The 72,089-nt window shown below is 44.5% G+C and overlaps 2 protein-coding genes across 3 annotated transcripts; both read left to right on the top strand.

The window, feature by feature from the left end:
- The first annotated feature begins 5,791 nt into the window (after positions 1–5,791).
- LOC311137133 (doublecortin domain-containing protein 1-like) lies at positions 5,792–11,683 on the top strand. Its single transcript, XM_084171475.1, has 10 exons — positions 5,792–5,864; positions 6,604–6,822; positions 6,930–7,089; positions 7,220–7,348; positions 9,359–9,453; positions 9,867–10,004; positions 10,378–10,542; positions 10,701–10,911; positions 11,030–11,139; positions 11,231–11,683. Exons 1-5 carry the CDS (start codon positions 5,802–5,804, stop codon positions 9,409–9,411), a joined length of 624 nt encoding a protein of 207 aa, XP_084027601.1. The 5' UTR covers positions 5,792–5,801; the 3' UTR covers positions 9,412–9,453; positions 9,867–10,004; positions 10,378–10,542; positions 10,701–10,911; positions 11,030–11,139; positions 11,231–11,683.
- A 19,991-nt stretch (positions 11,684–31,674) lies between these two features.
- LOC311137696 (metallophosphoesterase MPPED2) lies at positions 31,675–68,517 on the top strand. 2 transcript variants are annotated; one of them, XM_084172241.1, is made up of 7 exons: positions 31,675–31,943; positions 32,754–33,026; positions 49,154–49,335; positions 51,334–51,559; positions 65,898–66,013; positions 67,020–67,133; positions 67,390–68,517. In XM_084172241.1, the coding sequence occupies exons 2-7, from the start codon at positions 32,845–32,847 to the stop codon at positions 67,497–67,499; spliced, it is 930 nt and encodes a 309-aa protein (XP_084028367.1). In that variant the 5' UTR covers positions 31,675–31,943; positions 32,754–32,844; the 3' UTR covers positions 67,500–68,517. The 2 variants fall into 2 exon arrangements, with proteins under 2 accessions (XP_084028367.1, XP_084028368.1); XM_084172242.1 differs by having other exon boundaries at positions 31,936–31,989.
- The last annotated feature ends 3,572 nt before the right edge of the window (positions 68,518–72,089 follow it).

The following is a 72,089-nucleotide window of genomic DNA, read 5'->3' as shown; positions in this document are numbered from 1 at the left end:
ATGCCGGGGGCTGGTGGTGGTGCGTTTGGTCTGCCTGTCAATGCCAGTGAAATGAGCAGCCAGTGATGGCTCTGAGGCTGGAGGTCCCCTCCCTAAGGCTGCTATGGGCTAGGGAGGCTGCTGGCCACCCAGTCCCATCTACCCTGTCTCCCAGCACCCCAGCCCCAGGGTCCAGTTTGACCGCCCACCACTCCACCGACAGGGTCCAGCTCAGACCCCATCTGTGCACTGGTTTCGTGACCTCCATGCGTGGCTCTTTGTCACTCTAAAAATCAATTTCAGATGCATTTCATTGTAAGGACAATCATCATTGTAATAAAATGTCTTACATAAGGTTCTGTGAATATCCCTATGTGTGGTCCTCTCTGTCAGATGGGCCATCAAGCAGGAGGGGCTGAGAAGAGCAGGCCAATGGAAGCAGTCCAAGGTAGAGAACCCAGAGTGGAACAAGCTGACCTACATGTGGCCCTCTCTGCCCAGTGGAGAGCTCAACCAGGTGAGCCAGAAGGAGAACCCTGGTACATTTACATTTTTAGGTTTGAGTCATTTAGCAGACGCTCTTATCCAGAGCGACTTACAGTTAGTGAGTGCATACATTTTTATTTTATTTTCATGCTGGCCCCCCCCCGTGGGAATCGAACCCACAACCCTGGCGTTGCAAACACCATGCTCTACCAACTGAGCTACACATACATTCAGTCCAGTGAGTGCTAGTCTCTGAAGGGTCCAGAAAAAACATGTAGGCCTATATCAAAGCAACCCAGACAGCCATTGCCAATGGTCCACACCACAGTGCACTCTAGTTAATATGTGTGTGTATTGGCTGAGAAATTCAATACAGCAAGGTCTTTCTCTCTCAAAGAACCCAGGCTGTTAGAACGAGGAGCAACATGCTGACTGACTGTCAGAGTGGATCTGTGTTGTTGTTATGCCATGGCGTGTCTCCTCTGTCTGCAGGATCAGATGAGGCAAGTCGGACAAGAACATGACAGGCTTGTTAGGAACTAATCGGTCTACTGACCACAACCACTGACTGACATGTTTACATTTTACACTCAATGAATAGAGACTAACAAATGTTTAACAGGTTGTTTTATCATGAAATCGTATAATGGTATAAATGTAATGTGTGTGTGTGTGTGTGTGTGTGTGTGTGTGTGTGTGTGTGTGTGTGTGTGTGTGTGTGTGTGTGTGTGTGTGTGTGTGTGTGTGTGTGTGTGTGTGTGCGTGTGTGTGTGTGTGTGTGTGTGTGTGCATGTACGTGTGTGTGTGGGAGTCGTAGGCCCATTGTAGTGTAAGATATTCAAGATATCCAGCTTTTGTGCAAGCTTAACTTGCATTGGAAGTGTAGTTTGCTATTTCATATGCACTGACAGTGTTGGGATACACCAGAGGGAGAAATGGCTTCCCGAGTGGCGCAGTGGTCTAAGGCACTGCATCGCAGTGCTAGCTGTGCCACTAGCGATCCTGGTTCTAATCCAGGCTCTGTCGTAGCCGGCCGCGACCGGGAGACCCATGGGGCGGCGCACAATTGGCCCAGGATAGGGTAGGGAATGGCCGGCAGGGATGTAGCTCAGTTGGTAGAGCATGGCGTTTGCAATGCCAGGGTTGTGGGTTCGATTCCAACGGGGGGCCAGTATGAAAAATAAATAATGTATGCACTCACTTAACTGTAAGTCGCTCTGGATAAGAGCGTCTGCTAAATGACTAAATAAAGAAATAACCAGGCTACTTTATACTTTTGAATGCCCCTGCAGGACCTGAGCTGGCCACTGGAGGGCGCCCTAGTCCCCTGTGCGCCGCGGCTGACTGACTCCAACAGGAGATGGCGCTGTTTCTGCCCTGTACCACTGAGACTGAGGGTACTGAGAAACGGACAGGGGGATGGAAAAGGCCAAGGCCATAACTGTTACAACACCCAACCTCATACTGAACACTCGGTGAGGACAATATCCTCTCAGTTCTTCTACATCCCTCCTCTCTGACACTGACAACCACATCTTAAGCATGTGCATACATCTCATTCTACATCCACTGTAGGCAACACAATATTGTCAATTACAGTTCCATTTTAAATATTGTATAGGATACCGTGGTATAGTAGCATCAGTCAAAAGCCTGAAGCATCTGTAAAGTAAGTCGCTCTGGATAAGAGTGTCTGCTAAATGACTAAAATGTACATGTAAATCATAGCGATAGCTGCACATTTAGTAGGGGGCACACTTATGGTTCTGGTTTAGACCAACTTATGTTCTCACAGCTGGATTTTACACATCCTGAGAAAGATCCCACAGTCTCAAATGAGATGATTTATGCAGATGTATTAATTTAGCTTCAGATCATATATGTATTAGCACATTAGGCCTGATTCAGCAGTAAGGGGAATCTCTACTGTTCACTAATCATTTGGAAAGAATGCATAGCCTTCAACCCCCACACAACCCACCAATGAATGCTCATTCGCTCAAGGTAAAGTCAAGCCTGAAATTGGAGTTTCTGATCCAGGAATATAATTTGTACCTCCTAATTAACTCAATCAGTTCCCCATCTTTGGAGCAAAGTAAATAAAGCTGCCCTGGGTTCCCGTGTACAGATGAGCACATGCAGCCTGCCTGACCTTTGACCTTTCTGTCTGCGTCAGCCTCTCTCCTTCATTACGGGCTCAGGCCTGGAATCTGGGGCATCATTTGCATAAGTTAATTCCTCGTTATGATCCCCCTCGCAGCCGTGTGAGGCCAGGGAATAGAACTGATTATGACTCTGTTTCCCTCCATTCATCTGTGCAGTAGGAAGCCTCTCGCCAGCACAGCACAGAGACTCAAAGCAGAGAGAGGCGCCAGCAGGGAGAGTGAAAAAAGTAACAGGGCAGAAATCCACAGCCTTGAGTTTCAGCAGTTCCTTGAAAGGTAAAACCTCAAGTTGAATTGAAATATTTTCATGAAGAAAAAATCAATTTCATTTCATTTCCCCTCGTGGTTGGGAAGGGTAGAACAGTACAGTCAATCTAAACTGTAATGCTCTCTCCTCAGGTGCACAGAGTCTCTTCATCTGCCTCACGCTGCTCACAGGCTCTTCCTCACAGACGGCAAGGAGATAACTCTACTCAAGATCTGATTCCAGACCAGCTGGTATTGAAATCATACTTTTGAATCAAAGTTTTTAACTTTTAACTTTTTAATTAAAAGTTAACTCATAAGTCAACTTTTTTGACAAAAATTTGAACTCATGTATTCTTTCCTCTCTATGTCATTGAGGTGTATGTGTCTTGTGGGGAGCCGTGGGTTAACCCTCATTTCAGCGATGGTAAAGTCACCAAACAGCGCCAACTTCTCCACCTGGAGCAGGACGTGTCCCAGATCCGCCACTACTGCACCCTCCGCCACCAGCATGGTTGGTACATCCCAGAAGACCAATCAGCACTCCTAAAACATGCGTATGTCCATCAATGACAATGCATTCTGAACTGTGGCATGTCATTAGGCCTACACATTGAGGAAATAGTATGAAAACAATTCTACTCTCTTTCTCTGCGTAGATGTGATGTGTGCGGTAGAGTCTTATGTTTCCTTGCCATCTCCCCAGATATGGTACTGGAGGTAAGAGGTGATATACAGGAGGGCTCTCTGCTCACTGTAGCCCACTGTTGTGTTTTCTATGAAGAGCAGAGCCAAGAGTCAACGCCAAAGGAGGACAGCACTGATCATGATCGTGCTCACCTCAACAGGCTTATGTGAGTCTGTCAGTAACAACTAACAAGGCCATTCAGGTCCACTCTCTGATCCTGCATACCAAAAATGCATAATATGTCATATGTCCTTCCATTATTGTCTTGTAAATGTGTTTACTTTCATGAAAATAAGTCCCTCCTTCAATGTCTAGACATCATGTGTGCTTTTCTGTTTCAGTAGGGACTCGCTCTCAAGAGCTCACCAGAAAATAAAGATGTGCCCTACTTTCATATACCCTTGGCAAGGGAACCACGAGGAAGATGAAATACAAAATGTTGTGGAAAATAGCTGCAGTAATACTGACCAACCTGCTAAGAACAGGTTAAGCTGCTTTAAACGAACATACAGCATTTGTTTCTGTGGGGTTGCATAAGGAATTCTGTTTCGCTAGCACCAGTGCTCCATTGTTCTGGATTTTCATGGCATTGTGTGTCAATTATTTATTCTTTCCTTCTCTGTGTTGTTTCTCTCTAGGTTGCAGCAGCGTGGTAGGGGCATCACACAGGCTCACAGACAGCAGTTTGAGTTCAGTAAGGGACAGATAGTAAACTGCAGAAACCGCTGTCTGGCTGTGGGGGTCGCTGGCCATGGGGAAGGTGGGGTGAAAGCAGGGTCACCCCTCCAGTTGGTGCGCAGTAACCCCTCTTACTCAAACCAACGTTGGACACTGAATGAGGGAGAGAGGTAGGAGAATGGACCCCATGTGAATTGATACTAATGTCAGAGCGTGACCCTGTCTGTCTATCCTCCCACATCACACTGATTAGTTGACCCCCTCTGACCCTGTCTAGGGCACTGTACTGTGCCTATGAGATCCAGGGACAGACACAATGACAGGGTCAAAGGTCTTTTCATGTTCTCGGAAGCCATAGGGAAAAGTCTATGAAAGTAGTTGATATAAAGATACACAGTTTACATGTACGTTGTTTTGATTATCGTTTGTCTCCTCACACAGGACTCTTCATCTGTTGGCCAACCCTGAGCTGGTATTGTCTGTTTCCATGACTACAACCCCCCCAGGAGACTCCTGCTCTGAACCCCCTCTCCTCACAGGCTGCTCTGTAGTCCTACAGGGAAGACTCACTGACAAGCAAAGGAAGTCAACAACATCAACAATACAGACAATTACATACTTCAAGTAACATGGTTTTATCTCTTCTATATACTGTATTTTCAGAAATACAAGCCCTACAGTTACGGAGCAGCCAACCAGAAGTGGGGCTGGTTACCAGAGCTTAGGGTTCTGAGTGCGTTCTACACCTCATCTCTGGACCAGGAAGTGACTGCAGCCAATCAGGCGTCAGTGTGTACCGCCTGTGTGTCCCCAGAACCACTGCACCAGCAGGTATACCAGAACCAGTCCAGAAGAACTACTGTAGCACACTGTACTTATCCACCTCACTTTTTCTGTGCATTCATTTCCTACCACATTATTACCACAGTGTTAGGTATACCTATTCTGTTTGCTGCACACATTTAGTGTGTTCTGTGGTTTGATGCACTGTTTATAAGGATTGTAGGAAGATTATAAAGGAGTGGTACATTTTGGATACTAGCTGTACATCCTCCTTTGCTTAGATTGTTCTCTCTGAATAATGCTGTGTCTGTACAGTATCGCATACTCTCTGAATAATGCTGTGTCTGTACAGTATCGCATACTCTCTGAATAATGCTGTGTCTGTACAGTATCGCATACTCTCTGAATAATGCTGTATGTACTATACCAGAGGAGATTGGTGGGAGCTGCTGTAGGAGGAGGGGCTAATTGTAATGGTTGGAATGTAATTATGTAACGGAGTCAGATACGTTGTTTTCATGTGTTTGATGTGTTTGGTACCATTCCATTGATTACATTCCAACCATTACAATGAGCCCGTGCTCCTATATCTCCTCCCACCAGCCTCCTCTGTACTATACAGTATCTCATACTGTGCTCTGTGGGGGCAGGGTTTCTCCTTCACCAGGTCAGGTGTGAGTGGGAGCTGAGTGGAGGTGTGTCCTAGCTGTTCCACTGGACTGAGAGGGAGAGGAGTTCTCCAGAAGCTTCCTCCAGAATCCTCCTTCCTATGCTGTATGGCCAGTCACAACCACCAGCTCAGCCCAACTGGACCCTTCAGGATCCTAAAGGTCCACAAGGTAGTGCAACCTGAACTCGAGGGTAGGCATAACATAGCAAACGTAAATCTGTCTCCCTCCATTTAGTATGATATGGTATGTTTCGTATGGTATGTATTCATTTGTGGATGTCCATCATCCGTTTCGTATGCTATGTTAAGAATTACAATTCATATGGTATGTTCTGAATTGCCATTTGTATAATATGTTACACATTTCAATTTGTGGTGGCTAACGTTAGCTAGGGTTAGGGGTTAAGGTTAGGGTTAGGGTTAGGGGAAGGGTTAGCTAACATGCTAAGTAGTTGCAAAGTTGCTAATTAGCCAAAATGCTAAAGTTGTCTATGATGTGATTTCAACACTCAACCTTTGGGTTGCTAGACATTCGCGTTATACGCCCACCCATCCTCCCCAACCAAGTTTTTGGCTTAAGTAACCTTCTGTCTTATGTAACCATACCCAACGTAACATATCATACTCATTTCATTGTCACAGATTTATATTTACTATGTTACATCTAGTCTTTGAGGCCAGGCTGGGAAGTTGAACATCCAATATCCCCCTACAGCATTCCCTGAAATCAAGTGGGTTTGAAGTTCATTATCCAAGGCAGTGCAGATGGCTGCATTGGAGTAAACACGTTCTCCTTATGAACCCCCAGGAGAGTGTGTGTACGTGTATGTGTGTGTGTGTCTGTCTGTGTCTGTGTGTCTGCATATCTGTCTGTGAGGGACTAAGACTCCAGCTGTGTCCTCCTGCAGACGGAGCTCAGTGAGTCTGCAGCAGACGTCACTCTGCAGCGTCTAGAGGAGTGTCTGGAGTCACTGAGGACGGAGGCTGCAGTGCTGCAGAAGCAGACGCCGTCCCCAGAGGTGTGCAGCGCAGCCCGGACCCAGCCGAGCGTGAAGATCCTGGCCCACAGGAATGGGCGGGGGGGCCTAGAGGAGGGCCAGCTGATCACCACGGCAACAATGCCTCTGGTGAGACACCACAGGGTCACTGAAACAGACAAATAGACAATGTTTTACTTTGTTGTTTCCTAGGTGTACAGTATGAATTGAATGTATGAGTTTCTGTGTATCTGTAGTTGTTGTCAGAGTGCACCAGCCTGCTCCAGCTAACCAGAGCTGCTCAGCACCTCTACACTGCAGACGGGACTCAGATACTCACCCTGCATCAGCTCAAAGCCTGGGCCCTTAATGACTGTCTACAGGTCGACACAGAAACACACATCCCTGGACCTGCAGGTCTTACTGTCCACCACACACACACACACACACACACACACACACACACACAGAGAGGTTAGATTACCTTTCTGATAACCAGTATCTGTTGACCTTTGACTTTTGACACCGACCTCTCCTCAAACCTCAGGTTCAGAGACAGTGTTCAAGGTGGGTGCTGAGGACATGAGCTCTGTAGATGAGGGTCTAATGGCACTAATACTGAGGTCCCCCATCCATGTCTGGGTGTCCTGTGGAGAGCCCTACCTCCCCTCAGATGGTGAGATGCACACACACACACAATGGTGCTTGCATTTTCTAAGGGAATTTTATATTATGAAATTGGATGTACAGTGGGGAAAAAAAGTATTTAGTCAGCCACCAATTGTGCAAGTTCTCCCACTTAAAAAGATGAGAGAGGCCTGTAATTTTCATCATAGGTACACGTCAACTATGACAGACAAATTGAGAAAAAGAAATCCAGAAAATCCCATTGTAGGATTTTTAATGAATTTATTTGCAAATTATGGTGGAAAATAAGTATTTGGTCACCTACAAACAAGCAAGATTTCTGGCTCTCACAGACCTGTAACTTCTTCTTTAAGAGGCTCCTCTGTCCTCCACTCGTTACCTGTATTAATGGCACCTGTTTGAACTTGTTATCAGTATAAAAGACACCTGTCCACAACCTCAAACAGTCACACTCCAAACTTCACAATGGCCAAGACCAAAGAGCTGTCAAAGGACACCAAAAACAAAATTGTAGACCTGCACCAGGCTGGGAAGACTGAATCTGCAATAGGTAAGCAGCTTGGTTTGAAGAAATCAACTGTGGGAGCAATTATTAGGAAATGGAAGACATACAAGACCACTGATAATCTCCCTCGATCTGGGGCTCCATGCAAGATCTCACCCCGTGGGGTCAAAATGATCACAAGAACGGTGAGCAAAAATCCCAGAACCGCACGGGGGGACCTAGTGAATGACCTGCAGAGAGCTGGGACCAAAGTAACAAAGCCAACCATCAGTAACACACTACGCCGCCAGGGACTCAAATCCTGCAGTGTGAGACGTGTCCCCCTGCTTAAGCCAGTACATGTCCAGGCCCGTCTGAAGTGCATTTGGATGATCCAGAAGAGGATTGGGAGAATGTCATATGGTCAGATGAAACCAAAATATAACTTTTTGGTAAAAACTCAACTCGTCATGTTTGGAGGACAAAGAATGCTGAGTTGCATCCAAAGAACACCATACCTACTGTGAAGCATGGTGTTGGAAACATCATGCTTTGGGGCTGTTTTTCTGCAAAGGGACCAGGACGACTGATCCGTGTAAAGGAAATAATGAATGGGGCCATGTATCGTGAGATTTTGAGTGAAACCCTCCTTCCATCAGCAAGGGCATTGAAGATGAAACGTGGCTGGGTCTTTCAGCATGACAATGATCCCAAACACACCGCCCGGGCAACGAAGGAGTGGCTTCGTAAGAAGCATTTCAAGGTCCTGGAGTGGCCTAGCCAGTCTCCAGATCTCAACCCCATAGAAAATCTTTGGAGGGAGTTGAAAGTCTGTGTTGCCCAGCGACAGCCCCAAAACATCACTGCTCTAGAGGAGATCTGCATGGAGGAATGGGCCAAAATACCAGCAACAGTGTGTGAAGACTTACAGAAAACGTTTGACCTGTGTCATTGCCAACAAAGGGTATATAACAAAGTATTGAGAAACTTTTGTTATTGACCAAATACTTATTTTCCACCATCATATGCCAATAAATTCATTAAAAATCCTACAATGTGATTTTCTGGATTTTTTTTTCTCATTTTGTCTGTCATAGTTGACGTGTACCTATGATGAAAATTACAGGCCTCTCTCATCTTTTTAAGTGGGAGAACTTGCACAATTGGTGGCTGACTAAATACTTTTTTTCCCCACTGTAAATAAACGTATAGTAATTTCCTTGCTCCTTTCTCTTACTACTACAGCACATTATTCCATCCTGTTTATTCTTGTTCAGTTCTTTTCTTGCCTGTGGGTGAATCCTGACATCATTGCCCTGGGGAGGCCCAACCCAGACGAGACGCCGCTTCATTTAATAACACATTTCATGCATGGCCTGTAATGGCGAGATGCTAATGAGACGTGTGTTTTGCTGCCTGGATGATGACTTTGCAGATAATGTTCTCTTTGCTTAAGCCTTGTACGAACTCCAGCAGCAATTAGAGGTTTGTAAATCACTACATATTTCTATACACATAATCATGGTGTGTGCGTTATGTTGCCTCCGTTGTTAGGAGAAGAGAGAAGCTGCAGAGGGCTCTGTGGCTCCAGAAGGAGAGAGTACTGACTGATCTGGAAATAAAGAGACACAAGATGAGGCACCTGAAAGGTTTGCTCTGCTTTCTATCCATCATGGCTGCTGTGGCTTCATGAAATACAGGGAAATAATGCATATTTAATGGCATTTCAGTGAACATATTTCAATTCTGTATCATTTGAAAATGCAGTATCGTGTGGCTAGCCTGATCTACCATCCTGACCTAACCGTTGTGAATCCATGTGGCGAAACCGAATGTAAGCTCATGAGATCAGGATGGTCGAACCAGGCTATCCCATGTCCACATCATGTACTATGGGGGAATAAACTATTCCGAATAGTGCATTGAATTAACTAGATTTGCTCATTCAATGACATTGCAGCTCGGTTAGTATAGGTAGTGTTCTTCCTTGTACGCATGGGTACAGTCTTGGGTGTAGAATGGCCCCTAACAGTGTCCCCTCTCGACGCCTGTGTCCACCCAGCCCGTCGTCTCTCCAGAACGGGCCCAGCCTCCCTGGTGCCAGGCCTGTGGTCCTGCCAGGCCTGTGGTGGTTGAGCAAAGCTGGCTACAGCCCAGCCATGAGGAACTCACTCTGGACCAGGAGCTGCACAACACTGCGGTATGGATGTACTTGTTGTACAAATAATAATAATACTTGCACTTTTCTTTTGCTACTAACACTGTCTTTGCTGCTAACTTTTTTATTGAGGAGAAATGTACATACTATGACTGTGATATGTGGTTGTCTCACCTAGCTATCTTAAGGAATGTACGGTACTTAACTATAAGTCGCTCTGGATAAGAGCATCTGCTAAATGACTAAAATGTCAAATGTAAATGTAAAACTGTTGTACTGCATCACTGGTAGAGACTCTGAGAGCACTCTTCTGATATAAGCATGGTATTGATGAGCATAATAGTAGCAGGGTTTTGATCCTTCAGAGGTTAGATAGTAACCTTATTATCGTTAATAATCCCTTTTTTCTTTCCAGACTCAACTTGCTGAGATGGAGGCCCTTCCAGAGAAAGACCACAGGCCACTTCCACAGAAGACCTCCCAGGAACTGTACCATCAGCCTGATGTCAAAAGAGTTAAGGTGTACCACAATGGAGACAGGCATGTATCTGTCCACGTCTGGGGCCAAAGCATCGAAGAGGTACTTCCTCCAAATAGAGAGTCTGCTAAATGACTAAAATGAATTTCATGCCACAGAATAAAATTTTTTCACAAAATATAGCTAGCATGTTACAAACAGCGCCCCATATATCTCCTCAGTGACTCCTCAGATCTCCTGTGCGTTACTATATTTTTCAGCTGCTGAGCTGCAGTACTGTGAGGCTGGCCCTGTCCCGGTCCGCCTCCAGGCTGTACGCTGCAGACGGCAGGCTTCTGAGCTCCTGGGAGGAGATCCACAGGGACATGCTGCTGTGTGTTTCATCAGGACAGCCCTTCATCAGCCCTAAACGTTAGCAGGCCCTGGTTCACCTCGAACCTCGAACCCCTCCTACTGACTGTCACACAGAGAGTAGGGATTATTCTGATGTTTTGATTCATAGAAAGAAAGTGAAATACATTACTGCGGATTGCTAATTTATACAGATATATTTATATGAGCATTTGGGCTGTCTTTTCTCCCTGTCCAGATTGTAAGGAAAATATTGAGATGAGAGCTACCTTTGCTCAAATGATGAGATCTCAAGACCCTGGTAATACCACAACAGACAGGGGACCAAAGGAGCCCCTGACTACCACAGTAAGAGAAGAGGAGAGTGGATAACTGTACCAGGGGATTATGCTGCTAATGGTTATATAGATTATTCATATTTGTGTACTGTCTTTTTTAGATTCCATGTGGCTGCCATTCTCTACATTGGACTGCAGAAGCATAGACCTGATACAAAACAACTGTACTATGCCTGATCAAGATTGGTATTATCTACTGATGTTGGACTGTCGCTATGTTCAAGCAATTCCCCATGGGACAGTAACTACCAGGAAGTGTGTGATGTTATATATTCACCACTAGTGGGAAGCAGTGGAATAAGCGAGTAATTTATGATCTGTGCAAAGTCTGTGCTGAGTGTGTGAATCATTGACCTTGGCTAAGAAATCTTGAAGTCTGTTTGACCTTTAGGGAAAAGCAGCCAACAAGTGCTCAGCATATGTGGGAACACCTTCAAGACTGTTGGAAAGGCATTCCAGGTGAAGCTGGTTGAGAGAATGCCAAGAGTGTGCAAAGCTGTCATCAAGGAAAAGGGGTGGCTACTTTGAAGAATATAAAATATATTGTGATTTAAAAAAAAAAAAAAATTGTTACTACATGATTCCATATGTGTTATTTCATAGTGTTGATGTCTTCACTATTATTCTACAATGTAAAAAATAGTTAAAATAAAGAGAAACCCTTGAATGAGTAGGTGTGTCCAAACCTTTGACTGGTACTGTATATGTATGATGATGATACAATTGAATTCTAACCATAATAAAGTCTGAACACTATTCGGAACCAAAGAGGAATAATGTATGCTTTGTCTTCTTTGCAGATTTGGCTGAAGGAATTTACTGTAAATACTCCATACCCTTCTGTAAGCTCGAGTTGATTTCAAGTTTCAACATTTATTTGTCACGTGCACAGGATGATACAGCAGGTGTAAAACAGCACAGTGAAATTATTTCTTGAAAGCTCTTTCCCAACAATACAGTAATACAAGTAATAATATAGATACGAAACACACACAAGAAATACGAGTGAATACCTGGTGAAGTGACTGTTGATTGCTGTATGACTGGATACTAGTGCCTCAACAGCGCCCCTAGAGCCACGTTATCTAATGAAGGACGACGATTTGATACACCTCCATCCTATGCAAAATGGGTGTGGCTTTTGATTGTAAAGCATCTCTGTCCTGAAGTATGTTACCTAAGCATTTGTCAGCCATGCTTCAAATGAACAGCAGATGGCACTAATGCACCAGATTTCCATTAGTGTACCACCAAAGCGAAGTACACAGTAGGTTGGCTACCTTCCTACCCCAGTACCCTTTATTGCTGCCCATCTCTGTAAACTTCTGATTTCACGCAGAACAACAGCTGAGCTGTGACTGCTGCAGGCAGCATTGTGGGTAATGGTGTGGAGATTTAGGGCTGGTAATTGGAGGATTACAGTGTTGAGCGAGAACAGAAGTGGACTGTTTACCCCAGCTTTACTCTGTGCTTACATGAATCATCTGCCGTATCTATTTTTTATCAAACAGTCTCTCAGATCATTGGGAGTGTTCTCCAAAGTAATTCCTGACATTATGATTCAGGTGCTGTCTCTCTATTTAATTACTTGTAAATCTCAAAAGATTAAATGTTCTTTTCATGGCTTGCATTTATTAAATAGAGGTTAAATGAGAGTTAAGATTGAGATCTTAATCTACTGACATTGCAGACACATGCCATTTATTTTCAGCTCTTGATACAGTAGGATGTAATAGAAGGCTTTTTAGTTGGATGTTATGATGACCATTGAGTCCAGTTGCGTGCCCTATGCACCTCTATCTCACCCACCACCAGCACCGTTTTAACCCCACAATTGATATCGTTACTCCTGATATCCTGATCTGAACATCTCACTTGCGTTCCCACTGGGCACACAATGGTTGAATCAACTTTGTTTCCACGTAATTTCAATGAAATTATGTTGAACCAACGTGGAATAGACGTTGAATTGACGTCTGTGCCCAGTGGGATTGTGATGTAATCACTTGGAGACAGTCGGTTAAAGCAGGTTTAGTTAGAGCACCCAGGTAAAAAATAGCAGGCGGAGGCACGGTGACCTTGGTTTAGATTAATGCCAGCTCTACTAGTCACATTCCGGACAAAAGTTGTATAATCTGGAAGAACCTCTAATCCCACCAAACCAATGAAATAAGATCAATCAATCAATAAAATTTATTTATAAAGCCCTTTTTACATCAGCAGATGTCACAAAGTGCTATACAGAAACCCAGCCTAAAACCCCAAACAGCAAGCAATGCAGATGTAGAAGCACAGTGGCTAGAAAAAACTCCCTAGAAAGGCAGGAACCTAGGAAGAAACCTAGAGAGGAACCAGGCACTGAGGGGTGGCCAGTCCTCTTCTGGCTGTGCCGGGTGAAGATTATAAGAGTACATGGCCATTTAAGGCCAGATTGTTCTTCAAGATGTTCAAACATTCATAGATGACCAGCAGGGTCAAATAATAATCACAGTGGTTGTAGATGGTGCAACAGGTCAGTACCTCAGGAGTAAATGTCAGTTGGCTTTTCATAGCAGAGCATTCAGAGGTCGAGACAGCAGGTGCGGTAGAGAGAGAGAGTCGAAAACAGCAGGTCATGGACAAGGTAGCACGTTCGATGAACAGTTCAGGGCTCCCTAGCCGCAAGCAGTACAGTTGAAACTGGAGCAGCAGCACGACCAGGTAGACTGTGGACAGCCAGGAGTCATCAGGCCAGGTATTCCTGTGGCATGATCCTCGGGCTCAGGTCCTCCGGGAGGGGAGGGAGAGAGAGAGAATTAAATTCACACAGGACACCAGATAAGACAGGAGAATTACACCAGATATAACAGACTGACCCTAGCCCCCCGGCACATAGACTATTGCAGCATAGATACTGGAGACTGAGACAGGGGTGGGTCGGGGGACACTGTGCCCCCGTCCGACGATACCCCCGGACAGGGCCAACCAGGCAGAATATAACCCCACCCACTTTGCCAAAGCACAGCCCCCACACCACTAGAGGGATATCAACAGACCACCAACTTACTACCCTGAGACAAGGCTGAGTATAGCCCACGAAGATCTCCTCCACCGCACGAGCCCGACGGGGACAGGAAGATCACGTCTGTGACTCAACCCACCCAAGTGACGCACCCTTCCTAGGGACGGCATGGAAGAGCACTAGTAAGCCAGTGACTCAGCCCCCGTAATAGGGTCAGAGGCAGAGAATCCCAGTGGAGAGAGGAGACCCGGCCAGGCAGAGACAGCAAGGGCAGTTCGTCGCTCCAGTGCCTTGCCGTTCACCTTCGCACCCCTGGGCCAGACTACACTCAATCATAGGACTTACTGACGAGATGAGTCTTCAGTAAAGACTTAAAGGCTGAGACCGAGTCTGCGTCTCTCATATGGATAGGCAGACCATTCCATAAAAATTGAGCTCTATAGGAGAAAGCCCTGCCTCCAGCTGTTTGCTTAGAAATTCTAGGGAAAATAAGGAGGCCTGCATCTTGTGACCGTAGCGTACGTTTAGGTCTGTACGGACCAAATCATAGAAATAGGTAGGAGCAAGCCCATGTGATGCTTTGTAGGTTAGCAGTAAAACCTTGAAATCAGCCCTAACCTTAAAAGGAAGCCAATGTAGAGAGGCTAGCACTGGAGTAATAGCTGAAGTTTATTTAGTGCTTTATCCGGGTAGAGTAGAGCATTGCAGTGGTCTAATCTAGAAGTGACAAAAGCATGGATTAGCTTTTCTGCATCATTTTTGGAGAAAAAGTTTCTGGTTTTTGCAATGTTACAAAGACGGTAAAAAGCTGTCCTTGAAATATTCTTGATATGTTCATCAAAAGAGAAATCAGGGTCCAGAGTTACACTGAGGTCCTTCACAGTTTTATTTGAGACGACTGTACAACCACCAAGATTAATTGTCAGATCCAACAGCAGATCTCTTTGTTTCTTGGGACCTAGAACTAGCATCTCTGTTTTGTCCGAGTTTAAAGTCAAACATTTGCCACCATCCACTTCCTTATGTCTGAAACACAGGCTTCCAGGATAGGCAATTTTAGGGCTTCACCATGTTTCATCGAAATGTACAGCTGTGTGTCGTCCGCATAGCAGTGAAAGTTGACATTGTGTTTCCGAATGACATCACCAAGAGGTAGAATATATAGTGAAAACAATAGTGGTCCTAAAACGGAACCTTGAGGAATGCCGAAACGTACAATTGATTTGTCAGAGGACAAACCATCCACAGAGACGAACGGATATCTTTCCGACAGATAAGATCTAAGCCAGGCAAGAACTTGTCCGTGTAGACCAATTAGGGTTTCTAATCTCTCGAAAAGAATGTGGTGATCGATGGTGTCAAAAGCAGCACAAAGGTCTAAGAGCACGAGGACAGATGCAGAGCCTTGGTTTGAAACCATTAAAAGGTAATTTACCACCTTCACGAGTGCAGTCTCAGTGCTATGATGGGATCTAAAACCAGACTGAAGCATTTCGTATACATTATTTGTCTTCAAGAAGGCAGTGAGTTGCTGCGCAACAATTTTTAATGGGAGATGGAATGGGAGATGCGATATAGGCCGATAGTTTTTTACATTTTCCGGGTCAAGGTTTGGCTTTTTCAAGAGAGGCTTTATTACTGCCACTTTTAGTGAGTTTGGTACACATCCAGTGGATAGGGAGCCATTTATTATGTTCAACATAGGAGGGCCAAGCACAGGAAGTAGCTCTTTCAGTAGTTTAGTTGGAATAGGGTCCAGTATGCAGCTTGACGGTTTGGAGGCCATTGCTGTTTTCATGAATGTGTTAAGAGATACAGGATTTAAAAACTTGAGTGTCTCCATTGATCCTAGGCCCTGGCAGTTCTGTTCAGACTCAGGACAACTGAGCTTTGGAGAATACGCAGATTCAAAGTGGAGTCCGTAATTTGCTTTCTAATGATCATGATATTTTCATCGAAGAAGTTCATGAATTTATCACTGCTGAAGTGAAAGCTACCCTCTCTTGTGGAATGCTACTTTTTAGTTAGCTTTGCGACAGTATAAAAAATACATTTTGGGATTGTTCTTATTTCCTCAATTAGGTTGGAAAAATAGGATGATCGAGCAGTAGTGAGGGCTCTTCGATATTGCACGGTACTGTCTTTCCAAGCTAGTCGGAAGACTTCCAGTTTGGTGGAGGGCCATTTCCGTTCCAGTTTTCTGGAAGCTTGCTTCAGGGCTCGGGTATTTTCTGTATACCAGGGAGCAAATTTCTTGTGACAAATGTTTTTTAGGGGTGCGAATGCATCTAGGGTATTATGCAGGTTTAATTAAGATCCTCAGATAGGTGGTTAACAATTTTTTGTACTCAGACGTCCTTGGGTAGGTGGAGGGAGTCTGGAAGGGCATCTAGGAATATTTGAGTTGTCCGAGAATTTATAGCACCGTTTTTGACATAATAAAATGGTGGTCCGATAGTCCAGGATTATGAGGAAACAAATTTAGATCCACAATATTTATTCCACTGGACAAAACTAGATCCAGGGTATGACTGTGGCAATGAGTAGGTCTGGAGACATGTTGGACAAAACCCACTGAGTCGATGATGGCTCCGAAAGCCTTTTGGAGTGGGTCTGTGGACTTTTCCATGTGAATATTAAAGTCACCCAAAATTTGAATATTATCTGCCATGACTACAAGGTCCGATAGGAATTCAAGGAACTCAGTGAGGAACACTGTATACGGCCCAGGAGGCCTGGAAACAGTAGCTATAAAAAGTGATTGAGTAGGCTGCATAGATTTCATGACTAGAAGCTCAAAATACGAAATGTTTGTAAATTGAGATTTGCTGTCATAAATGTTAGCAACACCTCCGCCTTTGCGGGATGCGCGGGGGATATGGTCACTAGTGTAACCAGGAGGAGAGCACCGCCATGTTATGTTTTGCTCAACCGAGATCGAGGCACAGACACGGTCTCAATGGGGATAGCTGAGCTGACTACACTGACTGTGCTAGTGGCAGACTCCACTAAGCTGGCAGGCTGGCTAACAGCCTGCTGCCTGGCCTGCATCCTATCTCATTGTGGAGCTAGAGGAGTTAGAGCCCTGTCTATGTTCATAGATAAGATGAGAGCACCCCTCCAGCTAGGATGGAGTCCGTCACTCCTCAGCAGACCAGGCTTGGTCTTGTTTGTGGGTGAGTCCCTGAAAGAAGGCCAATTATCTACAAAGAGACAATTACTCGATGTCGACACATCTTTCTAGCTGATTTACACGCTGAAGCTATGTTGCGCTTGGTGACCTCTGACTGTTTCATCCTAACATCGTTGGTGCCGACGTGGATAACAATATCCCTATACTCTCTACGCTCACAGTTTTAGCCATAGCCAGCACCATCTACAGATTAGCCTTTACGTTGGTAGCCCTGCACCCTGGTAAACAGTGTATGATCACTGGATTCTTATTTTGACTAGCCAATGACTAGGGTTTTCAGTTTGTCAGAGCTAATGGTGGGAGGCTTCGGTGGCTCAGACCCCGTAACGGGTGGAGGAGAGACCTGAGAAGGCTCGGCCTCTGACTTCGACTCGTTGCTTAATGGGGAGAACCGGTTGAAAGTTTGTCGGCTGAATGAGCGACACCGGTTGAGCATGCCGACAGCATTTCTTTCCAGAAACCTTGAGAAAATTGTTCGGCTGCGGGGACTGTGCGAAGGGATTTTTACTACTATCTGTACTTACTGGTGGCACAGATGCTGTTTCATCCTTTCCTACACTTAAATTGCCCTTGCCTAACGATTGCATCTGAAGCTGTGCTTGCAGCATGGCTATCCTCACCATAAGGCGATAGTGCTCCTGTATATTATGAGTACAGCGACTGCAATTAGATGGCATAGTGTTAATGTTACTACTTAGCTTTTGCGGCTGGTGGAGGTCCTGTAGAACCATGTCCAGATAAAGCATCAGGAGTAAAAAAGTTGAATGAAAAAAGTCGAGCGAGGACCATTTTTCTACACTCTTAGGAAAAAAGGTGCTATCTAGAACCTAAAAGGTTTCTTTGGCTGTCCCATATGAGAACCCTTTGATACCCTCCAAATTGGTATATTTCAGACTTGCAAGCAGGTGAATGGTACTCTAGTCTCAGATATGTTGGTGCTGTCTTCCCAACTCCTATAGTCATTGTCACACAATGACCACAGGATTTACCAAGACAGCACAAACAGATCTGGGACCAGGCTAGGTGAATACACAGAGATGCCTTTCATCCATGTCCTGGTTCTGACCCTGGGGAAATGCTCTACATCTACAATACACCTGTGTGATGTTAAGGAAGGGAACCCATTGACTACACCTAAATAGCCCCACTCTTAATGAGATCAATTTTAATGAAGCTGAATGTTAACGGATAAGTCCAACCAGGAGAGGCCTGAGGAGAGCAGCTGGCTGCTCCACAGTGAGACAAACAGGCCATGCTGCACGACTGCCTGCCTTGCACCTTACACAGCCTAATTAATATAGATATACTCACATGAAAAAAGACTCAAGTTTACTATAGACAACTACAGTACTTACTAACAAATTATGCAGTATACTGTAGAATACTATACTACATTTACATTTACATTTACATTTACATTTACGTCATTTAGCAGACGCTCTTATCCAGAGCGACTTACAGTTAGTGCATACATTATTCTTTTTAATTTTCATACTGTAGTATCCCTTAATCATGTGTAGTACTTACTATATAATGTTGTTGTATACTCTAGAATACTATAGTAAATACTATAGTATTATTCACACAAAAAATGGTAGTAAATACTACAGTATTAATTCGATAATAAAAAAATAAAAAGTAATACTACAGTGTCTGCAAAACCACTACAGTATTTAATTAGCATATATTCTGCCAATTCCCCTCCCCATATACCAATTTGTGCCACCCATAAGTGAGAAATCTATATGCCAAGTATAGACAATATATTGTTTTCCCTACAGGTTATAGAAAAGATTAAATACTGTAGTGTTTCTGCAGACACTGTAGTATTACTTTTTATTTTTTTATTATCGAATAATACTGTAGTATTTACTACCATTTTTTGTGTGAATAATACTGTAATATACTGCAGTCCTCAAAACACTACAGTAATTACTATAGTATATACTATAGTGGAATGTAAATACTACAGTATACTACAGTGAATACTACAGTAAAGTCTGCAAAAACAATACAGTGAATACTATAGCTTTTATATCATAGTATAATTTTGTATTTTTTCATAATAAATAAATAATATGCCATTTAGCAGACGTTTTTATCCAAAGCGACTTACAGTCATGCGTGCATACATTTTTTTTGTGTATGGGTGGTCCCGGGGATCGAACCCACTACCTTGGCGTTACAAGCGCCGTGCTCTACCAGCTGAGCTACAGAGGACCACATTCATGTTGATAGGACATTAAGACTTTACCCCTCTGGCGACTTGCCTTCCATGACTTTTAATGATTTTAATGAGCTGGACTCATTGGCTTGTTTTGGCTTGTTTTTACTACTTTTTTCTATTGCCTCTGGGTCCTCTGTTGTGGGCTATTGGCTCTGGGTCCTTTGTTGAGGGCTATTGGCGCTGGGTCCTCTGTTGTGGGCTATTGGCTTTGAGGTCCTGGCCATGGAAATCAGCTGGCTTTCCACGTGTCCATGTGACAATTCATCACATTGTTGGGACAGAAATTGCATGATCAATAGAAATGTTGGATGTTTGGAGATCAATAAAATGTAGGATGTCTCTAGAATGTAGCTTCTAGCGTCTGAATTGCTTAGTTAGGGAGAAATGACCATGATGTTAATGCAAAATGGCAAAAGATGTGTCTGCACCTGCACTGTCTGTACTTTCTTACAATAGCCTTGTAAGAAAGTTTTATTTTATTGTATTATTATTTAAAAAATAGATATGATATCAATTAAGAAATATTGTTTCACCTTTTTGGGAGTTGTGTGTTAATCATCATTCTTACTAGTTACTGTAATTACCCTATTTATTTTGGCCCACCAGTCCTGCTGTACAACAAACAACACTTCCCACTTCACTCCTGAGCATTTGGAGTCCGTTTGGATCTCTCAGCACATTACTGCCTCCCCATCCATATTCATAGGCCCACTTTGAATGACAGCAATTGAAGGGAAAGGAGCGTGAAACTCATCCTGTTATCATAGTTTTTACGATGCCTGAGAGGAGTGTGTGTTACTGATCTAAAATTGAATACCATAATTCCTCCAACAAGGCCCTGGTTCAGCCGTCACAGAGCACAGGAGAAGCCAGGGCTCATTCTACGCTCTACCAATGCAATATTGTAATAGCTTTAACAGTTGTCAGCCCTGCGTGATCATTTACAGTTTCAGGCCTCCATCTGTGGTACAGAAGATGCATATCACTGCAGTAAGCACCCCACCTATACGAGATGCATCTTGGAAATACATATTAGAAAACGTGGCATTAAAATTCATGAGTGAGATTTGGGTTTAATTCATGCAGTGTGTGCCGGAGCTGTATATTTACATGCTTCAGCGTTTATAAAGCGTCCGGGTGTGAGTTGGGACAGAGAGAGATGACATATAATGAGGATTTAACTAGGAGTCTTAGAGAAATTGATTTCATAAAGTGCAGGGGATATTTGATTGGATGTCTTCTACAATTTATGTACCTGCTGTGCTACTTTCACTGGATCCACCAGACTATAGCCTCTGAAGCACTCAGTTTCCATGGCAAGCTACACTGTTTGCTCTCTAGAGAGCTTTTGTAAATATGTAAATACTTTTCAGCTTAATCCATCTTTTAGAAATTCTTTCTCCGTTCTCAGTTCCCATTTTCTGACCAGTTAATCGTATAGGCTACATATTCCATGGATTTAACTATTTCCTTAAAAAATACATTCAACTTATTTTAGCTTGCTTTGGATTTATCACAGGAAATACAGTATTCAGTGCACTGATGTGTAGCACACTAATTTGAATATAATTAAATCAGGAATATGGTTAATGTCTAAGCAGCGTCAGTTCTTTGATACTGGTATGTTTTAATGTTAGCTAACCATGCTGGGACCAAATAAATTGTTTATTATTTCCTAAGTAAATATTTAATTAATGATTTCTCCAGAAAGGAGCATGTGCATTTACAGTATGACAGTGAGTGGGCTATCTGGAAATACTGAGCATTCACTCACAATGACGCATACAGCATCCACCCACCTTTGTTCCACCATTGACCATCCTCTGACCTTCACCGCAATTGGTACACTGTACAACAAACTGCCAATTCCACTGTATATGACAGAACCTTGCACTTCCACTTAAACTGACAGCCATATACATCACAAAGACAAGTCATTATCAAATCTCTTATGACAGACCTGTTTCTCCTTTCCTTCTATGGGTAAATTGAGGCCATGTGTAGTACTTCTAACCTTTGATAAACCTGCCCTGACAACACTGATGATTAATGGAAGGGGAAATAATTGAATCAGGATTGAGAGAGACAGGGGGCAAATGAATGACATGCGACCAGATTAGGTTGTGACCTAAATGACATCTTCTCAGAAATATATTACCTGGCCTCCTTTTCAATACCACCAAGTAATCGTTTATTCAAGCCCCCCACACTATATCCCCTTACAATCAGAAAGAGAGAGCGTACAGGTGTGTGATGCACAACATGGTGACAAGGTGATGGCAAGGCCAGGGAGCCACTGTGGTTGGATCAATACTTCATTTAGCCACCCAGGTTTAGTCTCTTAGTCCTGTATCACACTCAACATCAGCTGTATCAAACAAAAGAAACAGCTTTCTGGAAAAAAACTACCAAACAATAACTGCCATTTTCTCAGGAGGACACACTGGGGGATTAAAGATACCAAGGTGTCCGTGCAAACTCAAACGCATTCACACACACACACCGCAAAGGTGGTCAGAACAAAGGTCATTCGTAAACAATTACTACTAATACAAGCATGCAAGAATTGTGAGAGACCCCAGTAAGAGTAAAGAGTAATGGGGCAATGAATACCGTTGAATGGACAATGATGTGGTGGATGGGAAAAAGTGTCAGTATCCCTTGATGTCTATTTTGAATCATAAGCCCATTCATTGAGGCTTTATTTTACTGGATGGAAACCAAGCTGATATGGGAAACCAGGCTGGGATCAATAAATCTCAAGTGGCATCCCCTTAGAAAAGCTATGGCTTTGAACACATATAAAATGACACAAAGAGTGTACCACAAGGTGAATACTAATTCCACCTACATTTCTCCATGCTAAATTGGTAACAACATCATAACAGCATGAGAGGGACCACACATAATACTTAGTAGGATATACAGTATATTGGTGAGGTTCCTTGATCAGGTAAGAAAAGATACAGTTTGGGTTTGAAATGACATAAACTCTGCTCAGGCAAAGTTTCTAGAGACCCGTGACGTTGGAGTCATTATTGTTTAATTGTATGTATTGTTTCGTCTTCTCACAACAATGCGATTTCTCTGAGTGACTCTGGCTTGTCTTTTCCTGCATCCTCCCCCCTGAATGTGGGGTTGTATATGATGCCACTGTATTGGACTGTCCTCTAATTATTGAACAAGTCAAAATTGACAAACATGTTTTCTACCCGGGTCAAAAGGTGATAGTGTGGTCACAAAGGCCAAGGAAAGCAGGGCTGCCTCACTCTGAAGATGTGACATCATTCCAAAAGTAAAAGTAATTGCCGCAAAGAAACTAGACTGTCTGACCATTTGTCAATAGCAAACTAATATCCATGTGCTGTTTTTAGAAAATTGACACATAGCTAGAAACACCAGTACTTAAACTGCCTTTCATCTGATCCTTATGATTTTCACAACTGAGGTGGAGGGGCCAATGGAGGAGAGTATATTAGGCTGGCAGAGAATTGGGGAGTTGATTGGTTTTGTGTGTGTGTATACGTGTGTGTGTTTGTATGTGTGTGTGTGCGTAAGATGAGGCTGGTGGGAGGAGCTATAGGAGGATGGGCTCATTGTAAAGACTGGAATGGAATAAATGTAACCGTATCAAACATATATATATGGAAACCACATTTTTGACTCCATTCCATTTATTCCATAGCTCCTCCCACCAGCTTCCTCTAGTGTGTGTGCTTGTGTTTGTGTGTGTGTGGGGGGGGGGGGGGGGTGTATTTGTATCTCCTTTCACTGATTACCTCAGCTGCTGAATCAGTCAATACTGTTCCAAAGGGTGGGCTCAACCCAGGCTGCTGTATTTCTGCATTCACTCGGACCCACCAGGGGTTTCCTAAACCCACAGACTGCTGCTAGAAAGAGCCACTACATTCTGTGAGCAGCAAGCCTATTGATTTATTTACCTAGCATTATGGATTTGTTCACTTTATCATTATTATTTTTGAGGTCGACTGAGGGTCATCTATCCCATACAGGGGACTGTACTGTCGCTACTGTAGATAGCACAAAATAAATATAAGGTGGAGTTGAATTGTAAGCAACATAGTCTCAAGGGTATAAGTGGCTTTTCTGCTAACCTATTTTATTGTCAGGTTGTGTTTATGTCACGGTTTCGGCCGAGGCTGCTCCTCTTCCTTGTTCGGGCGGACTTCGGCGGTCGTCGTCTCCGGAGTACTAGCTGCCACCGTTCGATGTTTTTTGTTCTTTTGGTTTTGTCTGTGCATAACACCTGTCCCTTATTTGTGTCTTGATTATTCTCCTTATTTAGTTGGTTTGTTTGGGGCAGGTGTTATGCGTGATTGTTATTGTCAGTTTGCCTCCGAGTAGTTCTCTCTCTCGTTTATTTAGTAATTTCGAGAGTTCGCACTGCGTGCGCCTTTTCTTGTTTTTCCGCACTGTGTGTTGTGCGTAATTGTTCGTGCCGCCCGGTTGGGTTGGCGACTCATTTTCCCGTGTTGGGATATATATATATACTAAAGTCCGTTGAAGAACCTCCTTGTCCCTGCGCTTGATTCCTGCACTACATCCACACTCAACACTCTGACAGAATCACGCATCATCATGGAATCAGCAGGAGCGACCGCGCCGACCGCCGATCTGGACGAACGGCTTCGTGGTCAGGAGGACCGTATGAACCAGGTGTGTCACGCCCTGGATAGGGTGATGACCACCCTACACCGATGGGAGACCAGCGGGGTGCCCACACCTCCAACCACCGACCCAGCTCCAGCGGTCAGCCCTCAGGGTACATCTCCGGAACCCAGTGGGATTCGGCTCTCGCTCCCGAGGGCGTACGACGGCTCCACCGCCGGGTGTCAAGGGTTCCTGCTGCAGGTGGAGCTCTACCTCGCCACCGTCCACCCGGCGCCCTCGGGACACGAGAGCGTCTCAGCCCTCATCTCCTGTCTCACCGGCAAGGCGTTGGAGTGGGCCAACGCCGAGTGGAGGAGAATGGACGCCGCAACCACGAACTATGCGGAGTTCTCCCGCCGCTTCCGTGCTGTATTCGACCATCCACCAGAGGGGAAGGCGGCGGGGGAGCGTCTGTTCTACCTCCGACAGGGGATGAGGAGCGCACAGGACTTTGCCTTGGAGTTCCGGACCCTAGCGGCTGACGCAGGGTGGAATGAGCGGGCCCATATCGACCATTTCCGCTGCAGCCTCCGGGAGGACGTCCAGCGAGAGTTGGCGTGCAGGGACACGTCGTTGACGTTCGACCAGCTGGTCGACATGGCCATCCGGCTGGATACCCTGCTCGCCACCCGTGGGCGTCCCGGAGGGGGGGGTCTGCCCATTCCACTCTCCAGCACCTCTGAGCCTAGCCCGATGGAGCTCGGAGGTGCTGGCGCTAGGGAACGCAGGAGGAGGAGCCCGAGGGGACCCGGCCCTTGCACCAACTGTGGTCGTGGAGGGCACACTGCGGCTAGGTGCTGGGGCGGGTCCTCCAGGGGAGGAGATGGCAGGTCTAGCATTGGGGGGTCCCCCCAGGTGAGTAGGCGCCCTGCTTACCCAGAGCTTTCTGTCGTGCACCTAACCTTGCCTGTTTGTTTCCCACAGGTTGCACCTCGTTCCCAGCATAAGGCGCTGGTAGATTCAGGCGCAGCTGGGAATTTTATAGATCGCCAGTTCTGTTTAGAGTTAGGGATTCCCCTCCTTCCTGTTGATAAGCCTTTCCCCGTCCATGCCCTAGATAGCCGTCCGTTAGGGTCTGGGTTGATTAGGGAGGTCACAGCACCACTTCAGATGATGGCGCAGGAGGGTCATGAGGAGAGAATTCAGCTTTATCTGATTGACTCTCCTGCGTATCCGGTGGTGCTGGGTCTTCCCTGGTTGATGACTCATGACCCTATTATTGGGTGGCGAGAGAAAGCTCTTAAAGGGTGGTCTGCTCAATGTGAGGGGCGGTGTCTGGGTGTTTCCATAGGGGCGACCTCGGTGGAGAGTCCGAATCTAATGCCAGCACTGCAGATTCCCCCCGAGTATGAGGATTTGGCACTGGCGTTCAGTAAGACTAGGGCTGCGCAGCTGCCGCCTCATAGACGGGGGGATTGTGCGATAGATCTCCAGTCAGGCGCAGCTCTCCCGCGGAGCCATGTGTATCCCTTGTCTCAAGAGGAGAAAAAATCGATGGAGACGTACATCTCTGAGTCTCTTAGACAGGGGTACATACGGCCCTCCGTTTCACCCGTTTCCTCAAGTTTCTTTTTTGTGAAGAAGAAGGATGGAGGTCTGCGGCCGTGTATTGATTACCGCGGTCTCAATCAGATCACAGTGAAGTACAGCTATCCACTTCCTCTGATTGCGACTATGACGGAGTCACTGCACGGCGCGCGGTTCTTTACAAAATTGGATCTTAGGAGCGCATATAACTTGGTGCGCATCCGTAAGGGCGATGAATGGAAGACAGCGTTTAGCACGACTTCCGGGCACTACGAGTATCTAGTCATGCCATATGGGTTGATGAATGCTCCCTCAGTCTTCCAATCCTTCGTTGATGAGATTTTCCGGGACATGCAGGGACAGGGAGTGGTTGTGTACATCGACGACATTCTGGTGTATAGTCCTACCCGTGCTGAGCATGTAGCCCTGGTGCGCCGAGTATTGCGGAGGCTGTTGGAGCATGACCTATATGTCAAGGCAGAGAAATGTCTGTTTTTTCAGAAGTCGGTCTCCTTTCTGGGTTACCAGTTATCTGCGTCAGGGGTGAAGATGGAGGTAGACCGGGTGTCAGCTGTGCGTAATTGGCAAACCCCAACCACTGTGAAGGAGGTGCAACGGTTCTTGGGTTTTGCGAATTACTACCGGAGGTTTATCCGGGGTTTTGGACAGGTGGCAGCTCCCATAACGTCTCTGTTAAAGGGGGGTCCGGTGCGCTTGCGGTGGTCAGCTGAGGCGGACAGGGCATTTGGGAGACTGAAGGACCTGTTTACCTCGGCGCCGGTGTTGGCGCATCCGGATCCCTCTTTACCGTTCCAAGTAGAGGTGGACGCGTCAGAGGCCGGAATAGGGGCCGTTCTTTCCCAGCGTTCTGGTACTCCACCTAAACTCCGTCCCTGTGCGTTCTACTCTAAGAAGCTCAGTCCGGCGGAGCGGAATTATGACGTAGGGGACAGGGAGCTGTTAGCCGTGGTACAGGCCCTAAAGGTGTGGCGGCATTGGCTCGAGGGGGCTCAACACCCTTTCCTCATTCAAACTGACCATCGTAACCTGGAGTACATCCGGGCAGCTAGGAGACTGAATCCTCGCCAGGCTCGTTGGACTATGTTCCTGGCCCGGTTTGTGTTTAAGATCACATACATCCCTGGGTCCCAGAACGGGAAGGCAGATGCTCTGTCCCGGCGGTATGACGCGGAGGAGAGGTCAGTTGAGTCCACGCCCATACTACCGGAGTCTTGTCTGGTTGCTCCGGTGGTGTGGGAGGTTGATGGTGAGATCGAGCGGGCGTTACGCACCGACCCGAGTCCTCCTCAGTGTCCTGTGGGTCGGACGTACGTTCCGCTCGAGATACGCGATCGCCTCATTTGTTGGGCTCACACGTCTCCCTCCTCTGGTCATCCGGGTATCGGCCGGACAGTGCACTGCCTTAGCACGAAGTACTGGTGGCCAACGTTAGCTAGGGATGTGAGGATTTATGTTTCCTCCTGTTCGGTGTGTGCCCAGTGTAAGGCGCCCAGACATTTGCCCAGGGGTAAGTTACAACCCCTGCCTATTCCACAACGACCCTGGTCCCACCTCTCGGTGGATTTTGTTACCGACCTTCCCCCCTCACAGGGTAACACTACCATCCTGGTCGTTGTGGATAGGTTCTCGAAGGCCTGTCGTCTCCTTCCCATGCCGGGTCTACCCACTGCCCTGCAGACCGCGGAGGCTCTGTTCACCCATGTCTTCCGGCATTACGGGGTACCCGAGGATATAGTGTCTGACCGAGGCCCCCAGTTCACCTCGAGAGTGTGGAGGGCATTTATGGAACGGTTGGGGGTGTCGGTAAGCCTTACCTCGGGTTACCACCCGGAAAGTAATGGGCAGGTTGAACGTGTCAACCAGGATGTGGGTAGGTTTCTGAGGTCATACTGTCAGGGCCGGCCGGAGGAGTGGGCGAGATATGTGCCCTGGGCGGAGATGGCACAGAACTCTCTTCGCCACTCCTCCACCCAACTAACCCCGTTTCAGTGTGTGTTGGGGTACCAGCCGGTGCTGGCACCATGGCATGAGAGCCAGATCGAGGCCCCCGCTGTGGATGAGTGGGTAAGGCGCTCGGAGGAGACGTGGGACGCTGCACACGTCCATCTGCAGCGTGCCATACGTCGACAGAAGACGAGCGCCGACCTACACCGCAGTGAGGGGCCAGTGTACGCACCTGGAGATCGAGTCTGGCTCTCAACCAGAAACCTGCCCCTCCGCCTGCCCTGCCGGAAGCTGGGTCGGCGGTTTGTGGGGCCGTTTAAAGTCCTGAGGAGATTGAACGAGGTGAGTTATAGGTTAGAACTACCTGTTGACTACAAAAATATTAACCCCTCGTTCCATGTGTCTCTCCTCAGGCCGGTGGTAGCTGGTCCACTCCAGGACTTTGAGATTGAGGAGACTCCTCCGCCCCCGTTGGACATCGAGGGGGCTCCGGCGTACACCGTGAGGTCCATTCTGGATTCTAGACGCCGGATGGGGGGTCTTCAATATCTCGTGGAGTGGGAGGGGTACGGTCCGGAGGAGCGGTGCTGGGTGCCAAGGAGGGACGTGCTAGACCAGTCCCTACTGACCGATTTCCATCGGGGTCATCCTGCGCGCCCTGCTCCGCGTCGTCCGGGTCGTCCTCGAGCTCCGGGTCGGCGCACGGCTGGAGCCGCGCGTCAAGGGGGGGGTACTGTCACGGTTTCGGCCGAGGCTGCTCCTCTTCCTTGTTCGGGCGGACTTCGGCGGTCGTCGTCTCCGGAGTACTAGCTGCCACCGTTCGATGTTTTTTGTTCTTTTGGTTTTGTCTGTGCATAACACCTGTCCCTTATTTGTGTCTTGATTATTCTCCTTATTTAGTTGGTTTGTTTGGGGCAGGTGTTATGCGTGATTGTTATTGTCAGTTTGCCTCCGAGTAGTTCTCTCTCTCGTTTATTTAGTAATTTCGAGAGTTCGCACTGCGTGCGCCTTTTCTTGTTTTTCCGCACTGTGTGTTGTGCGTAATTGTTCGTGCCGCCCGGTTGGGTTGGCGACTCATTTTCCCGTGTTGGGATATATATATATACTAAAGTCCGTTGAAGAACCTCCTTGTCCCTGCGCTTGATTCCTGCACTACATCCACACTCAACACTCTGACAGTTTATTATTTTCTAGATAACTTACAATTTCTGCCATCAACTGAACCATGCAACCCTGCATAGATGGTGGCATACCATCATTTGACATGACAGACGGCATTAAATACTCACCAGTCTGGTTGCCATGGCACTGAAGCCCTTCAGCCTGTCATCACACTCTAAGATAACAGTTAAAGAGGGAGCAAACGAGGAGAGGCATGGATATGAGGGCTGAGAGAAATATCCATCCTTATGCACACTGCATGATTCACACAAACACACACAGTCACACAGAAATACGCATACACACACACACACACCCCTACATCGAAAAGGACCAGATATTGTTAATAATGATGTGGTGAGGTGTAAATTAACACTACGGAAGAAGTGTAATAAGTGTAAAAACTTGTAAGAACAAGGGAAGGTAACTTTTTTCACTACAATAAGTTACAACTAAATGAGAGTAGGATAACCATGAGGTAATTGCATGGGGTCAGGTCACCAACCCATTAGTAGAAAAGCAGAATAATTTCTTTGCTGAAGGGGCATTATAGTAAAGGACAGGGTGAGGTAACGGCACTTAGACCTAATCACTTCCTCTGACAGATCTGACCACCTCAACTGTTACTACATAGGAGCTCAAGACTCTGCATACAGCACATGTGCCATTGTTCATGTATACATAATATTATAGAATACAGGAAGTGTAGTTTTTCTTTTTCTTCACTTTGCTGGTATTGATTGCATGCATTAGGAAAGCAAAATGCAGTAACGGGACATAACAGTATGCCTATATTCACAAATGTATAGCCTATTTCTCTAATAATTTCCAAGTGTACAAATCAGATCACTTTTTTGTATACATCACTTTTTTTTTTGTCACATGCGCCGAATACAACAGGTGTAGACCTTACCGTGAAATGCTTACTTACAAGCCCTTAAACAACAATGTAGTTTTAAGAAAAATAAGAGTTAAGAAAAGATTTACTAAATAAACTAAAGTTTAAAAATGTAATAAATAAAAAGTAACACAATAAAATAACAATAACGAGGCTATATACAGGGGGTAACGGTACCCAGTCAATGTGTGGGGGTTCAGGTTAGTCAAGGTAATTGAGGTAATACGTACATGTACAGTGCATTCGGAAAGTATTCAGACCCCTTCAATTTTTCCACATTTTGTTACAATAAAGCCTTATGTAAATGTGATATTTACGTTTTTTTATTTTTAATAAATGTAGCTTTGTCATTATGGGGTATTGTGTGTAGATTGATGACGAAAATATACGATTTAATCCATTTTAGAATAAGTATTCAGACCCTCTACTCAGTACTTTGTTGAAGCACCTTTGGCAGCGATTACAGCCTCAAGTCTTCTTGGGTATGACGCTACCAGCTTGGCACACCTGTATTTGGGGAGTTCCTCCCATTCTTCTCTGCAGATCCTCTCAAGCTCTGTCAGGTTGGATGGGGAGCGTCGCTGCACAGCTATTTTCAGGTCTCTCCAGAGATGTTCGATGGGGTTCAAGTCCGGGCTCTGGCTGGGCCACTCAAGGACATTCAGAGACTTGTCCCGAAGCCACTCCTGCGTTGTCTTGGCTGTGTGCTTAGGGTCGTTGTCCTGTTGGAAGGTGAACCTTCGTCCCAGTCTGAGGTCCTGAGCGTTCTGGAGCAGGTTTTCATCAAGGATCTCTCTGTACTTTGCTCCGTTCATCTTTCCCTCAATCTTGACTAGTCTTCCAGTCCCAGCCGCTGAAAAACATCCCCACAGCATGATATTGCCACCACCATGCTTCACCGTAGGGATGGTGCCAGGTTTCCTCCAGACCTGACGCTTAGCATTCAGGCCAAAGAGTTCAATCTTAAAGTCATCAGACCAGAGAATCTTGTTTCTCATGATCTGAGAGTCCTTTAGGTGCCTTTTGGCAAACTGCAAGCGGGCTGTCATGTGCCTTTTACTGAAGAGTGGCTTTTGTCTGGCCACTCTACCATAAAGGCCTGATTGGTGGAGTGCTGCAGAGATGGTTGTCCTTCTGGAAGGTTCTCCCATCTCCACAGAGGAACTCTGTCAGAGTGACCATCGGGTTCTTGGTCACCTCCCTGACCAAGGCCCTTCTCCCCCGATTGCTCAGTTTGGCTGGGCGGCCAGCTCTAGGAAGAGTCTTGGTGGTTCCAAACTTCTTCCATTTAAGAATGATGGAGGCCACTGTGTTCTTAGGGACCTTCAATGCAGCAGACATTTTTGAGGAATTGTGTATAGATTGATGAGAAAAATTAGTAATTTAATCAATTTTAGAATAAGGCTGTAATGTAACAAAATGTGGAAAAAGTGAACGGGTCTGAATACTTTCCAAATGCACTGTAGGTAGGGGTAAAGTTACTATGCATAGATAATAAACAGTGAGTAGCAGCAGCATAGAAAAACGGGGGGTCAATGCAAATAGTCCGGGTAGTACATCATTGTTTTAATTTACACTGATAGGACCTTACATTTAACAGTACAAATGTGTATTTTATTCGGTGCATTTGTCTTTCTTTACGTGTTATGTATAATACTTTTTATCAATTAAAGCGTTGTGCATCAAAACAGACTATTTATAAAACAGTTGTTGGCTGTCCAAAAATATAAATAGTAAAAAAAAAAAAAAAAGAAGAAGCTTGCTTTAAATCGCATTTAAAATTCTACAAACAGTAGTCCCAGTGCAGTCCCCTCCCTGCGCTTCTGTACTGTGCTCTCTGACCCCGGTGGCAGTCCTCTCGCACTGCACTGCTCTCTCGGGCTCCCTCCCCCCCACCCCTTCACTTTTCACATCGAGGCTCCTATCTCGCTCGTTGCCTGTCTGTCGCATTTCCTCAAGAGCCAGCCGAGGGTCTCCCAGGGTCGAAGGTTCTGCCCTGCTAGCCACGACCTCCACCTCTCAAGACCGCGAAATTGTCTGCGTTATCTATGGGACCGTGTTTTTGAAAACATAGAGGGTTAACCCGGAGCAGTTATCGGCGGAAGGAAGGAACTCGCCTCCCGTTTGGCAGGAAAATCGTTGGGAAAAAATAACGAGGCAGGCACAAAGCGGTGGGTTAGAGGTGGCTTGTCATTTACGAGGCGTACGGATACAGAGGTTTCTGCAGAGGCTATAAATGTTGCTATTCGTACCATTTTAGATGCAATAACTTGTATTTTATTATCTGTAATGCAGGATACAATCAATTAGGAACAACACAATCTTGTAATCTCGGGTGTCAGAGGTCCAATTTGGTCACTTCTCCATATGTCTCTTTTTAGGCTGATTGGTAGAAATGGTGCATAGGTTTTAAAATTCCCTCTTCTTAATGTTGCAGTGTGAAACAAAAGAGGGAACAGATTTTACGTAGACTAAAAGATCCTCTTACAATTTAGTTTGTAAGATGATCAGCTTGTTACAGTTGAATGGTGGAAAATGTAGTCTGTCGGCATCTCTGTTAGCTTGGTCATGTTAAATTCGTCTGGGTAGTTTGATGTTTTTCTTTTAATGTCTTGACCTTTTTAAGTGGTTTGGTCAAAGTTCACTTATGTCATCTGGCCAATAGGCCACTTGGTTACATTGTATCAATTTACTGAGTTTTCTACTTCAGCATTGTTAGGTTGCTGTAGGTCAAATCTATCAGCAGAAATTAGCAAGATGTGTATGGCCTCTTCTGATATTAGTGGTTGAATAATTATTGTAACTCTGGATGTATTCTGAATGTTTTCTTGCTGTGTTTTTGTACAATAATCAGTTAATGCTGTCATTTTAATTTATTTGATTAAGGCTCAGTTAATGCTGTCATTTATAGCAGCATATTATTTAAATGATGTCTGCGGCACAATTATTGTATATTGAGATGCACTCCTCTCTGTTTGCAGTAGTACAGATTTTGGCCATTTGTCCAGAGGTCCAGTGGGTCTGAGTTGGTGAGCTGAGCGGGGCCGTTCTGAATGATGCCTGCTTCCTAGAATGGTCCTGGATCCTGGTAAACTAACTGCCCATGTCCCTAGCAGTGGAGCCATGGCTCACAGAAACCCCCCCTCTCAGGGCAAGGTGACCATCACTGTGGACGAGTACAGCTCCAACCCCACACAGGCCTTCACCCACTACAACATCAACGAGAGCCGCTTCCAACCACCCCATGTCCACATGTGAGTATCTATCTATCCACAGACTGCACTTTATCTATCTCCCTTTCATCTGAAGGGCCTTTACAGTGCACATAGGATTGATTGATTGATTGATTGTTGGGTTCAAACAAAAGAGTGAATATATGGACATCTGCCCTCACTACCTCCACCACCAACCCCCAGCTGGTGGTGCCTTCTGTATTCTCTATTCTCACCACATATTAGCTTGTGATTCATACAGAAGAATAGATGGAGTGTGATTTTATTTTATTGGTTTGTGAGTTATCCTCCCTGACCTGCCAAATCATCTACAGTGTGTGAGGCGGAGGCCACCTTTCATGTTATCAACTTAACGGAGGTCAGAGGTGAGGTGGGTTTATAAGCTATTTAACAATGCTCCTTTGACCTCTGGGTCACAGTTCAATTGTAAGTAACTTGCCTATTGACTTCTAATCATTAGGATGTAATGAGTGTTGCTATGGATGAGGTGGGTTGGCCTGGGGTGGTCAGAGGGGGAGGCATGTGCTTCTGGCTGTCTCACTGGGACTCCCTGACTGACAAGTGACACCCACACAAAACCCTTTACCAGCAGACAGAAAACAAAGGTGTGCAAGTCTGGACTTCCAGTGTTTTTCACTTAGTCCACAAATAACTTTTTTTTTATATAGTTGCCATTAAATCACAACTGCGCTCTCTGTCTGTTTGTCTTAGACCCTGGACAGATGTCTCAGTAGAACAGCAAGGTGGACTTTGTTGGATCAGTTGGATTGTTTATTGAAGCTATCTGCCGCTGCTATAGTAATTAAATTGGATGGAGTATTTTAGAACAGGACAGTGAGAAGCTAAAAGCCGAAATCACACGGAGAGACATCCGTCAACGGTGTGAAATTTGCGTGCAAGAGTAGTGAGTGTCAATTCACACACTATGTAGCATATGCCAACTTAATTGTCATGAAAATCCATAATAAACAGTTGTATTTGTTTATATTCGCTATGTAGCGCCTGGGAATTATTGTTGTGTGTTCCATTTGACTCACCTTAGATGTCCTACGGGAGCCACCGTACCTGCCTGGGCTAAACATTTGTAATGATAGCTAGCTCACAAACTTGAGGAGAGTTGTTGTAGATAATAAAGCAGAGCAGTTTATAACAATGTCGGCTAGTCTCTTTCTTTCTGCGTAACAGGATTCTCCAGTTTAGTCACCTCAACTTGCTCAATTTCTACATGATTCATTACGAGATTTAGTTGAGGTTTATGGTTTTGTGAATGATTTGTCCCAAATACAATGCTTTTAGTTTTGAAAATATTTAGGACTAACTTGTTCCTTGCCACCCATTCAGAAACGAACTAAAGCTCTTTGTTAAGTGTTGCAGTCATTTCAGTTGCTGTAGTAGCTGACGTGTATAGTGTTGAGTCATCCGCATACATAGACACTCTGGCTTTACTCAAAGCCAGTGGCATGTCATTAGTAAAGATTGAAAAGGGTAAGGGGCCTAAACAGCTGCCCTGGGGAATTCCAGATTCTACCTGGATTGTGTTGGAGAGGCTTCCATTAAAGAACACCCTCTGCATTCTGTTAGACAATTAACTCTTTATCCACAATATTGCAGGGGGTGTAAAGCCATAACACATACACTACCGTTCAAAGGTTTGGGGTCACTTAGAAATGGCCTTGTTTTCCATGAAAACATACATGAAATGTATTTGTGTTGTAGTCATTGTGTCCTTCAAACTTTGCTTTAGTCAAATAATCCTCCATTTGCAGCAATTACAGCCTTGCAGACCTTTGGCATTCTAGTTGTCAATTTGTTGAGGTAATCTGAAGAGATTTCACCCCATGCTTCCTGAAGCACCTCCCACAAGTTGGATTGGCTTGATGGGCACTTCTTACGTACGATACGGTCAAGCTGCTCCCACAACAGCTCAATAGGGTTGAGATCCGGTGACTGTGCTGGCCACTCCATTATAGACAGAATACCAGCTGACTACTTCTTCCCTAAAAAGTTATTGCATAGTTTGGAGCTGTGCTTTGGGTCATTGTCCTGCTGTAGGAGGAAATTGGCTCCAATCAAGCACTTTTTTTTATGTAGATGTTCAAAAAACGCAGATCAGTGGCTTGTATGTGTGGAGGCCTGGAGATGCTAAACGTGTTTATGTTCATTAACGGTCCATTACCGTGAGACCGGCATTCTTTTGCATGACAATAACCGGCTGACAAAATGTTGTGACCGCCACAGCCCAAGCTATGAGTCATGTCGGAAAATGTTTTTCCGGGATGTGATGTAATATAGAGGACCTGGCAAGCCAGCCTATACCCTATAATGTAAACTCTGACCTAAATAACTTCAAATGTAGAACTTCAAATTAAACCAAATAGTTTGCACTCATGACTACTGGTTTCAATAGAATGTTCAGCCAACTTACAAGCAAATACTTAATGAATGTATTGTTACAAATCAGCCTTCAAGGTTGTTAGCCAACTAGCCTGCTAACGTTAGCCCAACTAGCCTGCTAACGTTAGCCCAACTAGCCTGCTAACGTTAGCCCAACTAGCCTGCTAACGTTAGCCCAACTAGCCTGCTAACGTTAGCCCAACTAGCCTGTTAACGTTAGCCCTACTAGCCTGCTAACGTTAGCCCTACTAGCCTGTTAATGTTAGCCCTACCAGCCTGCTTCATGAGTCAGCCAGTTGCTATCAACACCTAGCTTACAGCAACATTAAAGTAAACCAATGTTTTTGAAAAACACAACCACAATTGAACCAGTTATCAAAGAATGTTATATGCAGTTAACATTATCTTAGCCAGCAAACTAGCCAGCCAGTTAACGTTAGCTATTTTAGCCAGCTAGATAGCCTAGCCAGCTAACGCTACAACAGTGAAGAACAGCAAGCACAGGCAGTAACACAACTAAAACAAAACCCTCCAGCAAAAGCAAAGAGAGAGCGGAGACTTACATATTGACAGCTGGGGCCCGTCATTGTAAGGACTGTAGGCTGAGTTAGCTACCAAACAAAATGAGAGCCAGGGAGAGGGGCACTTCCGATGTGAGAAGCCTAGCTATTTTAGCCAGCTAACTAGCCTTGCCAGCTAGCGTATCACTGCAGAGGAAACTTCCGCCAGATATGAAATGTCAAAATGTCAGACAAAAGCAGAGACTCCGAGCATAGAAGGAACTCTGTTTCCCCTGGGCCTGAACTTCTTGGGGAATCTGAAGACGAGGTGGTGGCAGAGCAGGCAACTGAGGCAGGGATCACTTTCCCGTTTTGATTTGAGCACGAAGCAAGGCACAGAGAGCGTCCTTCTTTTGAACTTGTAGTGCAGGATGCGGCTCCACGTGTGGGGAAGGTTGATTGGTAATATGGCTAGCTAGTTTGCTACTGAGAATACACCCTATAATGTCACTTCCTTCGTAACTACGGCTGAACCACGTACAAATAACTTGTAGGTGCTCGTGCAGCAGGTTTATTCCCATGGAGTCTGTGTGCTGTCAGGAATACCGGCAGACAATGTCCACGATGACAGAGGAAGGAGTGGGTTGTATAATTCCACATTCTGGCTTCCCCACAGTCTGCCTGGATGTCAATGTGCTGCGCACGGCCTACAATACCTACTGGCAGGACTACGACCAGGATGCTTACAGAGTCCATACTCAACACGAGTTAGTTCATCTATAAATAGAATCCTCACTAATCGAATGCAATAATGAAATCCAATAATGTTACACCACTACTTTTATCAAAAGAAATACACTTTTTCCCTTTCTTTTTAGAAAGTTCAGACACGTTTACTACAGGCAGGTCATCAGCTGGAATTGGGGCTATCTGGGGCGGTACAACAATGTGCCAATTCCAGCGTTTGCAGTCAATGGGATAAGAAATAGGTTCCCAAATGAGGAGAACATGCCCTACACAGGCTTCACGTTACCATAAAAACAATTCAAACACGTTTTTACCTTTATATTAACAGTTATAAAAAATATATGTCAATGGGTCTTAAAAAAATAAAATCTGTCACGTTCCACTTTGTGGTCACTGTCTCCATAATAATGATAGTTAATATACAATAACAATAAAACAATTTAGAAATACAATATATCATTGTATATATTTTTATAAATTTCTTTATAGATGATTGAGTTCCACTCCGAAATCTTGGCAGCAGCAGCAGAGATGTGCAGCACTTGGTGTGAGGAGTGTCAAAGGAGCCCGATGTCCAATGAACATAGACCGCGGGTGTGGAGTTAGGCTTGTTACAGGCTCAAAGTGCTGCTTACACCTATAAAATGATCTCAGCTCAGTGATAGGAAGGTAACAAGGGCAGCGGGTACTAAGGAACAACTCTGTGTAACAAAACCCTAATGACAAATTACAGTTCTACCCTAGCAGACAGGAATCTGCTTACTACCCTAGCAGACAGGAATCTGCTTAGGGCTGGATGCAGGTGTGTTGATGACAGTGTGACATAAGAAGGCTGATGTTGGACTGAGGTGGTATTCAACTTCCTAGAGGAAGAGCGAGGGAGGGAGAAAGACAGAAATATAAAATATGTTATTCAAGTACTCACGTATTGAAAACCATTTAGGCTTTGAATCATATCATGATATAGCATATTACCAATATGATAAAACAATCCTGTCTGTTGATGGTGGAGACGCATTCCAGTCAGTTCAGACAGACAGAACACCCAAGTCAGTTTAATAGATACATGGTCCGTTGAAAAAATACTAGTATCTTTCAGCTAGCAGGAGGGTATTTGGCTGTATGAACGCAAAATAGACACACGGACAACATAGCCAAAAGAAATGTGACACGTAGGCTTATTCAGACAAAAGTAGTATCACTTATCACAAGACTACTCACTGTGTTCAGAGAGAGGAGGGGCCGGGACTCACTCCTTCCATCTGCTGCCAAGACCATATCTCCACCCATTTCCTTAAGAGTTTCGATGGTGCCACTGCTCGACATCCCATGTCTTGAGGACTGCTGACTCAAGGTGGTTTTGCTGGTGACAGAAGAATGTGCTGCGGTGAATGGTGGCCACTCCCATCATGTCGAGTACTGGTCTTTGGTCGGCATGCAACCTGACACCAAATTGGCAGGAGAAAGGAGCAGATTGCCTGCTGGCACTCTCCCGATCATAGGCTGGCTGGACCATTCCCTCACATGATTTCACGACTTGCAGATCTGTGTGATGTTGAGAGTTGTTACTCTGGCTGTTGACATAGTCCCTGGACTCGCTGCATCACAAATCAAATGTTATTGGTCACATACACATATTTAGCAGATGTTATTGCGAGTGTAGCAAAATGCTTGTGTTCCTAGCTCCAAGAGTGCAGTAGTATCTAACAATTCACAACAATACACACAAATCTAAAAGTAAAGAATGGAATTAAGAAATATATATAAATATTAGGACGAGCAATGTCTGAGTGGCATTGACTATAATACAGTATAATAGAATACAGTATATACAGTGCATTCGGAAAGTATTCAGACCCCTTGACTTTTTCCACATTTTGTTACATTACAGCCTTATTCTAAAATGGATTAAATAGTTTTTTCCCTCATCAATCTACACACAATACCCCATAATGACAAAGCAAAAACAGGTTTTTAGAAATTTTTGCAAATGTGTGTGTATGTATATGTATATATATATATATATATATATACACACACACAGTGGGGGGAAAAGTATTTAGTCAGCCACCAATTGTGCAAGTTCTCCCACTTAAAAAGATGAGAGAGGCCTGTAATTTTCATCATAGGTACACGTCAACTATGACAGACAAATTGAGAATTTTTTTTCCAGAAAATCACATTGTAGGATTTTTTATGAATTTATTTGCAAATTATGGTGGAAAATAAGTATTTGGTCACCTACAAACAAGCAAAATTTATGTCTCTCACAGACCTGTAACAACTTCTTTAAGAGGATCCTCTGTCCTCCACTCGTTACCTGTATTAATGGCACCTGTTTGAACTTGTTATCAGTATAAAAGACACCTGTCCACAACCTCAAACAGTCACACTCCAAACTCCACTATGGCCAAGCCCAAAGAGCTGTCAAAGGACACCAGAAACAAAATTGTAGACCTGCACCAGGCTGGGAAGACTGAATCTGCAATAGGTAAGCAGCTTGGTTTGAAGAAATCAACTGTGGGAGCAATTATTAGGAAATGACCACTGATAATCTCCCTCGATCTGGGGCTCCATGCAAGATCTCACCCCGTGGGGTCAAAATGATCACAAGAACGGTGAGCAAAATCCCAGAACCACACGGGGGGACCTAGTGAATGACCTGCAGAGAGCTGGGACCAAAGTAACAAAGCCTACCATCAGTAACACACTACCCCGCCAGGGACTCAAATCCTGCAGTGCAAGACGTGTCCCCCTGCTTAAGCCAGTACATGTCCAGGCCCGTCTGAAGTTTGCTAGAGTGCATTTGGATGATCCAGAAGAGGATTGGGAGAATGTCATATGGTCAGATGATACCAAAATAGAACTTTTTGGTAAAAACTCAACTCGTCGTGTTTGGAGGACAAAGAATGCTGAGTTGCATCCAAAGAACACCATACCTACTGTGAAGCATGGGGGTGGAAACATCATGCTTTGGGGCTGTTATTCTGCAAAGGGACCAGGACGACTGATCCGTGTAAAGGAAAGAATGAATGGGGCCATGCATCGTGAGATTTTGAGTGAAAACCTCCCATCAGCAAGGGCATTGAAGATGAAACGTGGCTGGGTCTTTCAGCATGACAATGATCCCAAACACACCGCCCGGGCAACGAAGGAGTGGCTTCGTAAGAAGCATTTCAAGGTCCTGGAGTGGCCTAGCCAGTCTCCAGATCTCAACCCCATAGAAAATCTTTGGAGGGAGTTGAAAGTCCGTGTTGCCCAGCGACAGCCCCAAAACATCACTGCTCTAGAGGAGATCTGCATAGAGGAATGAGCCAAAATACCAGCAACAGTGTGTGAAAACCTTGTGAAGACTTACAGAAAACGTTTGACCTGTGTCATTGCCAACAAAGGGTATATAACAAAGTATTGAGAAACTTTTGTTATTGACCAAATACTTATTTTCCACCATAATTTGCAAATAAATTCATTAAAAATCCTACAATGTGATTTTCTGGATTTTTTTCCCCTCATTTTGTCTGTCATAGTTGACGTGTACCTATGATGAAAATTACAGGCCTCTCTTCTTTTTAAGTGGGAGAACTTGCACAATTGGTGGCTGACTAAATACTTTTTTCCCCCACTGTGTATGTGTGTGTGTGTGTGTGTGTGTATATATACAGTGGGGAAAAAAAGTATTTAGTCAGCCACCAATTGTGCAAGTTCTCCCACTTAAAAAGAAGAGAGGCCTGTAATTTTCATCATAGGTACATGTCAACTATGACAGACAAAATGAGAAAATTTTTTCCAGAAAATCACATTGTAGGATTTTTTATTAATTTATTTTCAAATTATGGTGGAAAATAAGTATTTGGTCAATAACAAAAGTTTCTCAATACTTTGTTATATACCCCTTGTTGGCAATGACACAGGTCAAACGTTTTCTGTAAGTCTTCACAAGGTTTTCACACACTGTTGCTGGTATTTTGGCCCATTCCTCCATGCAGATATCCTCTAGAGCAGTGATGTTTTGGGGCTGTCGCTGGTTAACACGGACTTTCAACTCCCTCCAAAGATTTTCTATGGGGTTGAGATCTGGAGACTGGCTAGGCCACTCCAGGACCTTGAAATGCTTCTTACGAAGCCACTCCTTCGTTGCCCGGGCGGTGTGTTTGGGATCATTGTCATGCTGAAAGACCCAGCCACGTTTCATCTTCAATGCCCTTGCTGATGGAAGGAGGTTTTCACTCAAAATCTCACGATACATGGCCCCATTCATTCTTTCCTTTACACGGATCAGTCGTCCTGGTCCCTTTGCAGAAAAACAGCCCCAAAGCATGAAGTTTCCACCCCCATGCTTCACAGTAGGTATGGTGTTCTTTGGATGCAACTCAGCATTCTTTGTCCTCCAAACACGTTGAGTTGAGTTTTTACCAAAAAGTTCTATTTTGGTTTCATCTGACCATATGACATTCTCCCAATCCTCTTCTGGATCATCCAAATGCACTCTAGCAAACTTCAGACGGGCCTGGACATGTACTGGCTTAAGCAGGGGGACACGTCTGGCAATGCAGGATTTGAGTCCCTGGCGGAGTAGTGTGTTACTGATGGTAGGCTTTGTTACTTTGGTCCCAGCTCTCTGCAGGTCATTCACTAGGTCCCCCCGTGTGGTTCTGGGATTTTTGCTCACCGTTCTTGTGATCATTTTGACCCCACGGGGTGAGATTTTGCGTGGAGCCCCAGATCGAGGGAGATTATCAGTGGTCTTGTATGTCTTCCATTTCCTAATAATTGCTCCCACTGTTGATTTCTTCAAACCAAGCTGCTTACCTATTGCAGATTCAGTCTTCCCAGCCTGGTGCAGGTCTACAATTTTGTTTCTGGTGTCCTTTGACAGCTATTTGGTCTTGACCATAGTGGAGTTTGGAGTGTGACTGTTTGAGGATGTGGACAGGTGTCTTTTATACTGATAACAAGTTCAAACAGGTGCCATTAATACAGGTAACGAGTGGAGGACAGAGGAGCCTCTTAAAGAAGAAGTTACAGGTCTGTGAGAGCCAGAAATCTTGCTTGTTTGTAGGTGACCAAATACTTATTTTCCACCATAATTTGCAAATAAATTCATAAAAAATCCTACAATGTGATTTTCTGGAAAAAAAATTCTCAATTTGTCTGTCATAGTTGACGTGTACCTATGATGAAAATGACAGGCCTCTCTCATATTTTTAAGTGGCAGAACTTGCACAATTGGTGGCTGACTAAATACTTTTTTTCCCCACTGTATGTATGTGTATATATATATATATATATATATATATATATTAGGGCTGTCAAATGATTAAAATTTTTAATCAAATTAATCAGAATTTTCAGTGGATTAATCATGATTAATCACTATTTGCAATTACACCTGAATCCTAACCATTTTTTTTCTGAAATGCATACCAAAAGATAAATAACAGGACACAGATACATAATTTTCATATTATGTCTGTTTATTAACACAGCCAAATAATGGTGTTTTAAATCAAGCTGAAACATACTACACACCATAATATTTGTCTTTGGCTGTGGCTCTTGACGGTGGCTTATAGAATGAGTCTTGAGACGCCACTTGCAAAACATCAAGGAAACCTGAGTCTTCTACAATGCTAATGGGTCTACAATCCTTTGCAATCCATTTTGCTATTGTGTTGGTCAAATTATCTGAGGTTGATTTTGTTAATTGCCTGCAAACATTCAGCGTGGTCTGGCGCAAACCACTTGCTGAATCTGACGGCCCAGCAAACGCATGTTTGGCGTTGACATGGTACTTCAAGCTTGAACAGCTCCGGTGAAATTGAAACTCCTTCTTACAAATCTTGCAAATAACCTTGTACTTGTTAACTGTACCATCATCATTCTTTTTATATTTGAATCCGTCAATAGGCCCACTTTGCTCACCTTGCTCCATCTCGCCTCTAGCTCCCAACCACTTTCCTGACCTGAATAATTTGTCACACTGCGCATGCGTGAAATGCGTTAAAAAAATTGACGTAATTAACAGCAAACAACTAATTAACGTCGTTAACGCGCTATTTTTGACAGCCCTAATATATATATTTATTTTCTGTATGGAAATATCACATTTACATAAGTATACAGACCCTTTTACGCAATACTTTGTTGAAGCACCTTTGGCAGCGATTACAGCCCTGAGTGTGTTTAAAATTCACTGCTCGACTGAGGGACCTTACAGATAATTGTATGTGTGGGGTACAGAGACGAGGTAGTCATTCAAAAATCATGTTAAACACTATTATTGCACACAGTCCATGCAATTTATGTGACTTGTTAAGCAACGTTTTACTCCTGAACTTATTTAGGCTTGCCATGACAAAGGGGTTGAATATTTATTGACTGAAGACATTTCAGCTTTTCATTTTAAATTAATTTGTAAACATTTCAAAAAACATAATTCCACTTTGACAATATGGGGTATTGTGTGTGTAGGCCAGTGACACAAAATCTCCCATTTAATCCATTTTAAATGCAGGCTGTAAAAAGAAGAAACCTGCACACTGCTCTATATTAAGCTTTACGTATATTATATTTATTATATTATATTATGTATTTTTTCTATTTTTATTATTCATTATTACTTATTCAATTGTTACCATGCACCAGCAATAAAGATAGCTCAGATGTGCGATTGCCTTTTGAATTTTGAATTCAGGCTGTAACACAACAAAATGTGTAAAAAGAAAAGGGGTGTGAGTACTTTCTCAAGGCACTGTGTCAGCCTAACACGTAATGTACAGTGAAAAAAATATAAACGCAGCATGCCACAATTTCACCGATTTTACTGAGTTACAGTTCATATAAGGTAATCAGTCAATTTAAATAAATAAATTAGGCCCTAATCTATGGATTGCACATAACTGGGAATACAGATATGCAACAGTAGTGGCGTGGATCAGAAAACCACTCAGTATTTGGTGTGACCACCATTTGCCTCATGCAGTGTGACACATCTCCTTCGCATAGAGTTGATCAGGCTGACTGTGGAAGGTTGTCCCACTCCTCTTCAATGGCTGTGCGAAGTTGCTGGATATTGGCGGGAACTGAAACACTGTCGTACACGTCGATCCAGAGCATCCCAAACGTGCTCAATGGGTGACATGTCTGGTGAGTATGCAGGCCATGGAATAACTGGGACATTTTCAGCTTCCAGGAATTGTGTACAGATCTTTGCGACATGGGTCTGTGCATTATCATACTGAAACATGAAGTGATTGAGGCGGATGAATGGCATGACAATGGGCCTCAGGATCTTGTCACGGTATCTCTGTGCATTCAAATTGCCATCGCTAAAATGTAATTGTGTTCATTGTCCGTAGCTTATGCCTGCCCATACCATAACCCCACTGCCACCATGGTGCACTCTGTTCACAACGTTGACATCAGTAAACCGCTCATCCACACCCATCTGCCCGGTACAGTTGAAACCGGGATTCATCCGTGAAGAGCATACTTCTCCAGCGTGCCAGTGGCCATCGAAGGTGAGAATTTGCCAACTGAAGTCGTTTACGATGCCGAAGTGCAGTCAGGTCAAGACCCTGTTGAGGACGATGAGCACGCATATGAGCTTCCCTGAGATGGTTTCTGACAGTTTGTGCAGTTTGTCTATTGTGCAAACCCACAGTTTCATCAGCTGTCCTGGTGGCTGATCTCAGACGATCCCGCAGGTGAAGAAGCCGGATGTAGAGGTCCTGGGCTGGCGTGGTTACTCGTTGAGAAATGAACATTAAATTGTCTGGCAACGGCTCTGGTGGACATTCCTGAAGTCAGCATGCCAATTGCACGCTCCCTCAAATTGAGGCATTGTGTTGTGTGACAACTGCACACTTTAAAGAGGCCTTTTATTGTCCCCAGCACAAGGTGCACCTGTAATGCTGTTTTAATCATCTTATTGATATGCCACACCTGTGAGGTGGATGGATTATCTTGGCAAAGGAGAAATGCTCACTAACAGGGATGTAAACAAATGTGTGCACGAAATTTGAGAGAAATAAGCTTTTTTTGTGTATAGAACATTTCTGGGATTTTCTTTTATTTCAGCTCATGAAACATGGGATCAAAACTTTAACATTTTGCATTTATATTTTTGTTCAGTGTAACTTCAGCTGAAGTTAGCTAACTGGGAAAGTTAGAGGTGGCTGGCTGGCTCCTATGTTTCAATCCCAGCAATGTGTTTACATGTTTTTAGAAGACATTCACAATTTGATAAGCTTGCTAGCTAGTAGAGAAAGAGGATATGGACACGTTAGCTAAGTTAGCTGATGAAAAACATTGCAGGCGGTGTAGCCTTACTTGTAACGTTACTAGGATACAGGTAGCAACCTTATAGTAAACATTAGCTAGCTAGATGCTAGTCCAGTGACACAAGCTTACCAGACGAGCTAAACCACTTCTATGCTCGCTTCGAGGCAAGCAACACTGAAGCATGCATGAGAGCACCAGCTGTTCCGGATGACTGTGATCACGCTCTCCGTAGCCGATGTGAGTAAGACTTTTAAGCAGGTCAACATTCACAAGGCCGCAGGGCCAGACGGATTGCTGACCAACTGGCAAGTGTCTTCACTGACATTTTCAACATGTCCCTGACTGAGTCTGTAATACCAACATGTTTCAAGCAGACCACCATAGTCCCCGTGCCCAAGGACACTAAGATAACCTGCCTAAATGACTACCGACCCATAGCACTGATGTCTGTAGCCATGAAGTGCTTTGAAAGGCTGGTCATGGCTCCCATCAACACCATTAACCCAGAAACCCTAGACCCACTCCAATTTGCATTCCGCCCCAACAGATCCACAGATTCTGCAATCTCTATTGCACTCCACACTGCCCTTTCCCACCTGGACAAGAGGAACACCTACGTGAGAATGCTATTTTTTTTATTTCACCTTTATTTAACCAGGTAAGCCAGTTGAGAACAAGTTCTCATTTACAACTGCGACCTGGCCAAGATAAAGCACATTTATTCATTGACTACAGCTCAGCATTCAACACCATTGTGCCCTCAAAGCTCATCACTAAGCTACGGATCCTGGGACTAAACACCTCCCTCTGCAACTGGATCCTGGACTTCCTGACAGGCCGCCCCCAGGTGGTAAGGGTAGGTAACAACACATCTGCCACGCTGATCCTCAACACGGGGGCCCCTCAGGGGTGCGTGCTCAGTCCCCTCCTGTACTAACTGTTCACCCATGACTGCATGGCCAGGCACGACTCCAAAACCATCATTAAGTTTGCCGACGACACAACAGTGGTAGGCCTGATCACCGACAACTATGAGACAGCCTATAGGGAGGAGGTCAGAGACCTGGCCGTGTGGTGCCAGGATAACAATCTCTCCCTCAACGTGACCAAGACAAAGGAGATGATTGTGGACTACAGGAAAAAAAAGAGGACTGAGCACGCCCCCATTCTCATCGACGGGGCTGTAGTGGAACAGGTTGAGAGCTTCAAGTTCATTGGTGTCCACATCACCAATGGACTATCATGGTCCAAACACACCAAGACAGTCGTGAAGAGGGCACAACAAAGCCTATTCCCCCTCAGGAGACTGAAAATATTTGGCATGGGTCCTCAGATCCTAAAAAGTTATACAGCTGCACTATCGAGAGCATCCTGACTGATTGCATCACCGCCTGGTATGGCAACTGCTCGACCTCCGACCGCAAGGCACTACAGAGGGTAGTGCGTACGGCCCAGTACATCACTGGGGCCAAGCTTCCTGCCATCCAGGACCTCTGTACCAGGCGGTGTCAGAGGAAGGCCCTCAAAATTGTTAGACTCCAGCCACCCCAGTCATAGACTGTTCTCTCTGCTACCGCACGGCAAGCGGTACCGGAGCACCAAGTCTAGGTCCAAAAGGCTTCTCAACAGCTTCTACCCCAAAGCCATAAGACTCCTGAACAGTTAATCATGGCTAGCCGGACTATTTGCACTGCCACCCCACCCCCACCCCATCTTTTTACACTGCTGCTACTCTGTTAATTATTTATGCATAGTCACTTTAACTCTACCCACATGTACATACTACCTCAACTAGCCGGTGCCCCCGCACATTGACTCTGCACCGGTACCCCCCTGTATATAGCCTCCCTACTGTTATTTTATTTTACTTCTGCAATTTTTTTCTCAACACTTTTTGGTTTTATTTTACTTTTTTATTAAAAAATAAATGCATTGTTGGTTAAGGGCTGTAAGTAAGCATTTCACGGTAATGTCTACACCTGTTGTATTCGGCGCATGTGGCAAATAAAATATGATTTGATATAACAATCTAGAAATGTTAGCAAGATTATGGATAAATATAATTTATTACCACATTGAACTTACCCAGTCTATCTCCATCACTGCTGACACTCGCGATATACCGGTAGGTCGGTAGGAAACAGAGGTCCCGTTGCTCCCGAGTGGCGCAGTGGTCTAAGGCACTGCATCTCAGTGCTTGAGGCGTCACTACAGACCCCCTGGTTCGATTTCAGACTGTATCACAACCGTGATTGGGAGTCCCATAGGGCAGCGCACAATTGGCCCAGCGTCGTCCGGGTTTGGCCGATGTAGGCCGTCATTGTAAATAAGAATTTGTTCTTAACTGACTTGCCTAGTTAAATAAAGGTAAATTAAAATAAATAAAAGGTTGCAGGCTTCACATTCACGCTCAGCACAGCACCTGGTTTCAGTCGGAGTCTCATTCAGAATCCTGCCTTCCACTGGTTATAGCCATCGAAGTCCTCCGGGGTGAAATGAGCACCCCATACGGTAGACGTGCCCGCTGTTCCCTTACTCCAATCTGCTCGCTTCAACTCTACAAACCGGTCCCACTTCAAAGCTAGCTTCATGTTTTTGGGCCACAAATGAATCGTAAGCCCGTCCGTGTGGGTATTATTGCACCCAGCAACAACACACCTCCTTGGAATATTGAGCTTTTAAAAAAGCTTTTGGGTCTGAAATGAAAACCAACACTAGCTACGGACGACGGAAAACTACTACAATGATCACTAGCTCGCTCAACTCCCAATAGCCTACCAAACGCACAGGAGAAGAGCAGATGCAGTTTTTCGCATTAATTTATATGTTTTCTTCTTTGTAGATGTATATAGTAGCTCACCAGCGCCAACACTTGGTTTGGAATGTAATTACATGCTAGCATGCCTAGTAGCTTACGTTAGCCAGCTGGAACTAGCTAGGTAGCACCGGTTCTCCATACCTTGAGAAATAGTGCATTGTGGATAGTTCCGAAGATATCCGTAAATAAATTAATAAATATGTTTAAAAAAACTTTAAAAGAATGACATAACTATGTTTGTAGTTATAGGTAACTTGATCGTGACTACAACTAAGTCTTTGACCACACTGTGTTGTTACATTTACATTTTAGTCATTTAGCAGACGCTCTTATCCAGAGCGACTTACAGTTAGTGAGTGCATACATTTTTAATTTTAATTTTTTTCATACTGGAATCGAACCCACAACCCTGGCGTTGCAAATACCATGCTCTACCAACTGAGCTACATCCCTGCCGGCCATTCCCTGCCCTACCCTGGACGACGCTGGGCTAATTGTGCGCCGCCCCATTGTTACTTTGAGTAAAAACTCATGCTTCCTACCCTTTTAAGTCAACAGTAACATAGAGATATAGGTACTGTAATTCATGAATATCTGACGGACAAAGGGCAGGAGTAGGGAGTTATGAATAACCTCCTGGATGTTGTGATGATTTGCATTTAAACACCTTGGGTGACTCATTCAAGCTGGCAGCCTAATCTGTAATTTGCCAGCTTTATTCCATGCATCACAGTTTGGCACCTGGCTAGCCCCGCCAGCCCAAAATCCCACATGAGCTCACAGTCACAGCCTGGCAACTCTTCTAAGAGGCAACTGTGTGACTGTATGAGGGACCTGCACTAGATTAACTTCAAAGTCTAAGCCGTTTGGGGGGGGGGGGGTGTCTACTAAGCTAACATATGGAATTAGTTATTTGATTTAGAATTTTAGGACCCATTTAGATAGATGGAGATATATATTACTTTTTGGGGGGGATAAAATATTGACGTTATATAGCCCTTTACTACAATATAGCCCATAGAAACGCATTGAATAACACATTCATAAATGGCAATAAAGACAATAAAAAAGAAATCATAAGAAAACTCAGGACACTTTTCCAAAGTGGGGTCATATTAGTTTGTAGGCCAAACCATTCGGAAGCTACGTTTTCGTGAGAAGACCGATTTTCGAGATGTCTCATGGTCTGACAAACATCACTGTAGCTCGGCCACCTTCCACCGCAGATGCGGAAGGCTGACATAGGCGGATGCGGTGGATTGAGACGCAATCCACCGATATCTCTAGCTTAAACTGATGGATTTTGATGGGGATTTTTAAATTATATTAATTAGTTTGACGCAGGGCTGCTTTAATAATTTGACACAAACTAAGAAACTGATTATGCTGTCCCTCTTTGATGACAGGGTGGAGCCCATTCACTATGACACCCCTAAACCCTCCGGTCATACACGTTTCGTCTGTGTGTCGGACACACACTCCAGGACCGATGGGATCCAGATGCCATATGGTGACGTCCTGCTCCATACTGGAGACTTCACTGAACTGGGCCTACCCTCTGAGGTCAAGAAATTCAACGACTGGCTAGGTAAAGTCTCCTTTTTAATGCACACACAATGCTGTTTTGTGCTCTCAACACTCATCATTCTGTACAGTAACCTCTATCTAGGCTAATCACCGTTTTGTGCATTCTAATCAAATTTAAATATGTGTAAAGGTTATTCGCTTTAAGTTACTACACCAACAATGTTTAGTCTAATTTGGTCTTCACTTGTCTGCTTTGACATTATTTAATATTTACTACTGCAAATAAAACATTTAAGATTAAGAACCTACGAAAAGGAAGAAGTAATTTTCTTTGAAGGCCACACATTATTAAAACACTGCCATCCTCCTTATTTTCAAATTTAAATTAGCATTAAGCCGAGATAAAATGGAGTTGAGCTTTCAAATTGAGCTCTATACAGAACTGTCTTACCGTGGTAATAGAGGAAGTAACTGGGACAAAGGACCTCTATCTCCAAGAAAGTTAAGGTCAAATGAAAATGTTTAAAATGTCCCTTTGTTGACTTGAATAGGTGTGCATTGACTGGGTAACTAAGGTCTTCATCTGCAGTTATTGCTCTTTGGTAAGAGGGGAAATGTTTACCGTGATCTGAGGAGGTCAAGAAGCCTTCACCTTTTAATTTGTGGCATTTTACTTTCATGGACCATTCCCTTAACCTCTCGATGACAACTTTCTATTTCAGTTAATATATACACTACATGACCAAATGTATGTGGACACCTGCTCATTGAATATCTAATTCCAAAATCATGGGCATTAATATGGAATTGGTCCCCTATAATAGCCTCCACTCTTCTGGGAAGGCTTTCACCTAGATGTTAAAACATTGCTGCAGGGACTTTCTTCCATTCAGCCACAAGAGCATTAGTGATGTTGGGCGATTAGGCCTGGCTCACAGTCAGCGGTCCAATTCATCCCAAAGGTGTTCGATGGGGTTGAGGTCGGGGCTCTGTGCAGGCTAGTCAAGTTCTTCCACACCGATCTCGACAACCCATTTCTGTATGGACTTCGCTTTGTGCATGGGGGCATTGTCATGCTGAAACAGGAAAGGGCCTTCCCCAAACTGTTGCCACAAAGTTGAAAGCACAGAATCATCTATAATGTCATTGTATGCTGTAGCGTTAAGAATTCCCTTCACTGGATCTAAGGGGTCTAGCCCGAACCATGAAAAACAGCCCCAGACCATTATTCCTCCTGCTCCAAACTTTACAGTTTGCACTATGCATTCGTGCAGGTAGCGTTCTCCTGGCATCCGCCAAACCCAGATTAGTCCGTCGGACTGCCAGATGGTGAAGCGTGATTAATCACTCCAGAGAACACGTTTTCATTGCTCCAGAGTCCAATTGCGGCGAGCTTTACACCACTCCAGCCAACTCTTGGCATTGCGCATGGTGATCTTAGGCTTGTGCTGACGTTGCTTCCAGAGGCAGTTTGGAACTCGGTAGTGAGTGTTGCAAGCAAGGACAGACGATTTTTACGCACTTCAGCACTCGGCGGTCCCGTTCTGTGAGCTTGTGTGGCCTACCACTTCGCGGCTGAGCCATTGTTGCTCCTAGATGTTTCCACTTCATAATAACAGCACTTACAATTGACCGGGGCAGCTCTAGCAGGGCAGAAATTTGACAAACTGAGTTGTTGGAAAGGTGGCATCCTATGACGGTGCCACGTTGAACGTCACTGAGCTCTTCAGTAAGGCCATTCTACAGCCAATGTTTGTCTATGGAGATTGCATGGCTGTGCGCTCGATTCTATACACCTGTCAGCAACGGGTGTGGCTGAAATAGCCGAATCCACTAATTTGAAGGGGTGTCCACATTCTTTTGTGTGTGTATATATATATAGTGTATATTGATTCAACAACTGGGAAATTGTTATCCCTAGAAACCCTGCTACTGGCCAAAGCCTTGTAGTGTTAAAGTCCTGTACATATCACTTGCCTTACATTGAACAACCGCAACAGTAATAGCTATCCATTCTATCCATATTCAACAATTCTTTCTGGCTCCGTCTTCCCTGCAGGGAGTCTACCGTATGAATTCAAGGTGGTGATCGCCGGGAACCATGAACTGACGTTTGACAAGGACTTCATGGCTGAGCTGGTCAAGCAGGATTACTATCGCTTTCCCTCCGTCTCCAAGCTGAGACCTGAGGACTTTGATGATGTTCAGGCCCTCCTCTCAAACTGTACTTACCTGCAGGACTCTGAGGTCACAGTCAAGGGATTCCGAATATACGGGGCACCGTGGTAAGTTGATCTCGTCTTGGGTTAAATATCATGAGTGTTATGCTACAGTGACTATAGGTCAGCAAGATTTTAGTTTTGGGTAAAAAAAGACTGTAAAAAAAAGTTTGATTTAGGAAGTCTGTTCAAGTATTCCCTAAAAAAAAAAGAGACGCGATCATGTCTCAATGTAATTAAGGTGTGAAATGATTGTATTTGAAAATAATCTATTTTTGGGCTTAGCTGTGGTCAATTTGCAGTGTTCAAATTATTATAATTATTTTCCCCCTTGAGTATTCGCTCCGACAACAATCGGCTCGTGGCTGAATCTAGTTGCCTCTACCCCTGCTATAGGGACACTGATCACTGTACCTGAGTTTGCCCTGTTGCACATATACTGTATGCTTTACATACAGTAGAGGTGATGACAGAACGTGTGTGGTGACTCGCTTTGCTTGCTTATTTAAGTCCCTTAATTAGTCTAGTTAATTTTTTCTTTACTAGTGTGTGTGTCCATGGTGGATATCAAACACTCTACATAGTGTTCACTGCTTCTATGTTCTAAATCACTTATTGCTTTTTACCATTTCCATACCTCGTTGAGGTCATTGCCTTGTTGTCCTGAATCTTGACTCCGTGTCTTTGGTTAGACACAGAGTGCCTGAGAGAGACGTCTGTGATTAGTTGGGTGTCCCAGCCATGTCCTCTCCTCCTGTCATAGACTTGGTGCATGTCCTAACATGTTACAGGCTGCCATGGAGACAGACATGTACTTCTAGTGTACTCAGCTTCAGACTGTTATGTCATCACACACCCATATCCCCAGCCAGCTACACCGCTGTGTCTGACCTGTGTATATCTCCCAGGCCCAGAAACCCTTCAACCACTGCTTCTCTAGTTTCTCCTCTGTACTACTGTGTCAGTGAGGGGACGACTGCTGAACGACTGATCTCTGATTGGATTAGGAAGTCAGACTCCGAGGTGGTTCATGAGGCAAGTGAAGAGTTTCGCTGTCGGCCTGTCATATGATGCTTCGCAAAAAGAAATGTATGCTGTGCCGGCGACACATTTTCTATATTTCTCCCTCTGAGACACTTTTTCAAAAGGGGATATTGTTGTTTTAGAAGGCTAGAATTACAAAACATAGCCTAATGTATAGACCTAACCGAAAGTAAACTTCATCCCTGTAAACTCCATCGCCTGGTATTCTCCCCAGTAGGATGGACAGAGACATGCTGCCTGGCTAGCTGGAGAGGGCCAGAGCAGTGGAATCATGCCATTATGTATCAGTCTGCCTGACCCCCGTCTGGCCTCCACAACTCCCTGCTGGCCGACGCACACACCAACCTCCTTTCACAGGCTCTCTATCCCCTTCCCAGAGCTAATAATGTTCTGTGAACCACACGCCTCCATCTGCCTGTGTTGTTCTTCATCAGCCCCTGGACGTTTAGTCTGGGAGAGAGAGAAAGAGGTCAGGGGGATTTTGTCTCCTCAAGCCCCAGTTGAATAGGTATGACTCATCTGACAGTGAAAGTCTGACCAGGTGTAATGTTATGATGATGACATTGAGAGAATTGGTGTTTTAGGTCTTCATACCTTAACCTGGCTCAGTCAGTATTGTATTATATTATATTTGCTTCCTGAGCCCAACTCTCATTATCAGTGGTAAACCTTCCTGTCTTGAGGAGGGAACTCTCCTAGCTTGATTTAATCATATATCTTCCACTTCAAAGGTTTTGGTTCTCCTGGTGATAGTGGAATGTTTCTCACAATGCAGGCCGTGAGGAAAGAGCAACAATGAGGGCAGAAACATGGTGTTTCAGTCATAGAGTAGTACTGAATCAAATGATTATTTTGGCAGGAGGGGCGGGGACATGAAGGGTAGAGAACCAGCCGACAGGATGCATGATGGGAGGTCTATGTTGCAGCTCTGGGGTAGTCTACACCAGGGAGATTTCCCAGCCTCTCCAGCAGGAAGTGGCCTTTGTTCCGACACATCCTGGTTCTTTTGTTGGGGCGTACGGATCAACCCTAGGCCTGACCCCGCGCCCCCTTAGGGACAGCACTCCCAGCAGGCCACGGTGGCCCCTGCTACCACTGAGCCTAGTGATCACAGAGGTCATTTCCACCGCCCACAAAGAGCTCAGCCAGGCTTGACACACACTGCATGCCTGCTCTAGGTCTCAGGGTCAATACTGACACTGTCTGAATGAATTGTTTTTGGGGGGTAATTGTCAAAGCCAGTAGTTCATGACCTTGACTCCTAGATATTTCTGATAGCACTGCAACAGACTTTTGCCAGATAGCATGTCTGTCTGCGGACTTAACTGGTAAAGTTAAAGGGATACTTTGTCAATGAGGCCCTTTATCTACACTGAACAAAAATATAAACGCAACATGTAAAGAGTTGGTCCCATGTTTCATGAGCTTAAATTGAAGATCCCAAAAATGTTCCATATGCACAAAGTGTATTTATCTCAAATTGTGTGCACAAATTTGTGTACATCCCTGTTAGTGAGCATTTCTCCTTTGCCAAGATAATCCATCTACCATATCAAGAAGCTGATTAAACAGCATGATCATTACACAGGTGCACCTTATGCTGGGGACAATAAAAGGCCACTCTAAAATGTGCAGCTTTGTCACACAACACAATGCCACAGATGTCTCAAGTTTTGAGGGAGCGTGCAATTGGAATTCTGACTGCAGGAATGTCCACCAGAGCTGTAGCCAGAGAATTGAATGTTCATTTCTCTACCATAAGCCACCTCCAAAGTCGTTTTAGAGAATTTGGAAGTACGTCAAACCGGCCTCACAACCGCAGACCACGTGTAACCACACCAGCCCAGGACCTCCACATCTGGCTTCTTCACCTGCGGGACCGTCTGAGACCAGCCACCCGGACAGCTGATGAAACTGTCAGAAACCATCTCAGGGAAGCTCATCTGCGTGCTCATCGTCCTCACCAGGGTCTTGACCTAACTGCAGTTCAGCGTCGTAATCAACTTCAGAGGGCAAATGCTCACCTTCGATGGCCACTGGCATGCTGAAAAAGTGTGCTCTTCACGGATGAATCCCGGTTTCAACTGTACCGGGCAGATGGCAGACAGCGTGGATGGTGTCGTGTGGGTGAGCGGTTTGCTGATGTCAACGTTGTGACAGAGTGCCCCATGGTGGCGGTGGGGTTATGGTATGGGCAGGCATAAGCTACGGACAACAAACACAGTTGCATTTTATCAATGGCAATTTAAATGCACTGAGATACCGTGACGAGATCCTGACGCCCATTGTCTTGCCATTCATCTGCTGCCATCACCTCATGTTACAGCATGATAATGCACGGCCCCATGTCGCAAGGATCTGTACACAATTCCTGGAATCTGAAAATGTCCCAGTTCTTCCATGGCCTACATACTCACCATACATGTCCCCCATTGAGCATGTTTGGGATGCTCTGGATCGACTCATACGACAGCGTGTTCCAGTTCCCAGCAATATCCAGCAGCTTCGCACAGCCATTGAAGAGGAGTGGGACACCATTCCACAGGCCACAACCAACAGCCTGATCAACTCTATGCGAAGGAGATGTGTTGAGCTGCATGAGGCAAATGGTGGTCACACCAGATACTGACTGGTTTTCTGATCCACGCCCATACTTTTTTTTTTAAGGTATCAAATAAAATCTAATTGTATTGGTCACTTACACATATTTAGCAGATGTTATTGCAGGTGTAGGTAAATGCTTGTGTTCCTAGCTCCTACAGTGCAGTAGTATCTAACAGTTCACAACAATACACACAAATCTATTAAAGTGACTAGTGTTCCATTATTAAAGTGACCAGTGATTCCATGTCCATATCTGTGACCAACAGATGCATATCTGTATTCCCAGTCATGTGAAATCCATAGATTCGGGCCTAATGAATTTATTTCAATTGACTGATTTCCTTATATGAACTGTAACTCAGTAAAATCTTTGAAATTGTTGCATGTTGTATTTATATTTTTTTCAGTGTACCCCGGAGTCAGATGAACTCCTGGATAGCATGCTAGTACATACCCATAGACTTCCAGTCATTGCGCTAATTTTAGTTAGCATTTGCTGGCGAAACTACCTGTAACTTCCTTCATACTGGACACAGAGACATAAAAATGGTATCCACGGGTTCATCAGAATCTGGGGAAGTAGATAAAGGACCTCTTTGCCAAAATCCCAAAGTATCCCTTTAAGCCAAAAATGTTACAACATTTACATGAAATGTTCCATATCTCTTAGTAGCATTGAACAGCTAAAACCTCCTCCTTTAATGGCAGATATACCATGACCAAACCTAGTAGTGTTCTATGTGTGTGACTGAGGGCAAAGGGAGCTGAGCTGCTATACTATAGGCAGTAAAATGGTATGGCTTTAAAAAATCTAAGACTTCCTCTAATCCGCCTGTGACTGCGAACACACTGGTCATGTGACCTCTGGGTTAACATTGGGTGAGAGCCCGCCAGGCAGAGCCACAAAGAAGGTGTGGCTCTCTGTTGCCATAGAAACCATGGCACAGCCGTGTGTGTGTGTGTCATCCTCAGTGTGTTTGCCATTAAAGCAGTTCCACTTGGTGTGTGAGTCTGTGAGGATAGCGTAGCTGTGGGGTTAATGCAGGCTCAATCTCTCACATGGACACCCATGCTGGGCTGGTAATATACTTTATTGACTGGTAGACTGGCCATTGTCTTAATGTCATTTGTGGCTTTGATTTTCTGTCCGTCTGTGTAGCAGGTGAATTGATGGGAATGGGAAAGCTGCCTGACTAATCGCCAAAAGTGTGCGAGCATAGCCTCAAATGACCCTGGTGTTTATGGAAAGAAATGAGGGCATATCTGAAATGAGGTTCTAACTCCCTAGATAAGGGCTCCAGTTTCAGCATCACTTGGTGGAAATCCCTATAACCGCTGAATGTGTGAAAATCCTGTCATCACAACAACTTGTCTGATAAGTCCTACTGTGTTGGTGATGGGGGGAAATTAATCATCGCAATATTATTTAGGATTGTTTTTGGTTTTTTGCTAGGTAGCGTTAGCTAGCGCTAGTCGTCTGTACCTGTGCCAAAACTCCTGTGTTTTTCATCCTATAGCTTGTTCTCCATATTCTTTTTAAATAGTGAGCCAACATGTTTTCAGCACTTTTATTTCCATGACTGATCAAAACTAATTTTCTAATGCTCTCTCTTGTCTCTCTGCAGCAGACATGTAGTGAGCAATATGTTTGGAAATCACAATAAAATCGCAGTATCGTAATACATATAGAATCATGAGAATCGCAATACATATCATATCAGCACCTAAATATTGTGATAATATCGTATCGCGAGGTCCCTGGCAATTCCCGACCCTAGTGTTCTGACAAAATCCTTCACCTCACTTTCCAGAATATAGCTGGATATAATAATACAATATGTAATAGAAGTGTCTTTGGGTTAGCTGCGGTTTTGGTCTGGTTTTGAGTGTTCATCCGTCCTTTGCTGAGTGGACTGTCCCACAGGATCCACCACTTCAGAGGAAGAAGCTGTAATGTGAGAGCCTGGGGAAAACAGGCCAGGGTCTGTTCTCCTTCCCCAAAACAAAACCACAAGGGAGTGTATGGTTATGCTCAACCTCTGGGAGCGTTGGTTCACACAGGGGAGGGCGAAATGCTGCTCTACTCTGCCCTACAGGCCCCTGCAAGGCCTTACCTGCTGACACCACTGTTTGTGAAGTGACCTTTGACCCGGAGGTGCAAGCTGCACGTCAGTGTTGATTTAGCTGCCCATGTCCGCTACACTCCTCAGATCTTTCAGCACTGCAATGCCCTGCTCTGGCCCCAGCTCTAGCTGACTGCAGCCCAGCGCTGAAGGCTCTCACACAGCGCCAGGCAGGGCAAACTGGGGCACTGGAAGAGGGGGGCAGGCAGGGGGCATGGGGGGGGGAAGGAAAGGTGGGGGTGTCAGAAAGAAGAGTGGGTCAGGCAGACAATAAGTATGGCCCAGGCAGAGAGAGTGCCCAAATTAGGAGTGGGATGAACACACACAGACGAGAGGAGGAGATGCCTGTCCTCTATTAACTCCAGCCTACCACAAGGCCACAGTGGATTCAGAAGGCTAGGGCCTTTGACTTATGTGTCAGGTTGAATAATGGTCAGGTGTTAGGTGAAAATCCCACCACTGACACCAATTTCTCTAGCAATGTATTTCTGTGAGCTTGCCCTCCTCCGTCCCTGTATTGTCAGTCAGCGGTAAGAGGCCTTGCTATGACCCCACCACCACTACCCCCCCCCCAGGAGCCAGCCAGAGCCTTGTTACCTCACAGGACATCACAAGTGCTTTAACGGCCTCCATCTAGCACCACAATGTAATGACCTGTGAAATAACCAACCAGTGCGGTGCCCTTTACCACAATGAACGTTATGTGGCTCATTTGACTAACCAGGGTCATCCAGAGCCATCTCAGTAGAGGGGACATTGGATGAGACGACTGATGTGGTGTGTGTAGACTACTGATGATCACTCCCAGGCGTCAATGACTAGGAAATGAATGAATGCATAAAAGCTGATCATACTACCAGGTGACATTGACACTGAGGAGGATGCAGCTAGCCTACTTAGTGGGGTTGAGGGGTTGATTTGGACCAGTGCAGTTTCACAACAAGCCTGGCTGAGTACACGACACAGTGAAGTGTAGTGTGACTAGTGTTTGCTAGAAGCTAAGACCATCTGTCCAGGCCAGGGCAGCCGATAGAGAGAAACAGGAGATGGTAGGCTTTACACAGAAGAATGCAGCATTTGACCTTTTATTAGTATTGTGACTGACAGAGTATGTTTCCAGGTAGTATAGCAGCCTATGGCATTACAGACAGACTGGACAGACAGGAAATCCCCAGGCCCTTCATTTCCGTCTCAGTAACACTCTGCTGCAGCAGAGAGTTGTTCAACATTACAGCCATACACAGCCCTATGCCCCTCACCTCTAGGCTAGTGCTTCTACCCACAGATAGTCCTGACTGAGTGGATTAATATTTGAAGATTCCAGTAGCCCTTTTAGATTGGAGAGACTTGAGGGACTCGTGGGGCAGTGCATTAGAGTGGCTGACCTGACCCCTTTCATAAATAACCTGAAGCTAGGGGTGCGGTTGGGGCACTGTTTTAGAGCTAAAAATGTCTGGCCCATGTCTGCATTCTGTGTTCGGTTCAGCTGACCGGTCACCAAGCACCAAGTTCAAACAAATGACATGCATGGCTTGTTGTGTCAGACGATGTACACTGTACAGGTTGGCAAAATAAAGAAGAGCACGTTGTCAGATCTATGCTTGGAAAAGCAGAAATCTGTGTGTGTGTGTTTGCACTTGCGTGTGTGTACATTGTGTGCGCACGTACATGTGTGTACTGTGCATGCATGTGTGTACTGTGTGTTTGTGTGTGTAATGACAGAGCGAGGTGATGATCAGATAGCAGCAGGTCCAGACAGTGGCTGTTATTGCAGGGCTTTATCTGCTGCATGTCTGTCTGCCTGTCTGCCTGCCTGCCAGAGGGGGGTGGGTGGGTCAGGGTTGGAGTCATTCTGCAGAAACGCTAGCCCTAGCAATGGTGAAGGATTGCACCCGCGTGTACACCCCGACACGCCATGCTCTAAAGCAGCCACTGTGCTTTATTTACTCTGCCATCAATCACAATCAAGCTGCCACTGGCCTCTTAAAGCAGAGGGCCCAGGCACACAGGACAGAATTGGACAGGACCCAGCATTATTGTATATTTTATCAGCCCCAGTCAGGGCAGACAGCGGAGGTCAGAGCTCCAAACATCCTGATGGCTCATTCTCCAACAGGAGACAACAGCAGTGACCAGAGGTATTCTATCAGTTAGCCTAGTGATGACAGCCACGTGGGAGAAGGCAGAGCTAATCTCATCTGATCTTATCTCATGTCTACGTGGTCAAGCTACCCTCTATATCCAACCCCCAATCTTTGCTGTTATGTTTAGGCCTATGTGGACACTTGAAAACATTTTCTGGTCTTTGTCTTGTTTTGAATCCTCTGACAGTATGACAATATAAAGAGGTATGTGTTCCTTCTTCCCAGAGTGTTTTCCCCCCTCAACGAGGTGATGCTCCTGCCCCCTCTGCACCGGCTCCCCCGCAGCATGGGAAGATAATGGAGTCCTCAGCCTGCCTCTCCTCCCCCCTCCACTTCCTGTCTCTCACAGGCTCCTGTATTGAGCAGCACAGCTCATTGTTCACCTCTCATCTCTGTCTGCTCTGCTGGGATCGAGAGAGACGCCGGGGAAACACAGGATTCATCTGTGTGCTGGTGTCAGTGGTAGGATCCAGTCCTAACACAGAACAGGCTCAGCTTTGAATCACAGGGTTGGAGAAGGCGGTGTTACCCAGCCTGTTGGAAAATATATAGGTGCAGTCAATATGAATTGGCTGTTTGTGAGCAACACAGTGCAGAGCTGTGTCAGCAGGCCTTTGCTATCGCACAGTGGGGGCTTTAACAGAAATGCTGATATGTAACAAGACCATACAAATCTTTATTTGCATTTGAATTGAGCTTGGCAATAGGAGCAATGTGTGTAAGTTATGTTTTCATTTTGTTGAAAGCCATACTATACAAAATGTGCATGATTCAAAATCTCAATATTCGATGTGAAAGTTGGCCAGGGGGCTTACAGTGGGGGAAAAAAGTATTTAGTCAGCCACCAATTGTGCAAGTTCTCCCACTTAAAAAGATGAGAGGCCTGCAATTTTCATCATAGGTACACGTCAACTATGACAGACAAATTGAGAATTTTTTTTCCAGAAAATCACATTGTAGGATTTTTTATGAATTTATTTGCAAATGATGGTGGAAAATAAGTATTTGGTCAATAACAAAAGTTTCTCAATACTTTGTTATATACCCTTTGTTGGCAATGACACAGGTCAAACGTTTTCTGTAAGTCTTCACAAGGTTTTCACACACTGTTGCTGGTATTTTGGCCCATTCCTCCATGCAGATCTCCTCTAGAGCAGTGATGTTTTGGGGCTGTCGCTGGGCAACACGGACTTTCAACTCCCTCCAAAGATTTTCTATGGGGTTGAGATCTGGAGACTGGCTAGGCCACTCCAGGACCTTGAAATGCTTCTTACGAAGCCACTCCTTCGTGGCCCGGGCAGTGTGTTTGGGATCATTGTCATGCTGAAAGACCCAGCCACGTTTCATCTTCAATGCCCTTGCTGATGGAAGGAGGTTTTCACTCAAAATCTCACGATACATGGCCCCATTCATTCTTTCCTTTACACGGATCAGTCGTCCTGGTCCCTTTGCAGAAAAACAGCCCCAAAGCATGATGTTTCCACCCCCATGCTTCACAGTAGGTATAGTGTTCTTTGGATGCAACTCAGCATTCTTTGTCCTCCAAACACGACGAGTTGAGTTTTTACCAAAAGGTTCTATTTTGGTTTCATCTGACCATATGCCATTCTCCCAATCCTCTTCTGGATCATTCAAATGCACTCTAGCAAACTTCAGACGGGCCTGGACATGTACTGGCTTAAGCAGGGGGACACGTCTGGCACTGCAGGATTTGAGTCCCTGGCGGCGTAGTGTGTTACTGATGGTAGGCTTTGTTACTTTGGTCCCAGCTCTCTGCAGGTCATTCACTAGGTCCCCCCGTGTGGTTCTGGGATTTTTGCTCACCGTTCTTGTGATCATTTTGACCCCACGGGGTGAGATCTTGCGTGGAGCCCCAGATCGAGGGAGATTATCAGTGGTCTTGTATGTCTTCCATTTCCTAATAATTGCTCCCACAGTTGATTTCTTCAAACCAAGCTGCTTACCTATTGCAGATTCAGTCTTCCCAGCCTGGTGCAGGTCTACAATTTTGTTTCTGGTGTCCTTTGACAGCTCTTTGGTCTTGGCCATAGTGGAGTTTGGAGTGTGACTGTTTGAGGTTGTGGACAGGTGTCTTTTATACTGATAACAAGTTCAAACAGGTGCCATTAATACAGGTAACGAGTGGAGGACAGAGGAGCCTCTTAAAGAAGAAGATACAGGTCTGTGAGAGCCAGAAATCTTGCTTGTTTGTAGGTGACCAAATACTTATTTTCCACTATAATTTGCAAATAAATTCATTAAAAATCCTACAATGTGATTTTCTGGAGAGAAAAAAATCTCAATTTGTCTGTCATAGTTGACGTGTACCTATGATGAAAATTACAGGCCTCTCTCATCTTTTTAAATGGGAGAACTTGCACAATTGGTGGCTGACTAAATACTTTTTTCCCCCACTGTACCTGGACTGGAACACCCTCAGCGGGTTGGAAACAACTGGAGGCATCAGGGGAAATGGAAAGAGAGCCTGTGACAAGACTTCTGCTTTTGGAGGTTAACAGAGGACACTGCATCTTAACTCCACATTTACCGGATTGGTTGAACAGTACAGAAGAGAACCTCACCCTTACATTTTTTTCTCTTGTCAGGACCATTAAGAAAGGAACGGCGCTCAGTCGTTTATTTTACGCCTGATACTTTAGGTTAGGACTGGAATGACTCTAACCGTGAAATGCATCCTTGGTCAGAAGGGAAGCATCAATCTGGAGTGTTTGTATGTGGCTAATGTCCCCCTAGGCAGCAGCAGCCCTGGGCTGAACCCTCCAGAGAGACCTGCACCACAGTGTAGCCTAGACTGTTCAGGCCATATCAGTCATAAAGCCACAGCTATCAGTGTTCATTTAGTCAAGACCAAATAGCTTCCACTTCCAACCCCCCCACCCCCCGGTCTCCCCACCCTCTCCCAGGCAGCTCTGGCCTGATGTGTGCCGTGCTGTCTGGCCGTTGAGGCCAGGGCATCTCTTTACCTCCCTGTGCCCTGGCTGTCTGAGCAGTCGGTAAATAAAGACAGTCAGGGCAGGGCAGGGCTGCCCATACATACTGATGTGTGTGTTAGGAGGCCTGTCCCAGGGGAAACATAAATCTCTTAACATGCTCGTTCTCATTGGTGCTGACAGCTTAATCAATTTTCCTCCTCTTTGGATGACCTCTGTTATGCTGTGGCACGGCCGTGTGGCCAGAATGAATGTCCTGGTCATCTAATAGCCCTCTATCTCCCGCTCTCTCTCGCTCTGAATTTCTCAATCTATCGCGCCCTCTCCCCTCGCTCTCTTTCTCTATCTCTGCATTTCTCTCCCTCTCTTTCTCGTATCTTTTCCATTGTTTTCCATTAACACCGTCCATCGACTAATCGGACGGTTAGAGACTCATTTTCAGCCGGCTACTTTTTCCACTTAATATTAATTAGGCTACTTTTTTATTTAAAAGTTTCAATTAGCTAATCCATCGATCTCTTTACCGCTAGAATGAACGATATGCATCTTCTAGCGATCTATTGATAGGATAGGCGCCTGTCAGTCAAAAAGCGAGTGATGACAGGTAAACGCAGTCTGCCGTCTGTCCCGCCTCCCGGTACAATATGTGTGCGCTGTGGTTGGTTGCAGTCAAATTTCTTTACACGCATGATGCTCGTGAATTTGCACGTTCCATGTAATGGAAGTTGTATCAATGAGTCGAAATCCACTTAGCCTAATTATTGTTTTCTGGCACATTTCAATTATTTTCTTTCACATGTTTCACATAACCAGCCATGCAGAGTCATGGCACAGGCTATTTACTGTGCTTTGATTGACAACTGAACAGCAAGTGTGGACTAGTTTATAAAAGGTGTCGAATTGAACGAATAAAGTACATCTCCTATATCCTTTTGCCATTTCTAAATCATGCAATGTGGTTATGTCCATGGTATCGTATCGGGACAAGTAAACCAAAGGATTTCCTAGGTTTTCTTTCCTAGAATGTTGGTCCTTGCCGGACACTGATGCTAAAGTGTGTGACTCGTCTCGTCACAGTCAGTGTAGCCTATCGAATCGGTGAGAGCCATTCATTTGGCTCCCTAGTTTGCGTAGGCTACTGGTAGGCTTAGGCTTTTTGGCGATTATATTCAGATAAATTATGAAAACATTTTATGAAGATGGTGAATCGTCACTACATCAATAGGTAGTGGAGAGCCTCATTCTAGTCCAAATATGATATTTAGAGCCCTCATGGAATCCAGGAATTAAAATGGAATTCAAAAATATTAAAACACGTATTGACCTTAATTCATTTGCCCAAGATTATCATAAGACATTAACAACTTTCTGAACGCGCAACGAAAATGCCCGTCTGTGTGTGCGTTGTGCACGTCTAACACTTTGTGTAGCGTTAGCATTGATGCTAATGAAAACAGTCCTCTGGTAGATGGAAAGGCTTTCCCAAAACTACAAAGTGGCCTATGCTTACCATGATATCAAATAATCAATAATATCATGATTATTTTCATCAATCCAGTGGGTATTTGTTTTGCGAACTCTACAAAAACACCACTAAACAACTAAATAAGTAAATCTGCAAATAAGACTTTAATCTCAAGAGAAGACAGGTTAAGGTTTAAGTTTCTCTTACTTAGAAAATAGTCCTAATCATATAGGCCTACACCTAGACGATATCCCAAAAAACTAACAATACACTGAATTTATACATTCTCAGTCATTTCAATTGTAAAGTCATGTCTTTCTACACCAATAACACAACAAAAAAATTCCAATCTGGGAGGTAAACTCGATAAATTATTCAATAACTTCGCTGTGTATTTCGGATGGAAACAAGGCATTAGAATGTACCAGAGGACACACAATACCCCATAATGACGAAGCAAAAACAGTTGTTTCAAAATTTTTGCAAATGTATTAAAATATAAAACGGAAATATCACATTTACATAAGTATTCAGACCCTTTACTCAGTACTTTGTTGAAGCACCTTTGGCAGTGATTAGAGCCTCGAGTCTTCTTGGGTATGACGCTACAAGCTTGGCACACCTGTATTTGGGGAGTTTCTCCCATTCTTCTTTGCAGATCCTCTCAAGCTCTGTCAGGTTGGATGGGGAGCGTCGCTGCACAGCTATTTTCAGGTCTCTCCAGGGATGTTCAATCGGGTTCAAGTCCGGGCTCTGGCTGGGCCACTCAAGGACATTCAGAGACTTGTCCCGAAGCCACTCCTGCATTGCCTTGGCTGTGTGCTTAGGATCGTTGTCCTGTTGGAAGGTGAACCTTCGTCCCAGTCTGAGGTCCTGAGCACTCTGGAGCAGGCTTTCATCAAGGATCTCTCTGTACTTTGCTCCATTCATCTTTCCCTCGATCCTGACTAGTCTCCCAGTCCCTGCTGCTGAAAAACATCTCCACAGCATGCTGTCACCACCATGCTTCACCGTAGGGATGGTGCCAGGTTTTCTCCAGTTGTGACGCTTGGCATTCAGGCCAAAGAGTTCAATCTTAGTTTCATCAGACCAGAGAATCTTGTTTCAGAGAGTACTTTTGGTGCCTTTTGGCAAACTCCAAGCGGGCTGTCATATGCCTTTTACTGAGGAGTGGCTTCCGTCTGGCCACTCTACCACAAAGGCCTGATTGGTGGAGTGCTATAGAGATGGTTCTCTCATCTCCATAGAAGAACTCTAGAGCTCTGTCAGAGTGACCATCGGATTCTTGGTCACCACCCTGGCCAAGGACCTTCTCCCCTGATTGCTCAGTTTGGCCGGTCGGCCAGCTCTAGGAAGAGTCTTGGTGGTTCCAAACTTCTTCCATTTAAGAATGACGGAGGCCACTGTGTTCTTCGGGACCTACAATGCTGCAGAAATGTTTTGGTACCCTTCCCCAGATCTGTGCCTCAACACAATCCTGTCTCGGAACTCTATGGACAATTCCTTTGACCTCATGGCTTGGTTTTTGCTCTGACATGCACTGTCAACTGTGGGACCTTTATATAGACAGGTGTGTGCCTTTCCAAATCATGTCCAATCAATTGAATTTACCACAGGTGGACTCCAATTAAGTTGTAGAAACATCTCAAGAATGATCAATGGAAACAGGATGCACCTGAGCTCAATTTCGAGTCTCATAGCAAAGGGTCTGAATACTTATATGAATAAGGTTTTTCTGTTTATTATTTTGAATACATTTGGAAAAAAAATCTAAAAAGCTGTTTTCGCTTTGTCATTATGGGGTATTGTGTGTAGATTGATGAGAAAATAAATAATTGTATCAATTTTAAAATAAGGCTGTAACGTAACTAAATGTGGAAAAGGGGAAGGGGTCTGAATACTTTCTGTATGTACTGGTGGAAAAAACTGTTTCTCTCTCTCTCGCAATTTTTTTTTACAAATATAGTGCTCTGTTCTGTGTTCATGTTTGAATTGCATGTATGCACATACACTGTATTCAGCATTTTGTGCAGGTGTGTGTGTAATGTAGATTTCTTTTAACCGTTTCTACAGGACGCCGTGGTTTAATGGCTGGGGTTTTAACCTTCCCCGCGGTCAGTCTCTACTGGACAAGTGGAATCAGGTTCCAGAGAGTATAGATGTTCTCATGACCCATGGACCTCCCCTCGGTGAGTTGAGTTCATATAACCCCAAAACACTGCTAAAACGGGTTGCACTTATTTGCCAGGATGATTACTGTGTCACTAATTCATTGCACATACTGGAAGTAATTCCACCGATGATTGATATTCAATAAATAGGATGAAAACAGGAATCTCTGATTATTGTCATAATGTTAGAAATCAACATTTGAAGCATATTTCTTGGACAATTGCTCTTTTGGATGGCACTTTATGAGAATTCAGTATGGAAAAATGTAATGTTAATTTCCCCCGCTGTAGAACAGTATATTAGCAGCTATATCGGTATAGGTAAATGTTCCCCCTCAAAAAAATCTGAATCAGTATCAGACTATATAAATAAATATTAACTGGAAGTAATGGAAGCAGAGTTAGGGTGACATTTTCCTCACGGTAAAACGCGCCACGAGAAACAAAGCCTGTGCAATGACGAGTTGGGTATTTTCGCCTCACCTGTATTTGCGTCTGCATAGGTGGAGCCAGAAATGGGAGGGTCAAAAGGAGGTTTGGGGGGAGGGTATGCTAATTAACCTTTCCACAAAGTATAATTACATGAATGTATTGAGAGGCTACGAGATAAGAATAAAACGGGGACAATAATGGTAGATAAATAATCCATAGTAGGCTATCATAGGCCCATGCTTTAAATGAGGCTGGTGTTGTTGCCTACGTTTTATATTTGCCAAAAATAATATTATTGTCTGTGTATTACATTGTTAATGTCTAGCCTACTTTTAAGCTCTTGCAAGTAAAAAAAATCGATGTTATTGCCTATGTTCCATCCAAACATTCACAGCACATATGTTAGTAATGCATCATTGTTTTATAGTGTAATTCCGAATAGCATTAAGACGAGAAAAATGTTGCCCTTAGTTTGTGCCTGACCTGTCTCACTATTATGAATGAATTGATTGTTAAATTCGTAACAAAAATACATGTATCTTTCTTATGCTTAATCCAGTGTATTAATCAGTCTTGGTGTGGTTTGGGACAGGTTTCCGTGACTGGGTCCCCAAGGAGCTCCAAAGAGTGGGCTGTGTGGAGCTGCTGAACACAGTACAGCAGAGGGTCCGACCCAAGCTCCACGCCTTCGGGGGCATCCACGAGGGTGAGTATTCTGTACCCTCTCCTCCATGGTCCTGGTTCTACACAATAACAGATTGGTAAAGTACTGAAGTACAGCATCCATATTAGGAAGGCGTCCGTTTTCAGGCAAAACACTTCCTAACATGGATGCTGTACTAGAGTGCCACTTAATACTGTATCAGTGGGGGCTATCTTGTGCCATGCATCTCTAGGTTAACAGACCTGTTATTGTCTCTGTTTTGACTCTGGTGTATTATTTCTCTGTCCTCTGTCTGCAGGGTACGGCATTATGACGGATGGATGCACAACTTTCATCAACTCCTCCACCTGTACAGCCAGTTTCCAGCCCACCAACCCCCCCATCGTATTTGACCTGCCCAACCCATAGAGCATCGGAAATAAACCGGCATTTTTTTAAATCAAATGAGTTGTACTAAATGTTCATCTTCAAGATATTTGTCTTTTGTAAAAATGCTTGTAAAAATGCATGAAAATCTGATTCTGGTAATGAAATGATGATCTTTGTAAAATGTTTCATATTTTCCATTTGTTTGCATTTACTGCGTTAACTGGTTTTCTGTGCCATTTGTCATTTTCTTTGTTTCCCCTCTCAAGACCTATAAGCTTTTTGTCTGTCAGGCAAGTACACTGCCTGACAGTAACGGTACCCTCTACATCAGCAATACTTGACCTCATGATAGAACATGCATTTGACATTGTAACTTAAGTTATTTGGTCTCTGTTAAAGGCCTGTGTGTTGTTGAAAATGAAACATTTGAAATATATGAAACGTATCCAATTATTATATACAGTAGTCCCTTGGGCTCTCACATTTGTTTTGGAAATGTATGTACAGGTGCTTCATCTCCCTTGATCTGGGGTGCGTTCAGCAGGACGCAACAGATTATGTATATTCTCAAATGTCCCCATCTTCCATGGAGTACATGTGAGTTGGTGTTTGTGTGAATTTAAATAGGCCCACTACAGCCTTTCAACAATGTATGTTATATGCTATTCATAGCACACATGCATTTAACTCATTTTTATATTTTTATCGATATTCAACAAACAGCTGGTTAAATTATATTTCACAACTGCCTAAGTAAAAGTGAGATGTCCCCTAAAGTACGGTAATAAGAATTTTGCTAATTATTTTTGTTTTGTTGCACAGTGTGAAAATGCAATCTTGCTAGCACAAAAAAGTTGCCAACGGTAGTCTTCTGTCATTGTAAATGCCTGTTTAGTTTCCTGGTTTATGAAACTTTTTTTTACTTGTGATACATTTAGTTGCCTTTATATGCAAATAAAATTGCGATATTTGTACCTGTTGAAAAGCTATACAGTTTTGTTTATTTTATCTTACATACTGTAGCAGTGGAGCACATTAAAGGAAACAGTACATTGCTAAAGCGTCCCCCTCTCTCACTCCCTTGGATAGAGGTAAAGCTGTATCTCTGCACTACCTGTCCTTCCTAGGCCAGATTGATTAAGGACTGGATTCAATCTGTATCGCTAAAGTTCAGCGTTATATACAGATTGAATCGAGCCCTAAGTCTATTACTTATCCCCGAACTGACAGCAACATGGATTAATGGGTGCTCTTGACAAGGATGGCTGTGGCCGTTTGCTGTCCTGACACCTGCTATTGACTGGGGAGAATTGTCAGGGTGGCCTTGGCCCTGAAGGAAGGCTGACTGCCACCCTGTGTGTGTGTGTGTGTGTGTGTGTGTGTGTGTGTGTGTGTTTGGGTCCCCAAACAATAAATGTTTGTTTGGTTGTTTGTCTCCGCTTGCAGGGTGAGAGCTGCAGAGCTGAGTAAACAACTATCAGGAAAGCACACCAGCGCAATGGACCACCACGTGTACTTGAAAGGTCAGAGGCATGAGTTTTTACTCACCAATGTAACAACACAGTGTAGTGAAAGACTTAGTAACTTAGTTGTAGTCATGACGATCTGGTTACATATAAGTACAAACATAGTTATGTTTTTAGGTGATTTACATATTTATTAATTTATTTCCGGGTAACTTCTAAACTACCCACAATGCACTATTTCTCAGCGTCATATGGAGGATCTACTCTGCTACAGAGTTCAAATGCTAGCTCAGTAGCTAGCTCAAGCTGGCTAACGTTAACCACCACACCTGCTTTTCACAGACTTTGTGGCTGTTATCTAGTGGGAACCCATTAGCACGGCAGGCTCTGGTGCCTTCTTGCTGTGGGCTCAAAACAAAAGAGAAAATCATACCTGCTTGCTCTAATTGTGTAGTACCTAGTCTGTTATCCCTTTTGTTTTGTCAACTTTTTGGCATGTTCTCTGTGAAGTAGGCCACGGGAGTTTTGTAACTTTTTCCACCTTGGCTTAGTGCTAGCGCACTAGCTGACTGAATCTATCTATTTTGGATTTCGACCCGGTGAAATGCCCGCCTCCCCTTAGCTTTGGTAGCTAACTCAGCCTGCAATCTTTTAAAAGTTAACCGTCGGATGGGCCCCAACCATCAATCTGTAAGTCTCTGCTCTCACTTTGCTTTTAATATGCAGTTATGCATTAGTTGTGTTGTGTTCTAGCTGGTCTTGAGTAGTAAGGCTTTAGCTTGCATACCATAACTGTGGTGGTTGTCAAGGATGGCTAGGCTAATAGCTAGTTGGCTAAATAGCTAACATTAGCTGGCTGGCTAGCTTGTTGGCTAAGAGAACTGCATATAGCTAACATTCTTTGATAACTGGCGTGCCAAAACTTGGTTTACTTTAACGTACACTATACAGTGGGGGGAAAAAAGTATTTAGTCAGCCACCAATTGTGCAACTTCTCCCACTTAAAAAGATGAGAGAGGCCTGTAATTTTCATCATAGGTACACGTCAACTATGACAGACAAATTGAGAGAAAAAAATCCAGAAAATCACATTGTAGGATTTTTAATGAATTTATTTGCAAATTATGGTGGAAAATAAGTATTTGGTCACCTACAAACAAGCAAGATTTATGGCTCTCACAGACCTGTAACTTCTTCTTTAAGAGGCTCCTCTGTCCTCCACTCGTTACCTGTATTAATGGCACCTGTTTGAACTTGTTATCAGTATAAAAGACACCTGTCCACAACCTCAAACAGTCACACTCCAAACTCCACTATGGCCAAGACCAAAGAGCTGTCAAAGGACACCAGAAACAAAATTGTAGACCTGCACCAGGCTGGGAAGACTGAATCTGCAATAGGTAAGCAGCTTGGTTTGAAGAAATCAACTGTGGGAGCAATTATTAGGAAATGGAAGACATACAAGACCACTGATAATCTCCCTCGATCTGGGGCTCCACGCAAGATCTCACCCCGTGGGGTCAAAATGATCACAAGAACAGTGAGCAAAAATCCCAGAACCACACGGGGGGACCTAGTGAATGACCTGCAGAGAGCTGGGACCAAAGTAACAAAGCCTACCATCAGTAACACACTACGCCGCCAGGGACTCAAATCCTGCAGTGCCAGACGTGTCCCCCTGCTTAAGCCAGTACATGTCCAGGCCCGTCTGAAGTTTGCTAGAGTGCATTTGGATGATCCAGAAGAGGATTGGGAGAATGGCATATGGTCAGATGAAACCAAAATAGAACTTTGGTAAAAACTCAACTCGTAGTGTTTGGAGGACAAAGAATGCTGAGTTGCATCCAAAGAACACCATACCTACTGTGAAGCATGGGGGTGGAAACATCATGCTTTGGGGCTGTTTTTCTGCAAAGGGACCAGGACGACTGATCCGTGTAAAGGAAAGAATGAATGGGGCCATGTATCGTGAGATTTTGAGTGAAAACCTCCTTCCATCAGCAAGGGCATTGAAGATGAAACGTGGCTGGGTCTTTTAGCATGACAATGATCCCAAACACACCGCCCGGGCAACGAAGGAGTGGCTTCGTAAGAAGCATTTCAAGGTCCTGGAGTGGCCTAGCCAGTCTCCAGATCTCAACCCCATAGAAAATCTTTGGAGGGAGTTGAAAGTCCGTATTGCCCAGCGACAGCCCCAAAACATCGCTGCTCTAGAGGAGATCTGCATGGAGGAATGGGCCAAAATACCAGCAACAGTGTGTGAAAACCTTGTGAAGACTTACAGAAAACGTTTGACCTGTGTCATTGCCAACAAAGGGTATATAACAAAGTATTGAGAAACTTTTGTTATTGACCAAATACTTATTTTCCACCATAATTTGCAAATAAATTCATTAAAAATCCTACAATGTGATTTTCTGGAATTCTTTTTCTCATTTTGTCTGTCATAGTTGACGTGTACCTATGATGAAAATTACAGGCCTCTCTCATCTTTTTAAGTGGGATAACTTGCACAATTGGTGGCTGACTAAATACTTTTTTCCCCCACTGTATATACAAAAGTATGTGGACACCCCTTGAAATTAGTGGATTCGGCTATTTCAGCCACACCCGTTGCTGACAGGTGTATAAAACCGAGCACACAGCCATGCAATCTCCATAGACAAACATTGGCAGTAGAATGGCCTTACTGACTTTCAACGTGGCACCGTCATAGGATGCCACCTTTCCAAACAAGTCAGTTCGTTAAAATTCCTGCCCTGCTAGAGCTGCCCCGGTCAACTGGAAGTGCTTTTATTGTGAAGTGGAAACATCTAGGAGCAACAACGGCTCAGCCGCAAAGTGGTAGGCCACACAAGCTCACAGAACGGGACCGTGCTGAAGTGCGTAGCGCATAAAAATTGTTTGTCCTCGGTTGCAACACTCACTACCGAGTTCCAAACTGCCTCTGGAAGCAACGTCAGCACAAGAACTGTTCGTCGGGAGCTTCATGAAATGGGTTTCCATGGCCAAGCAGCCGCACACAAGTCTAAGATCACCATGCGCAATGACAAGTGTCGGCTGGAGTGGTATAAAGCCCGACGCCATTGGACTCTGGAGCAGTGGAAGCGCGTTCTCTGGAGTGATAAAATCACGCTTCACCATCTGGCAGTCCGACAGACGA

This window comes from Coregonus lavaretus, assembly GCF_964263955.1.
Source record: "Coregonus lavaretus genome assembly, chromosome: 11".
Lineage (NCBI taxonomy): Eukaryota > Metazoa > Chordata > Actinopteri > Salmoniformes > Salmonidae > Coregonus > Coregonus lavaretus.
Note: the sequence above shows the minus strand (reverse complement) of the source record. Positions and strands in the feature narration are given on the sequence as shown.

Coding starts and splice junctions, on each gene's coding strand:
- LOC311137133 (XM_084171475.1), top strand. CDS start 5,802: ATGGCCAGTCACAACCACCAGCTCAGCCCAACTGGACCCTTCAGGATC. Junction 6,823..6,929: donor CCACGGCAACAATGCCTCTG/GTGAGACACCAC, acceptor GTGTATCTGTAG/TTGTTGTCAGAGTGCACCAG. Junction 7,349..9,358: donor GCCCTACCTCCCCTCAGATG/GTGAGATGCACA, acceptor CTCCGTTGTTAG/GAGAAGAGAGAAGCTGCAGA.
- LOC311137696 (XM_084172241.1), top strand. CDS start 32,845: ATGGTCCTGGATCCTGGTAAACTAACTGCCCATGTCCCTAGCAGTGGA. Junction 66,014..67,019: donor GACCCATGGACCTCCCCTCG/GTGAGTTGAGTT, acceptor GGTTTGGGACAG/GTTTCCGTGACTGGGTCCCC. Junction 67,134..67,389: donor CTTCGGGGGCATCCACGAGG/GTGAGTATTCTG, acceptor CTCTGTCTGCAG/GGTACGGCATTATGACGGAT.